The following is a 72,089-nucleotide window of genomic DNA, read 5'->3' on the forward strand; positions in this document are numbered from 1 at the left end:
TCCCGAGTGCTGGGATTAAAGGCGTGCGCCACCACGCCCGGCTTGTTTCATTATTTATATTATGTGACTATATCCTCCTTTCAAGACTTAAATCTTAAAATGTCTAAATGTGTAATGTAGCTACCATTCAAAAATCTAGTCACTGTTCTCCAGCCTATGGCCCCTCAGCCTATAGGTGGCACATACATACGTGACTTGAAGGCCCTGAAGAGAAGCATAAAGGGCTGGAAAGCACAGCGAGAGTCAATGGTTGCACGTCTACAACTACATGTGAGAAAGTCACTGATGGCAACAATTAGATAGCAAGGGCAGGGATGGTGAAGACAGAAGGAAGAATGAAGTCTTCCAACAGCATCTCAAATGTCTCTTCAAAACAAAGAGACAACCCAGAGATGAATTTGGGCGGCCGCGGAAGGGGGGTTATCTCACAGTAGTGCAGGGACTGAGAAGACGGCTCAGTCTGTAAAGTGCAAGCCATGGCAGCCCGGGGACTTTAGCTCGGATGCCCACACCCATGTAAGAAGCCACACTACCTGCAGATGTACACATCCATAATTCCTGAGATGGGAACCTTGGTAGAAACAACAGGATTCTCAAGGCTCGTTGCCAGCTAGCCTAGCCCAGTCCATCAACTCCAGGTGCAGTGAGAGACTGTGCCCAAAAAAAAAAAAAAAAAAAAAAAAAAAGAGCCAAAAAACAAAAAACAACAAAACAAAACAAAACAAAAAAAAAAAAACAGTAAAGAAGGATGCATCTCCTTGGCCACCACTCCAGACATGAACACATTCTCACAACCACACAAACATATTACACACAAACACACACACACACACACACACACACACACACCTGTTGCACACACAAAGCAGTGCAACAATTCTTTTGGCTGAATTGATGCTACATTCAATCACAGATGTACGTGACTCAGAGGCATCCCAAAGTCTCTGCAGGCCAGAGACAGCGGCAGCACAGATGTAGAGGAGGCTTTCTCTGTACCTCTCATGCCTGAGCCCTGAGTAAAAGGACCTCAGAAAGCTGAGAAGGCTGCCAGGTGGGTAAGAATAAACAAAAGAGAATATTTTGAATAAGCTTCTTGCAGTCCAGTTTTGTAGGTTTATCAAATGTTTACAGAGCACTTACTATGATAAAGAACTGCTTTGAGGACTCAGCAAATTCACCAAAAGAAATAGTCACCCCAAAGAATACAAGATCCAAGACAACTGGAACAAAAAGACATTTGCAAACGGTTTGAGACAAGCATCTCTCAAATAAAAGCTTGAAAAATTCAAAAGTCAATCTCACAACTACAAAAGTATTGGCGCTATGGTAAATACACTGCAAATGTTATCCGGTTTTTCTATTGTTGTTTTTTTAAGATGAAGATTAACAAGGGAATTTAAAGTAAGAATTATTTACATAAATTAGAAAAATAAGACAGCTTATTCAATTTTACTACACTTAAATAGCAGGAATCTTTAGAATACGGCTTTCTATTCTCCTCACCACAGTTGATAAAACAGGAAAACATAACTGGAATAGAAAACTAATCTAGAACAGATGTCAGGGAAGAATTTTTCCAGTCCTGAACTATAAACATGCAGAATAAATACTGGAAAATGTACTATGGTAAAAAGAAAAATCAGAATCGGTTACTAATTACATGATCTAAGTAGGAAACCAGATACCTAAATATGTGGAACAGGCTTTTTAAAAATAACCCTAATGGATAAATGGTGTCTTTAGTATCCAAACCTGACTTAGACAATACAGAAGCCTGCAATCTGCTAAAATTCAGAACTTTCCAATGCCTACAAGGCTGGGTTATTCATCCATAAGATGGGTCCAACCACAGAGCCAGCAAGGTCACAAGCAGAATCCGCTGTGCTTTTCCTTGTTGTTTGGCCAGCATCTCTTCCACTTGATACTCTCCTGGTGCTCCCCAGGGACCTGCCTTTGTAGGCACTTTCTCTACTCACACTCAACAGGACATGCAAAGACTTACACCGCCAGTTCTTCTTTAGGGAAAAAGCAGGGGACAGCTCTGGCCAGGCTGCCACCCTTGACAAAGGATTATGCCTAGCATGCAGGAAGGAGCAGGAAGGAACGAAGAGCAGCAAACAACAGGATCAGCTCCAAGGAAGTTTGCTAATTTGTATGAAGTCAATTTGTGACTCATCCATATTCAGATAAATGTTCAAAGACAAATTCCAAGGCTAAATTTAAAATGACTTTTGGACTATCCAGGCTTCTGCTCATTTCTAGCTTGGGGACAGGGAAAGGGCTGTGATGTTGGCAGTACACTAACTCTCTCAGACCGTTGGGATCACACTCATTTGATGGTGGGAGTTCATGACCAATGCAAGACAGAGCAGTTTAATAAAATACTACTACCAATGTAAATACCAAAAGCAAAAGTGTTACATAGAAGAGCGAATAAGATTCCTGACCACAACAGTAATGTAAGAGACAAAGGCAAGGCTGACTTGGGGTTCACAGAATTTAATTGTTTCAGAAAAGCATTCACAGTAGCCAAGGGCAGTCCCCGCCTCTGAGAAACAGCTAAGCGCTCTGTACTCTTAGCCTCTCACTTTTGGAGAAATGGAAGAAACCGAACTTCTACGTGTGGGGTAGTATTTTTTTTTTTTTCACAGATGGAATAATGGACAAGAATTGAGCAGCTAGCTAAAATCTAAACTGGCTTATTACACATGAGCAATAACCTTTCCCTTCTAAATGACTGCTACCAGTGACGAGGGGGAACATGACTAAGAAATCAAATAATCTTTTTAAAGTAGACTACAAACCTATCCTGCCCATTAGCATATAGGTGGATAGGAGCCACTAATGAGACTGCAGAATATCATTAGCTCTTATAGCATAAAAGAGCCTTTCCATCTTAGGTTACATCTTAGAAATTTTTCTATTAAAATCAGAAATCTTTCATGCTTTGGTGTTTTGCTTTTCCTTTATTAAATAAGATTTACTACTTTGAGTTACAGGAGCTTCTAACAAATCACAACCCCCAAGCTTTTGCCCACTTCACCTCCCCACATAACGGAGTGGCAGACACGTCTATTCCAACATTTGAAAAGATAAGAAATTCAAGAATTTTTGCATCTGACTGAACATAGATGCCAGAGTCCCCAATTTTCTAAGTACACGAGTATTTTCCCCCCAGAAAGACAGTAACACTTTGCAAGCCTACAGCATCCATAGTTCATCGTTGAAAGCAGCGTAAGAGAAAGTACAAATAGAGAGGAAAGAACTTAGAGCAAGAGTCAAACCAAAAGTCTGCCAGGAAAGCAAAGAAAAGATCACAGCAAAGCTTCCTACGCAACCAGCCAAACTGTCATTTCCTTGTACCACCACGCAGCTGTCTGTGCTTCTGGCGGGCACCTTGACAAGCTGCGTTCAGTCAGGAATATGAAAAGTTCAGGTAGAGCAAACAATGCCAGTGACCTCAAATAGATCCATCCATGCCAAAAAGTGCCCTACCCATATATCTGCCATACAAATGACCATGGCAGCTGTCTACCTGTGCTCAAGTTAGATGGGGTGTCTTTTATGGCTACTTACTATCTGTGAACATCATTGGGTCCCACAGAAATTTCAGGGATGTGTGAGGCAGGTGTCTGAAGTTTGTGGTTTGACAGGGTTGTAAGCTATGGGCAAGAGATTTAAAAGAGCAGGAAAATGAGAATGTTATGAAAGAGTCGAGCAGTCTGCTTGTTCACAAGCTCATTTTGGAGGCTAAATAAGATTTCAGTAAAGGTGAAGGAGGTGGAGAAGGCTATCCATTGAGAGAGAAAGGGAGAGAGGGGGAGAGGGGGGGGAGGGAGGGAGGGGGGGGAGGGAGAGGGAGGGAGGGAGACTGTGTTGATGGCTATGTGATGAAGAGTGAGACTAGCGAGCAGTTCAACTACAGCAGGAAGAGTCTGGAAATAATAGGCCTTTGGGCTCTGGGGAGACAAAATCCAGCTGCTGAAGACTTTTAAGGCCATAGGTGACAAAACCAAAGGTGTATTTTAGGAAGACATCTGACAGTGATAGAATTGATTTGAAAGTTTACAACGGTCCAGGAGTCTAGAGCCAGGTGCCACTGAAATGGCTGGGGTGTGTGTGTGTGTGTGTGTGTGTGTGTGTGTGTGTGTGTGTGTTCTGAAATTAGTAAATATTATATATGCACATTTGTGTGTGTACATGTATGTGTTTAATATAGAACCTCTAGGCTGGTTTTAGAAAACATAGGCTTATATTTCCAAAGTTATTTTCCTTAGATGACAACCTTGGCTTGCAATTTCAGAGTGTGTGTGTGTGTGTGTGTGTGTGTGTGTGTGTGTGTGTGTAATTCATGCAAGTGTGTATATGATGCATGAACATGTATGGGTGCACATACATGTAGAGGTCGGAGAAGGGCATGTGTCTCCCTCTGCAGCTCTCTACCTTATTCTCTTGAGACAGAGTCTCTCACAGAAGCAGAGTTTCAAGCCGGTTTGACTGGACTGTCTAGCGAATAAGCTCCCAAGATCTACTTAACCCCCCAAAGCTGAGCTGCAGGCACAAAGCTATGCGTGGCTTTTACACAGATGCTGGAGATTTGAACACTGGTTCTCAGGCTTGCATAGCAAGTGCTCTTACACCACGGAGCCATCTCCTCAGCTCCTGGATTGTATTTTTTTTTCACCTTTCCTTATTTATAACAGTAACCACTCTTTACACAGTAACAAAATTACATGTCATTCTTCTTACAACAGGTTTTTAAATTCTACTTTGTTTAAACAACTGCTTTATATCAGGCACACAAAATTTCCTCAAATTCCTTATTTTATTTTGCAAAAGAAATGTATCTTTTTTTTTCTTGCAGGCAGATTAGAGCTACAAATCCACAGCAAAATAAAATAGTTATTGTACAAATTTATAATAATTACTGTATAGATAGTTTTTAACAGGCTGGCTATTTAAAAGGCAGAAACTGCTTTCTTTACTTTATGTGTACAAATGAGAACATGTAGGAATGTCATTTTTTCTAAAAAAAAAAAAAAAAAAAAAAAAAAAAAAGGACCAAACCTGGGATGTTTTCATTATGCCACAGATTAAGGTACTTGTCTTGTTTGGTTTCTCAAAATTAGAAATTTAGCTGCATCCAATACTGTATTTCATTTGAAAAATATTGTAATTTTAAAAAAGCATTGCATGGGTCTCATATAATATTATTTCCTATTTATAGTAAATCAGACCTTTTAAAGTGCAGAAAAGAGTGGGTATGAGCATTTAAAAAAAAAAAAAAACAGGAAAATTCTGTTTTGTTCATAGCAAGAACTGACTTTGTTTGGGGACCTTTGATTAAGCAGAGGAGGGTTTGTAAGAGAAGCCTGTCCCTGTTTCCTTGACTTCCATTGGAGTTCCAAAGACTTGCCAGTTATCAATAACCACTGAAAACTCTCCAAAGATGAAGCCAGCTTCCCACTCTTAGGTGCCCCAGCCAGGAACAGCAGCCTAGCTAACCAACTGAGGCCCAGGGAACTGAGACTCTGACCTGACTTATCCTCCAGATGGAAAAGAAAGCACAAGAGAAAAGTAACACAAAATTAGCCAGGTCCCAAGGGCCCACTCACTCAAAGACAAAATCTATTACCTAGAGAGTCCCAGCTAGCTCAGGGTGAAAGTTATTTTTTTAAGGTAAACAATAATGGTTTCCCCTCTCCTAGCACCACCCAGGGAAAAGCATTGTTTTTATGTAAAGAGCCCTAACTGCTAAGGGTTAAAAATAGGAGAGGATTCTTCTTCAATTTAGGGGTGTCTATGAGGTTGAATTTTGTCACCAACACACATGTAAGTGGTATTATCATGGATCTGGTAAACAGTGACAATGTTTAGACTCTCTGCTACAGCAACGGGGTCAATTTCATTCTCAACTCAGGACACTGGAAGCCCCCGATTCATGTGAACAAAGTTAGTGACTTTATAACAAACTGACTAAGCAAGGACCTTTTACATATTAAGTTAGAAAATGGAAAGTAGTCTATAATTCCATGGGAGGATGTCATGTCTCCTAGAAATTGTACCTAATTTTAGGGTTCCTTATTAGAGTGATTCCAGCTCTGCGTGAGATTTTAAAGTGAAGGGGAACGGGAGGGGTGCAAAACACAGATGAAACTTTTACAGCACGGAAATAAAAGTATTTTTAAACTGTCTTAAGGGTGAAGAGTTAGGCAAGAAGTAATACGTGGAAAACTGTCAAGTGCTTCTCTACACACCCACCCACCAGATACCATCGCAGCCGGCTGGGGGAAGTCTCCCTCTTCTCGCCTGACAGCTTCACTCTCTTTGAGGTCTGGAACTGGTGATCACACTGGTCCGTCATGGTATTTTCAGTTAACAAAGCAGTTACTCAATAGGGGGAAACAGGCACAAAGGAGCGGGGCAGCTGCTGCTGCACCCATGATGCAAGTGCAGGCTGAGCCCCGGGCCGCCCACCGCCGCCTCGACTCCTCCGTGACGTCCGGGACGGGTATCCCCGGCTCTCAGGAAGTGGTGGCCGCAGGCAGCTCCGCCCCCTCCCAAGTCTTGGCCGCCCCGGCAGGCCCGGTGGCAGGACCTAGCCCAGAGGCTGGCTGAGCCCGGGCTAGCAGAGGAGGGATCCACCGCGCTCGGCCTTGAGAGCGCGCGCGCGCCCCCAGGCAGCGCGCCCTGCACGTTCCCGCGCCTCCCTTCAGTCCCCCCTACCCTCGGCCCCAGGACGCCTGGCACCAGACAAGAGTCGAGTCGAGTACAAGATGGCGACTCCGCAGTCCGCTCTCCGGGCAGAGTCGGGGCGCCCCTTCATGCGTCGCGCCCGCGCGCGCTCGCGCCCGAGGCCCCACTAAAAATAGCCCGGGCCCGTCTATATTTGGTTCGCCGGATCCCGGCGCGGCCGCGCGCGTCCCGCCCCGCCCCGCTCCGCGCTGAATGGGAGACGGGAGGGGGGGTGACCGAGGGGAACCTACTCCGCTATCTGCGGCGCGCGCCGCCGCCTGGGCCCGGCCAACCGCCCGATTTAGTAACATCGCCTGCGTCAATCACGCGCCTCGCGTGCGTCAGCGCTGCGCGGCTCCAGGTCCTGCTCTTCCCCCCCCCCCCCAACCCCCAGCCTTTGAATGGTTACAATGTAGGAGCGCCCTCTTTCCTTCTGGGCCGGGATGGGATCGCATCCTCAGGCAGGGGGCTCGGTTACTCTGGGTTAGGGCAACTTTCCGAGCATCCTCTCCTGGACTTAGGCACATCAGCCTGCTGAAGTGAAAGTGGAGGCACATGATGCACGTGTTGTTTTGTTTTTTGAGTTTCTGGTCCTAACTCGAACCTTCTTCGATTCTGAAGCATGGGCTATGACAACAGGATACTCTTCCACCAACTTTGGGACGAGTCAAAAGAAAATGCCACTTCTAGCAGATCACTTGAGAACTGTCTGTCTGTCTGCGTTGTTTCATTCAAACATTTCCTTCGTAAAAATTCATTTCTGAGAGAGGTTACTTTCACTTAGCAACAACCTTTGGAACTAAGAGTTCTTAACTCAAACACGTTTTTGTTTTGTTTTCGGCAAGAAAGTGGCACCCTAAGTTCATTTCCAGGAAGAAATTGCTGACCCTCATACAGCCAAGTCTCCCTGGCTTTCTGCGTACTTGGAAGACAAATGTGCCCCCGGGAGACCGTAGGAAATCCCCTAGGGACAGGTTAATGAATCCTGTTGATTGATTTTGAAATATTTCATTTGAAAGATGGGAGGAGAGGCGTCTACAACCCTCAAACAAGTGAAAGTGCGAGTAGAGTTCCAAGTCTGACCCGGTGCTGGGGAGGAGAGGCGATCTGTTTAACAGTCAGACTGGCTCAGCTGTTTAACACGTGTGGTGTGTTTGTTTTATATATAGTTTCTCGTGCAGCGCGCGCGTGGCAGGAAGTGCACTTCTTTGGGTTATAAAGTGTCCAGTAAAGAACCTTACACCAAAAGTGTAAAGAAATAAAATCTTGTCTCTGGAGCCGTTTGCATCCCAGTGAGAAGCAACAGCAACAGGCAGGAGGAGGAGGCAAATTAGCCTAGGAGTAGAGGGCCAGAAAGATGTAAACAGCCTTAGAACCATTGCACCGGGAAAGCACAGCTGCACCTCGGGGAGTCTTCGGGCTGGTGCCAAACTCCTTCAGCAGCGACTGCCAGGTCACTCGGAGAAGCTGGCTGGCGTAGCCTTCCCTTTCGGAAGAGCTGTCCTCTCTCTTACCCCCTCGACCTGGCTCGGTGCCTCGGGGCAGCCTCGGAGGCGAGCCAGCAGCACTGCTCCAACTCTACTCCACCCGGAGCCTGACAGCTGGGCGGTCCCGCCTGACCCGCAGGCTGGCTGCGGCACCCTCCGGTAGACAAGCGCCCTGGCAAGCAGCTCCGGTGCAGAGGGGTTGGCCGCGGGAATCTGAGAACCCTTGGGGCTGGGGTCGGCAACTCCCCACGGTTTCCATTGTGCGACTGTGTGAATGGCTGGGGAACGCGCACGCGTGTACACACACACACACACACACACACACACACACACACACACACACACACACACACACACACACACACCCTCGCACACGCGGAACCGGCTGGGCCAGGGGAGGGAGGAGGAGGGTGACGTAGCGTCCCATGGCGTCACATTGACGTCTCGCATTCCAGGCACTCTATGGAGAGGCCGCTAGGGCTCCTGTGGCATAAATGACGTGCCGAGAGAGCGAGCGAACGCGCAGCCGGGAGAGCCGAGTCTCCTGCCTCCCGCCCCCCACCCCACCAGCTCCTGCTCCTCCTCCGCTCCCCATACACAGACACTCTCACACCCGCTCCTTCACTCGCACACACAGACACACGCGCGCTCACACGCTCCACACACACACTCCACTCTCTCCCGCGCGCTCACACCCCTCTCGCCCGGCGCCCTCGCCGGTGCCGTGCCGTGCCGCAACCGGACGCCCCTCCAGGGCTCACTTTACAACGCTGACAGAGCCAGCAGTGGAGGTGGGATCCACGGCGACATCCAATCCCCGAGTCGCGGCCGGAGACTGGACGCCGGCAGAACCTCGCGGCGGCGCTCTCCCATGAGTTGGGATCGCAGCATCCCCCGCCAGCCGCTCACCGCCTCTGGGAGCCGCTGGGCTTGTGCACAGCAGCCCTTCCAGGACAGCAGCTGTGACTCTCCCTCGCTCCAGATTTCAGGACCGCACTCTAGAAACTCGTTCTAAAGACGGAACCGCCACAGCACCCAAGTACGTATGATTTGCCCAGTTAATATGGGGACTTGCTTAAAAGTTGGCGCGCTGGGAAGCGTCGCTCCTGAAATTGACAACTTTGAGTGTGGGGTGCCTCCCCCCCCCCCACATACACACACTTTCTCCCCACTTAGGCTTTGCTTGCCAAGCGACTGGTGGGTTCTAATCTGAAACTTTTCCCCTATAGCTGGCCCTCGGGGACTCTGGAGCTTGTGAGATTCCTCTCCACACCCAAAGAGGCGAAAAGCCTCTAACAAAGAGGAGGACCTGGATTTGTGCTGTAGCAGCTCCAACGTTGTAATTCAGGGTATTTCGGCTCTAGTTGTCATGGTAATGATGCTCTCGGCGGCGGTGGCGGCGGCAGCGGCGACGGCAGAGAGTTAGAGCCCTGGTGATGAACGGCAGTAATTTCCCTGCCTTTTAAGTAGGATTGAAAATAAGGACTCTGGTGGGTCCGAGTTAATGTGCCTAATGGTGAGACGGAGCTGGTTGTCTGGGAGAAAGCTTAGGAGGGACGATGCCTGGGCAGCAGCGGCCGGAGTTTGCAGAGGCGCTGGAGGAGCTCAGCAAAGAGGGTGTAATTGTAGGAATGCGGCTTATTGTATTGAAATGAGCCCCGGGCTCTACCAGGCACGTCTGCCTGGCGTCGCGGACTTGCTGGTTTACACTTTTCCCCACGGAGGTAATCGGGTGTAATTGCCGACTCTCGCGCCCCGACACGCGTGGGGACGGCGTCCGTCTTCTCTAGGCCTTAGCAGGTGTGGGAAAGGCTTGCGGTTACTTTCCAATGCGCTTTCGGAGAAGTTGCTCCGAGTGTTTTACTCTTAGTAGAAAAGAAAGTTCTCGATGGTGAGGAGAGCTGAGTAAAAAGAGCGCAGCCTGCGGAGACTGGCTTTCAAAGGCACCCCTCGAACCTGTTGGAGGCTTCCGGGAGTCATGTGGGAGCTCATGATCATTGGTCCCTTGATTTCCAAGAACGCTCTTGGAGGTGGCCTTTTGTTTATGTGCCTGGGTTCTCCCGAGGGAAGAGACGCGGGAGTGTGGTCGTCACTACTGCCAAGCTGCTTATCCTTGGGGTGCTGGGAAGAGGTTACAGGGTTCGGTTCAGCCATTCTCTGACTATTCCAATTCTTGGAGGTCCTTTTCCAACAACCGGGAAATATTTTTATAGAACCAAGTTGAAAAAGAAAAGCTGCCCAACGCGCATACTGAACACAATGAATGAAATTAGTTTATTGGAGTTGTTTTAACCAAACAAGATACACATACTGTGAACGCCAAAGACTCCCGGGGCCACCGGTCCCTCCCTCTACAGACCACCTCCCACCCCCACCTCCCGGACCCAGCGCTGGATCACAGAAATTCTCCCCCTCCCCCCCGGGGTTTGTCGTGGGTCCCTCGGTCTTTCTGAGAATCTCTTTCTGTCTTTCCCTTTCTGCCGGTCTCTCCTCTACATCTCTAGCCCCCGCCCAACCTCCGCCCCCGCTCGCCGGGGTTGGAAACTCCGTGGAGGAGCCCGGGTCACAATGGTGTGTTTCACGGTTTCCTCCACACATTTCACCACGGGGAGGGGAACACGGGGGTGTTCCCTTCGTCTGCCCCAGAGAAAGAAAGGGGCTTTGACAGAGGTAGTTATTTCTTCCTAATTTACAACCCCGAGGCTCTGTGCTCCTGGCCTCAGCGGCCACGAGCCGGAGCGACAGAGCGTGTTTCCAAGCGCAGAGGCTTTGCCTAGGTAACCGGCCGATAGGGGGTGGGGGGGGGCGGAGAGAGCGATGGGGTGCTGGGATGGGCAGTAGGATGGGCAGTGTGCCCGCCTCTGAGAGGAACCCCTTCCCTGGTGAGGCGCGACACCCCCCTCGCTCACTCGAGTTTAGAGGCCACCCCTTAGAGAAAGACTACTCCTGAAAGGCGGGGGGGGGGGAGGAATAGGGAACCCAGTAGAATAAGGGGAGGGGTTGCTAGAAGACCCCCCTCCTCCTTTGAAGATGAGGGGGGGGCGAGAAACACATGTTACAGAAGTGGAAAGATCCACTCGTGCCAGTGCCTCAGCGAGCGCAAGGTTTCCGTCGGAGTACCACGGGTTGGGGATGACAAGGGAATCCCCCATTTCCTGGCCATCGAGAATTTCCTAGACCTGGGGAATCCTAGCCCCTTTCTCTCTACAAGCAAATATGGGGCGCGGGAGTGGCAGGAGATGAAACTTACCCCACCTTTGGGCCCAGCGCTCACTAGAGGTCTCTTGGTTAGTTTGGGGGTTGGGCTCCCCCAGGGGGTGGGGCAAGTTCCTAACCTTTGAGCTGTGCCACCCCGGACAAAGGGGGCGCTATAAGCCGTATTTAGGGGCAACTGGAGCCCTCCTCCCTGCCAGTCAAACTGCACTTCCAACTACAAAGTTTCACTAGGCTGTACACCCGGACCTTCGCCCGGAGCCGCTCTGGGCGCCTTCCGGAATGTACCCCCTCTGAGCCGCAGGGTGGCCTGGAACCTTGAAGCCGCCCACCCTCCGGGACACCGCCCGCTGAGTGCGGAGGACCTCCCTTGGCCCACTGCAGCCGCCGCCAAAGCCGTGTGCTGGAGCGCGCGGCTACCAGCACAGGCCTTCTTTCCTCTGTGCCCTTTTGTTTGCTTGACCCCTGGCCCACGAAAACTCGCGACTAATAGAAGGGAAGCTCCATTAGCATTTAGAATGAAAAGCGCAGACTTTCTTAATTCCTCCGGGCATTCATGCATTCGTTCTGGATCTTGCGCATTTCCTATGCGGCGTGTAAAATTTGTGTTTGAGGAGTAGGGGCCGTCGGAGTTGAAAAATGGCTATTTTCTTCTGTATACTCCCTGACACCACTATCACCCCCCAAAATCGGGCCATATTCGTTCCTCAAGTGTTCCCTTTACTTGGTCTCCCAGACTTAGCAAGCTGGAAACCAACAGTGGATGTAGAAAAGATCAGTTTCTGGGTGTCGACAGGCTGCCAGGCTTTTAACATCAGATTGCATGCCACAAAAGGGTCTGTGAGCTCAGTGGGTGCCGGCAACCTTCCCTTAGCATCCGCAGGACAATGTGATGCTTCTTGCCCAGAAACTCCGACATCCCTGAGGACTTTCCCTTAACCTTATGACAATTCTTTATCGTCATCTACATTTCTACAGGTTCCCCCCACCCCCACCTCATTCACCCAACGCTGGGAAAGATGACCCAGCCTAATCTTACCACAATCTCTCTCCCCTCTCTCGATGACCGCAGAGCCCACTGCGGGAGAGCGCAGCCCGACCAGCCCGGGCGCTGAGCCTGGACCCTCAACACAGCCGGGCTGCACTGGGGCTGCTTCCTCGAGCCCGACGTCCCCGCCTGCTACACTCTCAGCCTCCGCTGGAGAGACCCCCAGCCCCACCATTCAGCGTGCAAGATACCCTCCAGGTAGGTCTGAATCCCTTATTGTGCCTGTGCATGGGAAATGTGTGGGGAAACTAACACCCAGCGGGCAGTCTGGTCAACCTGCCCAGTACCAACACAAGGCTGCTGGCCCCGCGTTTCACAGCACAGGTGGCTTCCTGGCACGAAGCTCTGCTGTATACCACACCCTGTTGCTACCAATCGGAAGCAGAGATTTCATGAAGGATCTCTCAAAATTATGTTTCCTAAGAATAAAAGCAAATGCTCCAGGAGATTAGGATAATGTTTTTAATGGATTTATTTTTGTCCTTTTATATCTTATATATTCATTTAAGGGATCATTTGGAGAGATAGGGGACATTTTTATTGATCTGAAGCCTAAATCACTTGTGGTGCAGGAGCTTGCATGATTGAGGCTCAGAGGCAAGGGAAACCCATGTGAGCCACGGACAGAGGAGTAGATGTAGAGGCCTCAGACTTTGTACCACTTCTTCATAAATATGCTAAAGGGGTGTGAAGAGTCAGGCCTGTGTGGCCACCAAAGATACACAGATACACTCACTCTCCTCCTGGAGAATTCAGAAAGACAAAGAGCAATAGGGAGATGACAGCAAGGAAGAATGACAGGTGGTTCGAAAGGATTCTTAGAGATTGGGGGTGGGGATGGGGGGGAATGAAAAGGCCAATCCAGTGTGCTGGCTCTTTGAAATAATCAGCTTCCATTTCCTCCTAAGAACTAGACAGCTTTCACTCCAAGCTAGCTCCTAAGACCTCACTTGAAAAGAAGGCAGGCATGAACTGGCCACCCCTCAACACTGCTTCTCCCGACAGGCCCTCATCATCTTTTTACAAGTCAAGATTCCAACCCATGCACCCATGACTCAATCAGATTTGGAAATGTGGGTAAGAGAACGAGATGTCAAAGGAAACGTGAAGAGTTCACTTTTCTCTTAATCACACCTTCACACCACGCCCTCCAAGAAGCCAAGCACCTGGGTTCCCTTCACGGAAAAACCAGCCACCAGAAATTCCCCATGTTACCACTTTGATTTAGCCATTGAAAAAAGGAAAATTATTAGAAAAAAAAAATCACTCACTAGAGCCAGTAAATCTCAGGCCCTTCTCACCCACCTCAGCCTCTGTGGATGTAGCAAGCATCTCTGACACCAGCTGCTTTGAGGGCCCAGGCTGGGCAAATTGGCAGAGAGACTGCGTCTGCTTTGACATTGCTTTCTTCTTTTCCCCTCACAATGAGAAAATACCTAGCATAACGTGCCTGTTAGAAGAGCTGTTATGTTGTATAAAACAGCTTTAATCTTACTAGGTCAGAATATCATATTAGTCAGAATTGGGAAGTGGATATATATGTCCATGCGTGTGCGCACACACACACACACACACACACACAGCATAGCAGAGAGTGGGGTTGGTGAGTGTGCTGTGTTACAGCTGATCTTTTTCTTTGCAGATGGCATCAACTCCCCCGAGTCCATTTCCTGGGCCTACATGCCCACTTCACCACTTAAGCTGGCTGAAGTCATCAGTGGGGGTCCAGTCTGTGCAGGCTCTAATCCTGCTTGGAGGAGTGGGTGGGAAGCAGCGACCACAACTTGTGTGGGCAGCCTGAGTTGGCACTCATAAAATGTTAGCATGTCACTGCCTCCCTTTGTCCCACACAGGAATCTTTTTTCACTAACTCAAAGGGTTTACAAATCAACGTGTGTGTGTGTGTGTGTGTGTGTGTGTGTGTGTGTGTGTGTGTGTGTGTTTTGCAGGACCAATGACATCCTTCTCCCCAAATTAACTACCAAGACATTTACTTCCCTCTCTATGGCTAGAGAGACCACCCCACAATTAGTTTTTAGGACTTAATCTTTTTATAAAATAATAATAATAATAATAATAATAATAATAATAATGTTATTGTTATTATTACTATTATTATTATTACTATTATCTGGGCTTATGAGGGAAAGCATCCAGTAACTGGATCTGATAGACCAAGCAAGGGAGGGAAGATAGGTGTGGTCATCCCCAAAACGTCAGTTTTCATTGCTCCTGTGGTCCTTTTGTCAGTCAGGGACTCAGCTGTCTTCCCAGCGAGGAAGAGAGTAAGCTAGGGGCATTCAGTCTTTGCCAGCAGGTGGGAGAAGATGCCACTTCCTGTTTCCTGATTCAAGAGCAGTGAACCCAGCTGGCAAAGGAGTGTCAACTGACTTCTGAGCCCTATTCTCTGTCCCTGCAGATATGCCCTGCGTGCAAGCCCAATATAGCCCTTCGCCTCCGGGGTCCACTTACGCCACGCAGACTTATGGCTCGGAATACACTACAGAAATCATGAACCCCGACTATTCCAAGCTGACCATGGACCTCGGTAGCACGGGAATCATGGCCACCGCCACGACGTCCCTGCCCAGCTTCAGTACCTTCATGGAGGGCTACCCCAGCAGCTGCGAACTCAAGCCCTCCTGCCTGTACCAAATGCCACCTTCCGGGCCTCGGCCTTTGATCAAGATGGAAGAGGGCCGCGAGCATGGCTACCACCACCACCATCATCACCATCACCACCATCACCATCAGCAGCAGCAACAGCCGTCCATTCCTCCTCCCTCTGGCCCCGAGGAAGAGGTACTGCCTAGCACCTCCATGTACTTCAAGCAGTCTCCGCCGTCCACTCCAACCACACCAGGCTTTCCCCCGCAGGCGGGGGCGCTATGGGAGGACGAGCTGCCCTCGGCTCCTGGCTGCATCGCTCCCGGAACGCTGCTAGACCCGCAGATGAAGACGGTGCCCCCGATGGCCGCCGCGCGCTTCCCGCTCTTCTTCAAGCCCTCACCGCCACACCCTCCGGCTCCCAGCCCTGCGGGCGGCCACCACCTAGGTTATGACCCTACTGCCGCGGCTGCGCTCAGCCTGCCCCTGGGAGCCGCTGCCGCCGCGGGCAGCCAAGCTGCGGCGCTCGAGGGCCACCCGTACGGGCTCCCGCTGGCCAAGAGGACGACCACGCTGACCTTCTCTCCACTGAACCTCACAGCCTCCCCTACCGCGTCCAGCCTGCTGGGAGAGAGCCCTAGCCTGCCATCGCCACCCAACAGGAGCTCATCATCCGGCGAGGGCACCTGTGCTGTGTGCGGGGACAATGCTGCCTGCCAGCATTACGGGGTACGCACCTGCGAGGGCTGCAAGGGCTTCTTCAAGGTGAGAGCATGCCCCTTCCAGGTGCTTCCTTCGCTCTGCAGTCAGACCCCTTGCTGAGACATCTAAGTGGGTATAAGAACATCCTTGCCCTTGCCAGTGTGAAAGCTATAATCCCACACACTATGCATTCCTAGGCCTAGAACTTCAGACCCATCCTTCCCAGAGTTTTTAAACTTGAAGTTTGCATGCCAGCTGGTCATGCACTTGAGGGGTCTGCATCAACCTCCTGACTTAGCATTGCCTTCTGAGAGTTTTGTTTTGTTGTTTGTTTGTTTGTTTCCTGAACAGGGTTTTCTGTACATTCTCAAAAGGATCTAAACTTCAGCAATGCCCAAACATCATCATGCCTTCACTGTCCACCCAGAGAATGAGAAAATAGCGCCTGCATGGCAGGTCTGCGCAGCCTAGAATTAGACAGGCTTAAGGTTGAAATCTGGCCACTCATTAGCTGTTTTATTCGGTGTGCTTTGAAGATAGATGCTAATTGTTTCTTAGAGGAGAAAAATAGAGATCCAGAGGAGTCATTCAACTGACACAGAACTCACACTCAGAGAGTGAGGTGGAGACAGGAAGTCAACTCATGTCCCTGTGCTCCCAAGAGGCTCCCCTTTCCTAGCTCTGCAGTGGCCGGATAGAGGGAGAGGAGAACTGGCTAGAGGCAGCTTGGGACAGCTTAGTCCAGAGGAGGGTAGAAGATAGAAGCCAGGCCTTGCCAATCCACACTGTCCTCTAGGAACGCCTCCCTCCCTGCATCTGTGCAGGCACACAGTACCCACATGTGTACCCATTCTCTCATAGACAGTGAGTGCGTCATCAGCCTCTCCATATTTATCAGCAAAGAAACTGAAGCCTGGACAAGCACCCTTTGGCTAGGCTTGCACAGGGGCAGCTGGCGTCCCTTGACTCTGGAGTTCACTTGTCTTCCCATCCCTGATGTGTGTGTAGGGGGTCAGCTTCCTTCCTCTTTTGCTGGTCCTCCTTTTGTCATTGAGCCTCGGATGGTTCAAGATACTTCTGTTCCATTCTCTTCACACCTTAACCTACTGCTACTTCAGGCACGCACAGACCCACACAAATGACATAGGTGAAGTGTGACGCTGACTGGGTGATGACTTGGGTGGCAAATAGAATATGTTTAGCAGCATGCTGGAATGGGAGCTGCAAGATTCAAGTAGGAATCCTAACTTGTCACCTACCAGTTTATAACACTGGACATAAGCCTTCTTTCTAGACCTTAGTTTCCTAGCCAGTGGATCAAACCCAAAGTAAGGCCACGTGGTGGCGTACGCCTTTAATCCCAGCACTCCAGAGGCAGAGGCAGGCAGATCTCTGGGAGTTCGAAGCCAGCCTGGTCTACAAAGTGAGTCCAAGACAGCCGGAGCTACACAGAGAAACCCTGTCTGGAAAAACTTATTATCGAATGAAAACTCTAAAGCATTTATGACAATACACATGCTTCTGGTTGGACATACAAAATGACAAGCAACTATTTTTGTTGTGACAATGTCAGTCATTATATTCTCTAGGTAAATGAAAGGATGCTTGGATAAAGACGTTAAATGCTCCACAGATGCACAGGCTTATGATATTGTAAGGGCAGAACTTTCTTTTAATGAGCCATGTCGGTTAGTCCTTGTTTATCCCTCGGTGTTAGGGGCTGAACCTGGGCCTTTGTGCTTGCCAGTCAGGTTCTCAGCCACTGAGCTAATCTCCAACGCTGGGTTAACCTCCACCCTTTTCTTTCTTTCTTTCTTTTCTTTTTTTTTTTTTTTTTTCTCTCCCTCTCCCCGGTTAGTCAAGATTTCCCAAAGCTACTTTCATGTAACTATACTCCTTTAGCAGGTTTGAGTTTTATAACATTTCAGTGGAAATGGTGAAGGTCAGTAAACATCAACAGGAAAAGAGGAAGGAAAGACACTCCAAGAAGAGATGAATGAAAACTCCACAGTAGAGTCGTCCCCAGACCACTGAGAACTTATCACAATCTGAAAGTGTAACATCCCAAGTCTGGAAGGGCGCAGTAACCTCCCTCCCACCCCCAGCTCCCCTTTTCTTCAGCAATTCCCTTGAAAACAGATCTATACTTGAAAGGGTGGGAGCAGGCTGGGGTAGGGCCACCCCACAGATCTGTTAATTAAGGGAACCGGAGCTGGATTTACCCAGTGGCTTTCTACCATTAAATTGAATTCTTTAAAAAAAAAAAATGTGACATGAAGTGCAGTTAATGATGGAACCCAGTGATTGAACTGTAACGATCTCTCTTGTCCTTGCACTGTGCAGACGCACACAAATACAGAGAGGGCTTCAGGCTATTGGGAAAATGTATACCTGCTGCAAAATGCTACAGGCTCTTGGGGATAAAGTCATCCAGGGTGCTGGAAGGTATGGGCATGCTCTATGAATGAGAACTTCCTTCAAAGGCTGCTGTCAGGACAGGCTGCTGAGAATGGAGGTCCTGAAAACTCACGAGTCTTTCCACGGCTTGCTTTCTAAAACGCAGCAGCTACGCCTTAGACTTGACACAGGTTGACTTTGTCATATGCATAACCATTTCCCTAAGTGAAAATGAAAAAAAAATGACAGAGTAAAACTGTAACTTGGGAAAGAAGAAGAGTGGAAAATAAAGACCAAAAGTAAAGCTAGACTTTTGAACCCAGAACAGATCACCAAGCGAAGGTTACCTAAACTTCTTTTAAAGCATAGCCCAGACTCCCTAAATAAATTCCTGTGTTCTGCTCTGGGTGGGGTTGTGTAGATTCAGGTCCTTCTGGAACACTCCATCCTAAGTGTGAAAAATGCAACCATTTGCACAAAGGTTGTCATGCTTTTTCTTTTTAAAGCACTTTTTTTTACATTTTGAGCATAAGAGATGTTTAATTATTGCCCTCAAAATTCTATGTGATTCAGAAAAGTGTGATGTTATGTTTATCTGCAACATTAAGCGTTGATGTGTCATTGATAATGTGGTTCTTTTTGGTGTCATATAATAATAGTCATATATAATAGTCATATATAAAATACTAGGTGCATATAGCTTCATATTTCCTTCCTTCTCTTATTCTTACCTTGGATTTTCTCTCTTGGATATGATAGTGATTTTTTTTTTTTCTATCTAACTTTAAGAATTTACTTTCAAAGTCAGAAGTGGTCAGTTTATTATATGTTTCCTTTAAAGATAAAATGAATTAAGCAGGGCAATCATGTGGATTTTTAAAAATTGAAACATAATTTTCTATATATCTTAGAATCAAAACTATTTATACCAAGACAGACTCTGATTTTACTCTGTACGGCTTCATCTCTATTGAGTAACAAAACCAGTTATTGTGATATCTGGCTTACAATAGTGACACCATACATAGCCCAGCCCAGATAATTCTGATTTTATTTTAATAAGGTCAGTGATAATCAGGGGAGTAGAACAAGTAGAAAATTGTTCCCAAGGGGATATTAAATGTGGAGATAATCTAATCCTCCGAGGTACGATATGTTGACCTGGTAATTTCAGATATGATTTTATCATTCGGAGTTGGGCGCCTCCTGAGACTCGCTTCAGAACAACCCAAGATGATTTTCACTGTCAGCCAGGAACACTAATAAAATTGTTTTTCCTGCAGGCTAGCGTGTTAGGAAATTAAATTTATCTAATTATACAAATTGCACTGTCGCTTTTCACATTGTAATTAAAATACATCTTGTCAGGTCTTGCCTCTTTCCAGAAACTATTAGTTGACTATCTTTGTGTTATATTTTCTCAGAGAACAGTGCAGAAAAATGCAAAATATGTTTGCCTGGCAAATAAAAACTGCCCAGTAGACAAGAGACGTCGAAATCGATGTCAATACTGCAGATTTCAGAAGTGTCTCAGTGTCGGGATGGTTAAAGAAGGTAAGACCATATGCTTTTCATCTGGTTTGCTTGTGTATATCCTCAGACACTGAAGTCTGCTAATATTTACATTGAGGCAGCAAATTTTCCTAGTGTGTCTTTCTTTCAAACATTTCAAACCATGAAGTAGCAAGTCTGCTCGTTCTAACTTCTCAAAAATCAAAATTTTAAAAAGCCATTGTTCTGTTTGAGGGGATTTATCTGAGCTGACTCGTCACTGGACGTTAAGTGTGCGATGGCTCTTTTTTTTTTTTTTTTTTTTTTTTTATTATTTCAACTCTCACTTGGTCACTGCTGAGCGTTTTATTCCAAACCGAACACTGCTTTGAAACGGTGGGTCTCATTCATCAATGCCCCACTCTAATGTGTTTGGATTCTTCTTCGTGGTTTTTGCCTATTCCAAGTGTGATCTTTAAACATTGGGGTTTCTCTCTCTCTCTCTCTCTCTCTCTCTCTCTCTCTCTCTCTCTCTCTCTCTCTCTCTCTGTCTCATCAGTTGTGCGTACAGACAGTCTGAAAGGGAGGAGAGGTCGGCTGCCTTCCAAACCAAAGAGCCCACTACAGCAGGAGCCCTCGCAGCCTTCCCCGCCATCCCCTCCTACCTGCATGATGAATGCCCTCGTCCGAGCTTTAACAGATGCAACGCCCAGAGATCTTGATTATTCCAGAGTAAGTTTTACAAATGCTTTCTTTCGTATGATTCTCCGGTCATAATAGTGACGAGAGCTGATTGAATGACTGTGCCTGGCACTGTGCTTGTCAGTTCTCCGCCTTTTCTATAGCTCAGCTTCACTTAGCCATTAGTACGTTCACTATAGCAGATAACTTTTGCCTTTACTGACTCTCTCTAAATGCCTTACCAGCAGATCCTGACAGGGCTACACCTGTCACACCTACGGTTGCAGGGTTCCTGGTGGGGCTAATGAAAGCTGCTCAAGTGAATTACAATTTGTAGGAATTTAGTTTTGTTTCCTTGGTGCTTGAGAGATTGTGACTACTGTGTTTCTCATATTGTGATCAGACGCTCTGGGTGAGCCTCAAGTCACCCTTATGCAGTTTACCCAATTGTAGCCTCATTGATCAACCTGCTGCTTATTCGGTGGTGGGGTGGGGGTGGGGATTAGATCTTGGAGAGGAACAGGCCCTGGCCTTGGCATCAGGGCCATCAGGAGGACTGGGGTGGAAGGCTGCCTTCTCTGTCTCCTGTCTGTGTCACCTGGCTTGTGTTCTTGGCTTTCTCCTCCCCTGCAGTGGAAACGATGACCACATTTAACACCAGAAAAGGGTTTGAGTATCAGTCACACAAGGATGACAAAACCATTTTGGAAACATAAACTATTACCAATGTTGTCATTTCAGTCAACATTTTAATTTCACATAGGACATTATTTTTTTTTTTAATCTCATGTATGAAGTCTGCAAATTTCCTTAAATCTGAACTGCACTGAGAAGGGCAATAAGAGAATATTTTTGAGAAAAGTTACAAACATTATGATAATGCCATTTTTATAGAACTTTGAAAAACAGAGTTCCAGTAAAATAGAATCTTAATACAGATGGAAGAGGAAGAAAAAAAATCTTAGTTACTGAATAATTCTTCGTGCTAAACATTGTATCACACTATTTCATTACACCCTTGAAAACAGCTACGAGTTATAAGGGGCATTACTTCCACTTGAAGACAAGCATGCTTAGAAACACAGATGAAGAGAGGTTGGTGTGGGGGTCTCCCATTGGTTGATCTGATTGCCTTCCCCGTGGCTAATTCAGCATTTCCAGCATCTGGGTGAATGTCTGGCAGAGAACAGGAGTATGCCTTTGTTATGTGGCCTCCTTTTGGGTTTTGGTGTTGACAGAAAGGTTGGATGAACCTGCTGAGAGCCTCTTGCCCTCCTCCCTATCCTCCTTTTAGTCAGCAAGGCCCTCTCTACACTTTGTCACAAGACTCCCTGTAAGTAGCGTGGTAAATCCTTAGCACCAAAGGTTGAGGACTCTTGTTCTGATTGTAAGTAGCATCTCTTGATGAAAGTCAAGCCTCCAGTAGTATAATAGCATAACAGAATGATACAGTGACTAATGGCTCAGGCTTTGAAAGCAGGTGAGTCTAGATGAAAATCCCAATGCAAGCATATCCTAGCCAGATGACCTTGAGAAACTGACTTTTTTTTTTTTTAATAGTTTGGTTTCCTCATCTTTCTTATTTGGTAATATTATCTGCTCCCTGGGATTGTTTGTTAAGATTAAATATGGTGGCATGTGTCAAAACATCAACATGGTACCCTGTATGTTGTTACCTTGATCAGACTTTTTACTCTGACCATTTGTCAAATGTGCTAGTACGTATAGGCACGGCATAGTCAGGTACCACATAGCAACATCATTGATAGAAGTATTATTATCCCTATGGCCCGAATAAGAAACTCAAAACAGAGAGAGGCGAAGTGATTGACTGGCCCAAGGTAACAAAACAAAACAAAAATCTGTCAGAGGTCAAATTAGGAGTCACGCATCACTGACTCTGGTTGCAGTGAAGGAGGAAGCTACCAGATTCTTTGGACATGAAGACTCTCTTCCCCAAATCCCCCCTGCCCCCCACTAGTTCATCTGCAATAATATAGCTTATAGGTGCTGCCTTGGCTAAGGCTGTAGCATGCAATCTGACATCATCCCCTGGCATTTGGCATTCCCACCAATGATCAGTCCAGAAAAGTTGAGCCCCCCCCAAATGATATTGTATCCCCAAACTTTCTAATTATCAGTCTCCATGGCCTAATTTCTCATGCGGTGGCATTGTCTCCCCACTACGATGAGTTATTCCAGCTGGGAACTGTCTCTACACTGAAAAAAATCAATCCAGTGTGTTTGCTTGCCTCTGCACCATTCAGTCTGTTAGTCTAGAGTCATCATCCTCATCAACAAACATTTATCCAATTTAATTGTTAGCTTTGCCCCAAATAGCAGATTGCTCATGCCAAAGTCTGGGTCATGTGGATGCTGCCTTTGAGGCCCAGCTCAATTTTGCAAAGCATATTTATTTTAATTGCATTGTTTTTGGAATCAGGTTAAACTTCATCGCTTGGGTTCTCCTGCATTTAGATAGATCTACAAAATTATCAAAAAATTGGACCCAAATCAACTAAATTAGAAGACTTTTTAAAAAATACAGTGAGCTTTCATCAAAAACTTGGAAGAAGGCACAGGAGCGTGCTGATCACATTCGCAGATGACAGAAAGCTGGGAGGGATAGCTAATGTGATGGATGTCAGTATCAACATTCAGAACGATCTCGACAGGTTGGAACAGGAAGGGCTGAAACCATCACGAAGAAAGTTAACAAAAATAAATGTGAAGCTCAGCATTTAGGGTTTTTTTTTTTTTTTTTTTTTTTTTTTTTTTTTTTTTTTTTTTTTAAAAGGGAGAGCCTTGGCTTGTCAGTGGTTCATTCAGGAGTTTATTCCATAGACACTCGGCATATGATCCAAAGAAGGATGGGTATGTGGGGCGGGGGGAGGGGTTGCTAAATTACCTGCTGTGGTAGTAAGAAGAACAGAACCAGAATTCAATTCTATATGGTCCCATGGACTCTGTCCTTTCAGATCACACTTCAAGGACTGAGTCCAATCCAAGACCAGATTTAGGGGGAATGTAGATACACTGTCTCTAGAAACTTGTAATGGGATGGTTGGAGGAAAAGAGAAGAGGAAGAAGAAGAAAGAAGAAGAAGAGGAAGAAGAAGAACGAGAGAGGAAGAGAGGAGGACGGAGAGGCGGAGGAGGAGGGAGGAGGAGGAGGAGGAGGAGGAGGAGGAGAGAAGAAGAGAAGAAGAAGAAAAGAAGAAGAAAAAGAAGGAAGAAGAAAAGAGAAGAGAAGAAGAAGAAGAGAAGAAGAAGAAGAAGAAAGAAGAAGAAGAAGAAGAAGAAGAAGAAGAAGAAGAAGAAGAAGAAGAAGAAGAAATACAGATAAGAAGGGAGGTTTGTAGAAATTAGGTCGCTCTCTTTTCCCTGAGTCAAAAAGAAAAGGAATACGTCTGTTCCCCCTGGCAAATCTAGAGAAAGAAGATGGGAGGGGAGGGGAGGTGTCTTCAAATCTGCTCTGAGGACAAGTTCTCTGGTCCACACCAACTGCAGTCATAGTGAGGTCAGCAAACCAAGGAGTAATCAAGGACAGCACATGACAGGATTCTCCACAAAGGGAAGGGTTTGCTGCATAGCATTAAGTCCCTTCTGACTCTTAAGATTTTATGGTTCTGAGGTTTACTTTTTGGTTCCTTAATGTAAGTACTTACATGCAGGAATATACAAGAATACGTAAGTAGTCATATATATGCACACACACACACACACACACACACACACACACACACACACACACACACACGACTACATAACTTTACTTGATGCTGAGGAGATTTCTAAGTTGGGCAAAGTGCACACCACAAGAACATGAGGACCTGAGTTCAAATCCCTGGCTTTACATACAAATCTAGGCACAGCAGCATGCACTTGAAATTCCAGACTTGGGGAGGTGGCAGCACCCCAGGATCCAGTCTAGCCAGTGATGAGCTTCAGGTTAAGTGTGAGACCCTTTCTCAAAAATAAAGTGGATTAGGAAGAGGATTTGGGGGTGAATGTGATTTTAAAAAAAAAGACCTTGTATGGATGTGGTGGTTTGACTAAGCGTGGCCCCACAGGCTCACATTGTTTGAATGTTTAGTTACCAAAGAGTGGCACTGTTTGAGAAGGATTAGGAGGTGTGGACTTGCTGGAGTGGGTGTGGCCTTGTTGGAGGAAGTGTGTGTGTGTGTGTGTGTGTGTGTGTGTGTGTGTGTGTGTGTGTCGGGGATGGGGGGTGCTTTGAGGTTTTAAAAGCCCATGCCAGGCCCAGGCTCTTTCTCTCTCAGCCTGCAGATTAGGATGTAGCTCTGAGCTAGTGCTCCAGCACCACTGTGCTGCCATGATGAGAATGGAGTAAACCTCTGAAACTCCATGCAAGACCCCAATTAAATGCTTTCCTTGCCAGCCTGGTCTACAAAGTGAATCCGGGACAGCCAAGGCTACACAGAGAAACCCTGTCTCGAAAAACAAAAACAACAACAACAACAAATGCTTTCCTTTATGAGTTGCCTTAGTTATGGTGGGTTTTTTTTTCCCACAACAATAGAGCAATGACTAAGACCATGCATTGACCATATGACATTTTCAAGTAATTAATAGTTTTCAAGTAAATATAAAATTTTAAAGGTGGAGAATCAACAAGGAAGTCACTGGACATTGACCTCTGATCTCCACCCACACACGCACACACACATGTGCATATACCCTTATATAAACATACACAGACATACACTTAGAACACAAAATTAATGAAACAAGCTGGCTCAGCAAGTAAATGCTTTTGCTGCCAGCCTTGATGGCCTAAGGTCAATCCTCAGAACCTATGTGGTAAATGGGGGGAAGCAAACCCCATGCCATGGCACTGGAGTGTCCATACACAGATAGATAGATGATAGATAGATAGATAGATAGATAGATAGATAGATAGATAAGGGGGAAAGAGGAACTTTTCTAAATGAATGAAACAAAGTGCCTATGTGGAGCCAGATGCCATCTTAAGTATTTTATTTTATTTTATTTTATTTTTTTTTTTAAGTATTTTCATGTAAGCCCTCGGCTCTGTGCCACAGAAACTATAGTGTCAGTGTTTTTGTTTTTAAAGATTGGCATTGCCTGAAACTAAGCTTGTATAGTACCTTCCCTTTCAAATTTTATAATTATGAAATCATAGCGCCGAATGACGTTGATATCATCTAAGACAACCCCCATGCTTTCAGAGGAATAAATTAAAGCTCAGAAAGGCTAATTCTGTGGCTGAAGACTGGTGGCAGGGCTGAGGCGAGACACAGCCACTCAAGGAATTGGTTCGTGCCATCATACTATCCCTGGAAGTTAAGGGCAATTTACTTGACGAACTACAATGCTAGTAATGTGCATTTATACTACGTCATCATGTTTATGGGATAATACTATGTGGTAATATCTTTTCCCAAAAGTCAATTCATTTAGAAGTCAATACAAAGAAACACTATTTGCTGTACGTTAGCAGCCACCCAATCCCTCTTGCAGCTACTACTGATATTAACAGTATGTGTTCATAGCTTATTGCATGTTAGACAAGTTGTCCTGTCACGTTTGAGCCTAACAGTTGACTTGGCCAATATAATCTATTAACGGTACTAGCAGTTTCCCCCCAGTGATCAGGTCAATAGAGAAGAAAGAAAAGGTCTGCCAGCCAGTGCCTCTCAATCCCACGAAGCAGGATATGTGCCTTAAAGGTAGAAACTGAGTGAGCCCTTTTCTCCCCAAATGGGGAAAAAAGAAGGGTTTTGTTCCAAGTCACAGAGGGAGTGAATGTTTTAAGAGGCCAGGATGAGCGCTCCTGAGCTCTGTGACGCATTCCTGGCTCGGGAACCTGCACTTCTCCTGTGGGCCAAACTTCTCTCCCTCAAAACTGAGCTCAGATCACTGTACATCAGCGCAGTCAAAACATGTCACATTTGATTTGTTTCTACCCGCGATGCTGCTATTCCCTGCCCCACAGTTGCTTTTAATTTAGCAATACAAGTATATATAGATGCTGGGCTTGGCTTCAGTGCCTGCATAATTACTAATGAGGAAATATACTTAATGTCCTCATTAGTTGGTCATTCCGAGTACTTTACAGCACGCTAGGATGTTTTCTGGTAATCGGTGCACTTAGTGCAGTAACAGACTGCAGCTACGAGAACGATCCCTCACATCAAACCAGGCACCAGCATATGCCACTTCAATGTTAATGAGATAGCCTTTAAGACCCAACATGACCAGCACATGTTAGACTTACAGAGACCACAGCATAAAGGCTACAAATGCTGGTTTCAGGAAGCTTTGGAGAAGAAATTGCCCAGTTGATTCACTGGGTGGCATCAGCCAGTCCCTTCCATCAGGGCCCTCAGTTTGAAAGGTAAAGAGATTGGACTAAGTGCACTACTGTGGTCCATGTAGGGCTCTGTTCCCTATCCCTCTCGTCATCACACCTGCTACAAACGGTTCTTCTCTGTATGTGGACCCTGAGGAGTGTGGTACCCAAACTGCCTCCATGCCAGCACCTCCCTTAGTTCCCAGACTGCCTTCAGGCCTGCATCTCCCTGAGTGTGGTACCCAGAGTGCCTCAATGATAAAGAATGGTAGTGTTTGCTTTAACATGTAGGTCCCCCTGGGTCACACCCAGACCTACTGTACCAGACTTGATATCAGGAGGCCAGAAAGAATCTTTATTTTAACAAGAGCCCTCGCATGGTTCTTTGGCATTGTAAAGTCTGAGAGCCACCAATGCACTTTAATAACAACAATTCAACTTTACTTTGAAGGTCCCAGTTTATCTAGGGATGAGAAAGGATGAGCTATAAAACTTCCAGGAAGCACTAAATTCACTTAACAAACATGTAGGGGGGTGAGGGGAGCACATGGATTGTGGATCTGATAAAACTCTGCCATCATGGTGCTCACATGCCAGTGAAGGAGAAAGAAGGTACTAGAAAAATCACCTCTAGTGACACCATTAGTGGCAGGAAGGACACTTTTTTTTGTTTTGTTTTTTAGTCTTTAGTTTTTCTTAGGGGCACAGACAAAAGAAAGTTGGGAGAAAAACGCATTCATCACCAATCATTACCAATTTTTAAAATGTTGCTTTAAATTTATTTTATTTGTCAGCGTATCTACCTGTGGTGTGTACTTATGTTCAAATATATTTGGGGGCATGTTGTGGGGTGAATGTGCGTGTGTCTTGAGGAAGTCCAGAGGTTGATGTCTGGTGTCTTCCTCCATCACTTTCCACCATCTATATGGAGGCAGGGTCTCTCATGAACCTGGAGCTAGCTACTCTAGCTAGTCAGCTTGCCTCAGGGATCCCTTGCCCATCTTGGGCGAGTTAGGCTTCTGGGTGGGCCATCACGCCCATCTGAGTTTTATATAAGTTCTTCACAATTGCATGGCAAAGGCTTTATGCACTGAGCCATCCCTCCAGCTGTAAAATGGCACTCTTTAAGGTTCAGGAGACCAAGACGATGTATGCATAATTTGACTCATATAATGATCACATATGTTGCCTGTAGAGATATAAAGGCTGAGAGAAAAATTACATACTAAGGGCAGTGGGGTCAGAATCTATTTCCTTGGGATATTTCACATATTTATCAAGAGCCAAGAGTGTGATACATATTCAGCTCCATTCTGCTATTAAAGTATCACATGGCTAATTTTTCAGAGTGCTTTTCTCCACTTGAATAACTTACAAGCCTGGGCCACTGCTGAAACCTGACCCCCACGGTTGCTGCTGACTGCAGCATGCAGACACTTTGGGCGAAAATCTTATCCATTTGCTGTTGTGTTCAGCTCCCAACTCCCTTCTAGGGCCTTTGTAGAGACCTCCATTCTGCCCTGGCTGCTAGTGAAAGTGATGCTACGGGTCTCACTAGTGCTAACGTCAGATTCTGAGGGATCAAGCATCCTGATATGCTGGGATTGCACATTAACAGAAACAGAGAAAAGTTCACTTTAAAAATCCTTCTATATCTGGTCCATGTTTGAATAGGATAATCGATGAACAAATTACTTGGGGTCTTCTTTGGTAACCCAAACCCAAGCCCAGACATACAGTGACTGTAAGGAAGCACAGCTGGGGACCTAACTCTTCCACTCCCAGGAGTAAATGGCTAGGCCAGGCAGAGCACCTGGAAGTCTTAATCTGTTTCTTTAAATTTTGTGTTCAAAAGAACATACATGATTCTTCTGTGCCCATGTCACTGGGTGCTGATCTACCTGTGTGGTTCCAGAATTCTGGAGCTTGGATAAGAATGACTGCAGGAAAAAAAAAAAGAGTGACTGCAGGTGAATCCCATTAACATTCCCAAAGGGCTACAGTCAGGCAAGCTGGGCCTGCTGAGCTTTTTTCTTGCTGAGCTCTGTCAAACTAAAGTTCATGCCCCCAAGCAGGCAGGATCTGTGAGCCCAGCAGGGCTTGGGCCTGCAGAGAACCCTGGTGAAAACTGCATGCTCTGGTGGGTTCTGAACAAACACTGAAAGCAGAACTGTTGCTGATTTATGAGCCCCAATTTGGAGGCAGTCAATGCAGGAAGCAGTTTGCCTGGGCTCCTACACCCTGGGGGACATTTACACCCTTCAGTCTTCACCCTCCATCCAACCCACTATTTAAGACCAAAATCATGCTGGACTGGTGTCAAATTCTAGGCCATAACACCATCTCTGGTGTGACTTCACAATACTTAGAACCGTTGAAGGCAAGAGGATTAGCAATTAGCTAATCCACGAAGCGCCCAGGGTCTACAACAGGTGCAGAGCAGTGACTGTATGGTTTTTCTAGAGATGCACAGCTGATCTCTCTCCTCAATGCTCCTCCAGTGGAGAGTACGTGTTAAAAGAGACGGTGGGCTCACTCAGGGTCTCACGGCCTTTCCAGATGTCTTTGGGAAGCAGGCTGCCTCCTTCTCCTGGATTTGTTCCCATACTCTGTGATACCAAGCAATATCTGGGACCTCGTATAATCCTAGGCAAACTGTGGGATTGTTGGGAACAAAGGCAGCAGGGCTTTGGACTAGACCTGATGTTCGTCAAAGACCTTAGAGGGTTGAGGTGAAAATTAGGAAGCTTCTGCTTAATGCAATATGGTCCTTAACTCAATAAATGTGGAAGGTAAGGGATGGTGACACTGTGGAAACTCTATCAGTAACATCAAATGTCGTCAGTAGCTCACTCTGCATCTCAGGCCCTTCCCATAGAGGGACCATCTCAAAGAGCTTTAAGGATTTTATTCTCCCTACTCCACGGAGGAGAACACTGGGGCTCACTACATCTCACAAGTTAGGAGCCCAAATAAAACTGGGGTTAAAGTCCCTAGGCTCAACATCTGATGTTACTGGTCTAAAGAGTATACTTTTAAAATCTCTGGCTTCTTATTGGGAGCATCCTATTGGGAGGCCACAATGCTACAACAAAACGCACGGAGCCAGGACTGTTCAGACCCAAGGCCCATGTGGACAGTGGTTTGTCCCACAGGATGCCATCTGCAGAGCTTTTAAACGTTCCCGATGGGCAGATCTCACTCCAGACGACTTAAATTGGTCTCTCTGGGGGATGGGGGGTGGCAAACTGAGACATGAATGCTTTATAAAGCTCCCCAGATGACTTTGACAAACCCACACACTGATGGAACTTGAAGGGACTTCTGTCTATTGTATCATAACAATAAATTCATTTTATTTTATGTCCCAGGGCCATTGGGGAGGATCAGATGAGGCTGTGAATGTTGATGGGTTTTAAAGGGGGGGCAGGATTTAAGCGTTGACATCTGGGCAGAGGCAGTCTCAAATGATGGCGCCATCCCCATGCAATCTAAGTGAGGCTGCTTTCTGTGCATTACCTCCTAGTACTGTCCCACCGACCAGGCCACTGCAGGCACAGATGCTGAGCACGTGCAGCAGTTCTACAACCTTCTGACGGCCTCCATTGATGTGTCCAGAAGCTGGGCAGAAAAGATCCCGGGATTCACTGATCTCCCCAAGGAAGATCAGACGTTACTCATAGAATCAGCCTTTTTGGAGCTGTTTGTGCTTAGACTTTCCATCAGGTATGTCCTATCAGTTTATCTTCTTTCAGCCTTCTCATTTGTAACAGTGAGAAGTTTGTTCAAGAAACAAAGATGAAATGGTTTGAAACATTAAAACACTGAGCAATGGGGAATAGAAGGCACAGGGGAGTGGCAGCTAGGACCCTGGGTTCTAGTCTGAGGTCTAACAGGAGTAGACACCTTGGAGTCTACTATACCAACGATGAGGATGGATTTGGTGCTCCCTCGAGTCTGCGGCTCAGGACTGTTCGCATGGTGTGGAAAGTGTTTGTAGAAATGCTGGGTTTGCCTTATGATTTTTTATTTCATAAGTGACCATTGCAACATGCCTGGGTGGGGGGAGGGCTCTGAAAGCTCCACCCCTGAGCCCTAGGATTAAAATATTTGGTCCACCCTCTCTCTCTCTCCGTTATATGACTAGGTCTCACTAGGTAGCTTAGCATAGCCTGAGATTCAAAGCTGATTTTGAGCTTGGAATTTTCTCTGCCCCAACCCCTTCCTAGGACACAAATGTGCACTACCATGCCCAACAGGAAGTGCTTTTTGCAAACAGCTTGAACTCCAGACCTAAGCACCTCTCTGCACATGTCCTTTAAATATATAGATATAATGTTATATTAATATACAAATATAATAAAACTAATATTATATTAGTATATAATAATATAGAAATAAAATAGAATAAATAAATAATAATATACATATTAGTTTCTATTTAACCCAGGGCATATTTAATTCCACCTTCCTTGCTTCATTTCAACCATATTTCAGAGATAGTATCTGTATTTCACCAGGTGTTGTAAGAAAAAACCCATCTCCCTCCCTCTCTTCTCTACCACCTGGCCCTGTTTCATACGGAGACACCAGAAACTCCTGCACAAAATGTAGCTCTGGTGCCTTGTCCCCACCTGCTTTGACCTCGTAGACTATAGAATGAGACTGGAATCTGCATTTTAACTCATACTCCCTCTATTCTGAAACCAATGGTTGGAAGTCTGTGTTCTAACTCTTGAGGTTGAAACATTCTGTCCATCTTGCCCCTGTGGAGGGGTCCAAGAGAGAGAGAGATGAGGTGGTTGTGGCTAGACTGCCAGGTTGTAGCTTAATTCGAGGCCAATCCAGTGTACACGAGAGCTGGTAGTGTTGTGCCTGTCATCCGAGGCAAGTATCAAAGGATTGAGCAGAGGATAAGCTCCATGCAGGTGGACGCCGCACTTCACCAAGCTCTCTGCTGTGCCTGTCTCCCGGAGCTGGTCAGCCTTGGTGCTCGGTAAATACCTGCTGAGTGACGGGATGAATAGAGCTATTCATACAGACCCTGGCTTGCGAATGTAATCGGCCTAGAGAGAAATGTGCAACAACACATTTTAAAGATAAAGAGAAGCCAGCATGAAAGTAAGGATCCCACAAAATTGAGAATGGGCTACACTGAAGCCCCTCTGCATCCTCCCATGTGCTAGGCACTGTGCATGGGATTGCAAAACCTTCATTTTACTGAATTCCCTCCGCAACCTTAGGAAATTCTGATTAAATTCCTGTGTCATAGATAAGAGAAAGGAAATCCAGAGAGATGAAAGGAGTGCCCAAGGTTACACTGCTAAGCCATCATGTCCGATGCAGGTCCCAGGGCTCCTTTATAACAAAGGGGATGGTTATGGACATACTGGCAAACTTAGAAGCAGACTTTTATAGTCCCCTTATTTAAGGTCAAGGAGGTAATATGTTCTGCCACCTTTGACTCTGTGATTGACACTTGGAGAAACTTGTTGCCTTGAGTTTGCATAATTGAATTATAATTTCTAGCCTCGGGCTTCTGGCATTAAAGAAAATAAGGGAACAGCCTTGATTCCAGGCTCCAAAGGGGGAATCTCCTGTTTACTGCAGAGAGAGGCCATTGTATGGCTTTCCTTGGGGAAGATCTCTGGACAACAGTCTATTCGCCCTGGACAGCGGACCAACAAAAAAAATGATTTTTATCCAATTTCAGGAAGATGAACCAGTGTGTTTACTGGGTTTGCTAAGAGGGAGCATATGTGAGGGTTTGCTTAAAGGAATGTGGGTGCCTCCCCAGAAGATATATCACCAAAAAGCCACACCCGGCATGGATAATAGCTGTCCAAAAGTTGCAGAGATGGAGCCCCCGCCACCCCGCACTGCTTCAGTCAACCTTCCCCCTCTCTCACTTCAGCACCTCCCTTGGCTGCATGTCACTGCGTGGGGCAGTGTTATGAGCCCCTGAGTGTGGAAGGCCTGGAGGGAGTCAGTGGTGTCAGGTCAGGTGAGGGTCTTATGACTCTCTCTCCTCACTCCTGTGAGGGAACCTCTGAGCCTGATATTGTGAGGGACAGCTGTGAGTAATCACAGCCACTCTGGTTTCAACACAGTAACAGATATGAGTCAGCAGCAGACCGTGTCCACAGCAGAAGCCGTGCACTGGGGCTGCCTCTAGGCCACTGCTTCCCGACCTTCCTAATACAGTTCTTCACGTGGTGGTGGCCCCCACCCTTAAAATTATTTTCATACCTGTAATTTGGCTACTATAATGAATCATAACGTAAATAGCTAATATGCAGATGGTCTTAGGTGACCCCTGTGACAGGGTCATTTAACACCCATCCCCCCCCCAAGGGGTCATGACCCACAGATTGAGATGCTGCGCTCTAGATAGTCTCCTGGGACTTGCTTCTTCACATTCCATCCCAGACAAGCTGGCAACTGAGTCTAGCTCTAGGAGAGCAGGTGTGTCAGCTCATGTTCCTTAAGGACGTTAGCACAGGCAGCACAGGCTGTCCATTCCCACAAGCGCACCTTTGATCACGGCAGTGCTGACACAGCTTCCAGTGCTGTCCCATTGGTACCCATACATTATGATGATACCACGTTAGCCAGACGGAGAATACCTGCTTAACGTGTCTCTCCCTCCTCTGCCCACCTCCAGGTCAAACACTGCTGAGGATAAGTTTGTGTTCTGCAACGGGCTTGTCCTGCATCGACTTCAGTGCCTTCGTGGATTTGGGGAGTGGCTCGACTCCATTAAAGACTTTTCTTTAAATTTGCAGAGCCTGAACCTTGATATCCAAGCCTTAGCCTGCCTGTCCGCACTGAGCACGATCACAGGTGAGCAAGCGCCAGCTCGCGGAAGTCAGCCGCCGCCGTATTCCTCTTTTCTCTTGCCTGTGTTCCGGTGGCTTCTGAGCTTCTTCATAGCCAACTAGAAAAGTGACAGCCACTTTTCTGAAGTCCACCAAGTTTGGTCTAAGCTAAGCAAAGAAAGCATGAATCTACAACTTACTTCTAGGAGAGAACATTGGTGCTGTGGAGTTACCAGAACCCAGTTCCTCTGGAGCTCCATTGGCAGTTGACCTGGCTACTTCCAGGGTGTTTTTACAAAAGGTTTTCAGAGAGATAGTCTTAGTCAGCCTGCCATTCCTATGAGCCCCTTCCCGGTTCTTGCCTTAGAACTACAGGTATATGGGAGACATCATTACTTATTAATCCTGATTGGGAGAGAGTTGAGAAAATTTTCTATCTGTCAAAAAAAAAAAAAAAAAAAGATTCAAAAGTTCAAAAGCAGATATGTAAAATTTGTTCTATTTCTGGGGCTGAGGAGAGAGCTCGGATAGTAAAGTACTTGCTTTACAAGGATGAGGAGCTGAGTTCTATCCTCAGTACCCAAGGATAATCTCTGGCCTAAACACACACACACACATACACACACACACACACACACATACTCTGTTCAGTTTCTATATTACTCTACTTTCTTGGTACCTGTCCTATCACCCTGTGCCCTGGAGGTGCTACTCTGACTTACCTTCACCCCGCATCCTTGCAGTATGTTATTAGGTTGCATCTTCCTCAATGATACTAGGACCTGGGGAGACCGTGACAGGAGGTACAGGCTCCAGAAGGGGTTAACTGGATCTCAAGCTCATCCTCTCTTCCTTGGGGTCAGACCCAGACCCAACTAGGCTGATTGGCTGAGGGGTCAAGTTCAGGCTTGATGGCTTCAGAAAACATTTCCGAGATAGGTGGTACTGCTCATGTCCTCGGCAAAGCTGGCCTCTCCTTTCTATAACAGCCTTGCTTTACCGAAGCCAGTGGATCTCACCCTGTAGGTCACAATCTTCACAGTACATTATAAATCATAACAGTAGAAAAATTATAGCTGTGAAGTAGCAATGAAAATAACTTTATGGTTGGGGGTCACCACAACATGAGGAACTGTATTTAAGGGTTGCAGCATTAGGAAGGTTGAGAACCACACTGGCCTCAGCACTGTTTACATGCATCTGCTTAGGTCATCTCCTGTGAGCCAACTGTGTGCCCCTAGAGGCCAGGCTGGCCATGTGCCTGACTCCCCTCCTCCTGGTCTTTGGTCCAGGGTGAGATGCTCACTTCTTACTAGGGCTGTCATTGTCTTCCAAGACTGTGAAACAAAAGCAAAGACAACCTCAGAGGGTATGGGTTCCACTGATGGGGCTTTCTAATGTCATAGCAGAACACTTATTTAAAAATCAGTGTTTAAGACCCAAGCACCTTGCTCCCAAGGCTCTAATGAGACGCCCCCCCCCCAACTCCCCTGACACCCCACCCCCGGCAAGGCCACTTGTCCTCTAGCTCTTCAGAGCCATTTGACATCCATTCAGCATTTCTGGGACAGTTAGACATCCAAAACTGCCAAGTATAGAAAGGCATATTTTTGAGCCTGCTTTCTGGCACCTAAGACCAGTTCATTGCTGTATCCCTATGGAAATAGGAGTTGAATGTATGTCCGCCGGCCTAGGTGCTGTCTTATCCACCACTGGGTTTTCAAAGACAATGCCTCACATGCCTGGAGGAGACAGAATGTGTACATTAATCCATAGGCTACCAAGGGTTGAGCATAGTGTGGAGATGTGTGAGCGGAGACCAAGTGTCAAGAGACCTCAGGTGAGGGAGCAGAGAGTGTTTCCAGCTAGTGTGGAGGGAATAATAACTGTACGTGTAAATAAACATTTCCTGCAGCTATTGGAACTATGACTGACCTAAGTTTCACAAAGAAAATGGCGAAAACGTCTAGTGCCTAGTGATGATAGAGGCCACTAGACTGACAGGAAGAGTGTTGCAGGACACAGAGCCTTTCTTCGAGCTCCCACACTCAGTGAGGCAGGTGGGATCGGTGGAGAGCCACAGGAAGTTCCGAGCCGAGGGACAAGATGGCCAGGCCCACATTCTAGAATGATCTACAGTGGTAACAGGCTTATGGCACAAAGCGGGTCAGGGGGGAGAGGAGGAAATAGCAAACCGTGTGGCGTAGGTGCTGCAGCCCACAAGAAGGGCCTGGCCACAAGGCCTGGCTCTTGTTTTGTCTTACTCTGTTGAAACTAATGGACATCAGGGTAGCAGGAGTTCCCAACCTAAAGAGGCCACACAGAGCCGGGGGGCGGGGGGATGAAGAGGAAGGTGACCCTGGTCTCTGCACCCCACCTGTGCTGTGCTGTGGTCAGAGCTGACCAGCCCACTGCCTGCTCAGGTAGAGGTTGCTGGAGGAAGAGGCAGTTTGGCATAGCAGAAAAAAAAAAGTGGGGGTTTCTGGTTCTAGCAAACTCCCTCATTAACCTGGCATTTCCTTAGCAAGGGTGATGGATGGAGTAACACATTTCTCCTCGTCTCTGCACTTCCGGTTCCTCATCCACAACATGGGAAGAAAGAATAGCATCCGTTCCATGGGGTAGCAGTGTAGGGTACAAAAACCTAAGCTGATGACATAGCCTAACTAGATGAGAAACTTTATCCCAAAAGTGGTCCCTTCTGAGACCATAGAGGAGCTCATGGAAGGGAGAAGGGATCTTAGACCATTTGCCAGTCTTGCTTCCAGAAGGCGGCTTCGGAAATTGGAGAGTGGTGGTGGTGTACCCAAACATGAATGCCTCCCACTAATTTAGTTTTCTTCTTCTTCCCCTTCTCTCTCGACCCCGCCTTGTGAAATACTGGGTGGTGAGATGAAACAGGAAATAGTTTCTTTCTAATCACTCTCCCTTCCTCCAGTAGCAGGGAGTTCCCCAACAGTTGTGGTTTTCACATGTCTTCTGGGTCCCTAGTTCATCTGCCCTAACCATTGCCTCTTGCCAAAGCCATCCCCCTGGGGCAATGGGATGGCTTCGCTTCTTCGATGAGGATGGAGGTGCCGTGTGTTGACATCAGTTTGCGATCCTCCAAACAGAAAGTTGGTGTGTAATTACCCAGCTTGCAAATGTCCGTGTCAGACTGCCAGTGTGTGGGAATGTGCAGATGAACAGGGCATGCGCCCTGCTAACAGGAAGTTTGCAGTCTACCAAGATATGGCATAAGGAGGAGCTCTGCGTGTAGTGGTTCGTGTTTAGGCTCTTTTGGTTTGGCTTTTGGTTTTCTGCGACAGTGTCTTAACTCTGTAGCCCTGTAGACCAGTCTGGCCTTCAACTCACAGAGATCTATGTGCCTCTGCCTGAGTGGCACATGGTTTTCGAGTCATGTGCCACTACACCTGGTAGTATTTAGCTTTTTAAAGGGACAGATTCAGTGCTGATGAAGTCTGGGTAATGCTGTGTTTGGGGGATCAGGGAAACCGAAGATCCAGGGCAGGACCATGAAACACCGCAGCACAGCTGTGAGGAAATCATGGCTGGTCAAAACCACCTTCTTCATGTATTTAATTATATACATGGCCTGAGCAGAAAGATGGTAACATTTCAAAGAGTCCGGCCTCTGATTCTGAATGACGGTCTGTTCTGGGGCGAGCATGAAAGCAAAGGCAGAAATGCACTCTGGGAGACAAAGTTCAGTGGGAGGCACATTCTCTGAGCTCTGGGAAAAAGTAACAGTTTTTCAGGGAAACAACTGATGCCTTGAGATATTTACCTTGTGGCCTCATACTATGAACTATCCTTGGAGTAGAAGCATGTATTTTCCATTTAGGGATTGATAGGGAAATATGATCAAAAAGTCCTTTGGAGCCAGGTGGTGGTAGAGGACACTTTGGTGCTCGAATGGAGTTGTTTGCGAATTCCCCAAGGCATTCTTTTCCCGGTTCAAGTCTTCTGTCAGGTAGAACAATGGGTCCTTTCTCATCTATCTATATTTTTTCTTGGTCTTATTGGAACAAGATCTGTAAGACGGAGGAGGAAGAGAGGCAGATCCGGCGCTAAGATAAACACTCGGCTGCCCGCCTTTCCAGAGCTCTTCGGCTCGCTTTGTATACCTGGCCATTCTGATTCCCGCATCCAATACAGCTATCCGCAATGCGGCAAGGGCACGTGTGGGTGACATGTGGCAGAATAACATAGTTTGGAAAAGAAGGGCAGCAGTTTCAGGACTTGGAGCGTAAAGATCTGAGTTCAAGTCTTTGTCTGGCCACAACATAGCTCCATGATTCTGAGTAATCCCTCATCTTTACTGAAACCCAGTGTTTTCAATTCCTCACAGAGGTGAGGTCTTAGAGCACTTGGGACGCTATAACAAAACTTTAAACAATGGAAATTTCTGTCTTGCACTTCTGGAGGCCCCTTCCGAGCACCCCTCCCCCTTAATATTATCATATTGAGGGTTAGAGTTCAGCAGTGAATCAGGGGGCGAGGCCAGCACAGTAAGATGACATCGCAGTAGACAGTAACATATATTTGTAGGTTTCTTATAAAGAATAAACTAGTGTGGAACTTTACAGAGGGGGGGGGGAAACCACCCAAATCTTCACTGTTATTATTCTAAATGTTGTCTTCCAGCAAGAACAAACTGTTCTCAGAATCTATGAACGTTTTTAGCTCCCATACAGCTGCTTCTATATGGCACAATCAGGCTTTCCTCTGTCTGTGCTTGTTGTATGGGCTTTATAAAAGCAGAGCAGTGATGCTAGTATCCGTGAGTGGCTTTCTCCAGCCCCCGAGGATGCATTGGTACGTGCGTGCTTTCCCTTTCAGACTAGGCAGAGGTCTCAGAGACTGTAAAGAAGCTCTACCTACGTCCCCTGCCCTCCATGTACTGATTGTGAACATTTTTCTGCGTCATGGTTTTTCTGTGGTGGCATATGGTTTCATTGTTCAGTTTAAGTCAACTTGATAATATTTACTGAACCTGGGGAGATAGGTAAATGGTCTGAGCACAAGCATGAGGACTCGAGGTCAGTCACCAGCACCCATGTAAAAGATGGGCTTGGGGACGGGGCAGGGCGGGGTGTAACCAGCATGGGAGTGAGGGGGCCGATATGGAGGATACAGAGAGAGGGCAATCCCTTGAGCTCATTGGCAGCCAGCCTACATGAATCAGTGAACTCTGGATTCCCTGAGAGTCCCCTTCTCAAAAATTAAGATGCAGAGTAATTTAGAAAGCCTCCACATGGCGCCAGGCAGTGGTGGCACACACCTTTAATCCCAGCACTTGAGTTCAAGGCCAGCCTGGTCTACAAATCGAGTCCTGGAGAGCCAAGGCTACACAGAGAAACCTTGTCTTCAAAAACAAAAACAAACAAACAAACAAAAGCCTCCAAATGCATATGTACACATGCACTCACACACATACGAGCACATATGAACACACACAAATGTCCTACTAAGGCTCATTCTACGCACTTGGGATTTACTTCGGGGCCCAAATAAAAGTCTAAGGCAAGGAGAATCACACTAATCTTTAAATTTCCCTTTGTGTCTAGTGCAAGACCAACATGCGTTGAACAAATAGGTTGTAAATATCAGCAAGCCTCTCAAATTAGGAAAAAAAATCAAAATTATTTTCAGCCCATTATTGGTTATTTTTTTGGTTTTTTGTTTTGTTTTTGTTTGTTTGTTTTTGAGACAGGGTGGCCTTGGCTGGCCTTGAACTCACAGTAATCCACCTGCCTCTGCCGCCCAAGTGCTGGGATTAAAGGCCTGCGCCACCACGCCCTGCCAGCCCACTATTGTTATTAGAAAATATTCTAACTTCCTGAGATTTCAATTTAGATAAATTTGGTTGTCTATGGAGTCTTTGCAGTATAGCAGTTGCATAGACCTTTGTCTCTTAAAGAGTCCATGCTCTTGGAGACACAGACACCTTCTCAAAGACAGAAAAGCACTTGGACACCTCCACCTGAGTTGTGGCTTCCTGACCACCTGTGAGGGTTCAGGGACTGCCCACCAGTCAGTAAGGGCCATGACACTCAGCAAGCTGCAACAGCATGAGCTGTGTGAGAAAGAGGTGGGGCTCAGAGCAGGAAGTTCTGTTTGATGTTTCAGTAACACCGCCGTTTCTTTTCTTCCTCCTCCGTGATCTGCAAAATTATCTCTAAGTTGACCAGTGCCCCAAGACCTGCTCAAAAAGCTGGCGGGGCGGGGGGGGGGGGCAGGTGGAGTGGGGAGGGATGTGGAGTGGGGAGGGATGGGCTTCTGCTAAACACGACCCATACCTCTCTCCATCCACTGCTCTCTGCCCTGAGGAGAACCTGGTGTGCTTCCTTGGCCTGCAGCAATCCCAGCACATCTTGGCTGTAGGCCAAGAGGCAGAAGCGGGGAACTGTAAAACAGCAAAATGTAGCTCAATATGAGAAACTGGCATAAAACTGTTTGAAACTGGGATAAGGCCCTTCAGGAGCGCGTTCTCATAGGGAGCACTATGTGAAATTAAAGTGAGATGCCTTGGGAGATGAGGTTCACAGAGACTCGAGAGATGCCGCCCAGCGGCTCCAAGGGGGCAAGGACTGACGAGGGCTGAGCGTTTCCACCCGGCACACAGAGCACGGGACACGGTGTTAAGTGGCGAGTGCTGGTTGTGTGGGCCTGGAGCAGGGCCTATGCCTCTGCATTTCTCACAAGCTCTTAGGCTATATGGCTGCTGCTGGGATGTGAGCCACTTCTTTGAGGAACAAGGGAACTTATTGGTAACTGGGACTCTTTGGCATTAATGATAGCTAATATTTCTTAGACAGTACCTGGCACTGTGCCAACAGTTTTCCGTGTGCTGTTTTAATGTTGCTAAGTACATTTGGGAGTACCTGGGATGATTCACAGCAAGGAAGCCAGTCAGAAGAAATTTTAAAAAAAGATAGGCAGCAGATATTAGATCTTGTCCAGAGGAAATTGTAATTGAGAGAACACAGATGCAAGGAACGGCGTAGAGAAAGTAACTAAAGTTACTGGGCTAACCACCCCCAACCCTCCCCACTCTGGGAGATTATTACCAGTTTGGGGGAAGGAAAACTCTGGGGAAGGAAGTTCATTAGCAGATGAAGCCAGAGCCATGGCTGACATGGAAGGTGATGAACTGAGTTTTAAAAACATAAAAAAAAAAAAAGAGTATTTGCAAGTATTTCTTAAGTGCCTGCTGTATGCTTGGTATTATTCCAAGTACTCTACCTGTAAAGATCATTTTAATTCTCATAGCAAGACAAGAGGCAACTGCCATTATTAGTCCTCTTCCACTCCAGCTAATAGCTGACAGAGCTGAGACGTACAAAGCTTCTGCCTGGGAAGTCTGGGAGTTCATAAAGTTCTTTACTACTGTGAATGTCTTAACAGCCCCCAGCTCATGACTTTAATCTGAGCAGCTTTCACACTCAGTGTTCATTTAATCATTTCTCAAGCGACTTTGGTCTCCCATCTTGTAGATTCATCTATGGGATGTGTGTTAAGTGTCACCGATGTGCTAGGATTGCTGCAGAGGCCACAGTGAGCAAATAGAGGCCATCTTTTTTTTTTTTTTTTTTTTCTTTTCCTCCAGGGAGCTTAAATCTAGGGAGAGAGGCGGCAGTTCTCACATAGATATCAGATTTCAAACTTGCTTGTCCTGAGAAGGGAGAGGATCCTGTGTTTTAAGAAAATCTGACCTAGACCAGGAGCCAAGAAGGAACCTTCCTGGGTGGAATATTGGATCTGAGATGAGCCGGTCTTAACTAGCTGAAGGGTGGTGGGGGTGGGGGAGACTAGGAACATAGATTTAAGTGCCTCTTTATCTCACAGTCAATTCTACCAGCTCCCTCTCCTCCCCTCTTCTCTCCTCCCTCCTTCCTCCCTCCTCTCCTCCAGCCTTTTCTTTCCCTTCAACTCCCCCCTCCCCCCAGCACCCCTCCCCATCCCCTTGATGCTCACCAAAGCCACCTGTGATCGCTAACCTGCTAACAGGAACCCAAACTTGTTAGATACCAATCGCCCTACATGGTGGAGTGTGCTGTTTTCCTCACTGCTCTGACCCCACTGTCTATAGTACTGTTTGCCACAGAATAGGTACTCAATAAATATCTATTGGAAGAAGTAATTAAGCACTAGTTAATTAGGTCCATAAAAAGCAGGAGGGTTGCTAAAGGAAGGCCAGTTCATCTCAGGAGGAGGAGAAACTTTCTAACAATTAGAGGCAGTCAAAGGCAGGTAGCCAGCTGGCTGTGAGAGAACTTCTCAGATTTGGTTTGAAAGAAACTGGCCACTTGCTAATTTCAGCCCTAGGCAAGTCACTTAACTCTTTGAGTCTTCTCACATATTAATTAAAATAACAATTGTCCTGCCTCATTCTGAGCTAAGATAATCTAAGTAAAAAGAGTATAATCTAAGGGCTATTAAATGAGTTTTATCAGCAGGTTACAATGCCTGACCTGCCAGTCTAGCTGGGACCTAACTCTGGTTTTGTAGCATCTTAGACTAGAGATTCCCTTAGGTAGGAATTTAAACAAAGCGGATCAAATCCCTCCCAATGTATATACACACAGTATGTGTGACGTGTGTCTAATACTTAACCATGACCATAAATTCTGTTTTGATGTCTTGGAAACATAATTCCTGAGTTAAAATACTGGAAGGCAGGATGAATATTGTATAAATCCAATGCAAAAGGCTTGTTTGGTTAAATCGTTAGAGCGTGGGACGGATGGACAATTTTTTGGTTGTTGTTGTTATTGCTGAGGTTTCAACCCAGCGCGTCCCATGTGCTAGGTGAGAGTATTCTACCACGCAGCCACACCTCTCCTGCCTAGAAAAATCTTAATCTACATACAATTCCCGAGGAAATAAGACAACCCAAATACCTAACTCCCTCTCTCCCTCTGTGTTATGAACTGCTCTGTAGCTGTTGGACAATCTGCAAGTCCGGGAGGGATGGGGGAGTGGGGGGACATGGGGGGTTGCAGCACAGGGACGGGGCAGGGGCGGGAGATCTCTTCAACTAAGTGTCAGTAGTTAGAATTTTAAGGAATTTTACTCTGCTGAGAAGGTCCCAGATAGTTGGTGACTCCCTGGTGATCTGAAACACTCCCTGGCTGCTGGCAGGAGTATCCACAGAGACTGGATTTTATCTTAGCTCCCTACAGAAAAATAAAGAAGCCACAGATCCTGGGAGTGTTCTCAACAACAAAGGGAGAGTGAGGTGCCTTTGGCTCCTAACAGGAGTGTCTATGAATTCCTCAAGGAATTCCAGCCCAGTTGATCCAGTTGGCAGGAGGTATCGATCTCCACTTCAATTCCCTGAATAAATAATGGTTGCCATAGTTATTGAGCAGCAGAGACTGGCTGGAGAGCAGAGAAAACTCCACGCTCCCTTCTGTGAGTTTGGCCATGAGAAAGTCTGGCTCTGAGGTCCCACAATCAATCGAACCCCCTCCTCTCTCTGCCCCTCCTTCCCCCCTCTGTCCCCTTCCCCCCTCTGTCCCCCTTCCCCTCCTCTGCCCCCCATCACACCCAACAAATTGCTCAGTTTTTTTATCCTGATAATGAGTGTGGAATCTTGGATGCTGTGTGAGACAAGAGGCCCTGGAAAGATGGAAAGTCTCAACTAATGGACTGGCATTTGGTTGTGAGAGACGCTCACCTCCCTAGCTTGAAAATCAGATTTAATGTATCCCAATGCTAATAGAATTAAATATTATACATATGACGAGGCTTCACGAAGGACCTTCTCCCATCTTGTTCTAATTTAATATTATTTTCCAGATAGCACTAACTTGGAAATTTTAAAAGAAGGATAAAAGAGCCAATTATTTCTCAAATATTTTCACATTTTGTTTACTTTCATCTTTCATATGAAGAAAAAAAACTACACTTATTTGTGTGTGTGTGCGCGCACGTGCTCCACAAATGCACATGCTCATTCCACAGTGCGTTTGTGGACATCAAGAAGACAGCTCAGGAGAGGCTGTGTCTCTCCTTCTGCCACACGGAGACCAGGGTCTGAACTCAGACCATCAGGGTTGGCAGAGAATACGTTACCTGCTCAGCCGTCTCACCAGCCCCAGATTTGTATTGTTATTTTTGCTATCGATGAGAACATAGTCTGGGTACTATTTAATATTCTCTTCTTTATTTAATGTTATCCATATTTTCCATATTGAATCTTCATACTTACCTCTGATAGCCTCAGGATCCTCCACTGCATGGACATGCTATTATTTACTCAACAGTCCCCATGGTCTTCAACCCTGCTCCTCTCCCCAGTGGTTCCTTGGTTTGGGCTCTCGGGTGTGGGTTAGTAATAGAGAAACGCTGTGCTAAATATTTCTATACATACGGGTTGTTGCCCTTGTTTTCAGTTGCCTTTCTTCTTTGGAAAGATTCCCAGGAATTAGGTAGCTTGGCTGGAGACTATGAGTATTTCATACCTCCTGGCACTCACTGCCAAGCTTGCCACCTGGTTCTATGCTTTGTGGAAACCAAATAAGCCTTTGGGCGGCTCACTACTGCAATCAGGGTTCCTCAAGGCTCACGCTCGGCAGGCCTTTCCTCTGAGCTTGAAGCACAGGGGCTCTACGTTTGGTAAAGATGGGAGGTTTGCACCTGGCTAGGCAGCTAATAGTTTCCTAGGGCAAAGGCAAGAGCTGAAGAGCTTGGGGGATGCTGGGGCTCCGTTTTCTGTTTGGTCTTGCAGCTGCCTCCCACTCACCACGCCTCAGTCATTGTCTCAGATGCTGGCAAACCTGGTGTGTATCTGTAATATCGTCTGAGTTGGAGGACATTTATATAATGACCACACTTTTCCATCAGCTCACCGTGCAATGTTTAAGATGAACAGGAAAAATAGGGCTGACTGACACCTGTGTATCTTCCACCTTGTAACTCCCATTTTCCTAGGAAGACCTTGACTCTCAAAGAGATTGGGTCCCAAGGTAAAGGGCAGAGCCAGAACTGGATTTAATTCCAAACACAGGTATTCTTTTTCTATAGAACACTTCACTAGACCAGAAACCTGCCAGTCACAATCCACTGAGACGCTTAATACACTTAAATACATCTTAACCCATCAGCTCTGGAAGCGGCCTTAGTGTAAGGCCTTAGTGAGGACAGCACTTATCCAAGTCATGTGCACTAGCCATGCAGTGACAACGCACATCTCCTGGTTTGCAGGCCTCTTTTATTTGAAACAAAAAAGAAAGAAAAAAAATGTCCTGGTAGTTGGTTTTGTTTTGGTTTTGGCTTGGTTTTGGTTTTTCGAGTTTCGAGTCAGTATTTTTTCTATGTAGCCTTTGCTGTCCTGGACTCGCTTTGTAGACCAGGCTGGCCTCGAACTCACAGAGATCTGCTTGCCTCTGCCTCCCGAGTGCTGGGATTGCAGGTGTGTGCCACCACACCCAACTTTCTTTAGCTTTTGCTTCAGGAAAATAACTTGTTTCACAAGACCTATGACTAAAACAACTAAATCTAGGAGAAATTAGGAACCAGTGCTTGATGACTGAGAAATACCTTCTGCCCCTCAAAAAGAGGAGTCTTCTTTAAGCACGGGTTGAGGAAGACACCAAGGTCAATGTGTGCAAACACACACACACACACACACACACACACACACACACACACGGTTTTTAGGTATAAATGTACCAACTGAAATAAACCAAGACAAAGGGGATCCCACTCTTCCCTTAGAAAAGAGCTTTGCATAGGCTCTGAGAGCAAAGTCGCTTGGATGGGATGTCAGACTCCTGTGTCGTCTTAGTGAGACCCAACCACGCTTTCAGACAGAGAGCAGACTCAGCCTGGAAGATGGGCTCCAAACGCTAATAGGAGAGAGACCTTGATTAGGACTGTTAGTGAACTTTTGACCTGCCCCTCCCAACTTACCCTTCTCCATCGTCCTTCTACAGAGCGACATGGGTTAAAAGAACCAAAGAGAGTGGAAGAGCTATGCAACAAGATCACGAGCAGCTTGAAGGAACACCAGAGGAAGGGGCAGGCTCTGGAGCCCGCCGAGCCCAAGGTCGTGCGAGCGCTGGTGGAACTGAGGAAGGTCTGCACCCAGGGCCTCCAGCGCATCTTCTACCTAAAGCTAGAGGACTTGGTGTCCCCACCCTCTGTCATTGACAAGCTCTTCCATGACACCCTGCCTTTCTGAGCAGGGAAAACTGAGCAGAGAGCCACTCGCTCTGCCGGCACCTGATCGTTAAGTGAGCAGAAGGCTGCGGTCTGAACACCCGCCACTCTGTCCTTCTTCCTTCAGGGGAAAAGCAGCTCGCATAGAAAGCAAGACTTTTTTTTTTTCCTGGCAACTTTCCTTACAACCTAAAGCCAGAAACCTTGCAGAGTATTGTGTTGGGGTTGTGTTTTATATTTAGGCTTTGGCGGGGTGGGGTAGGAGGGGGTAAAGAGTTCATGAGGGTTTTCTAAGAAATTGCTGACAAAGCACTTTTGGATGAAGCTATCCCAGCAGGGGGAAAGGATAATGTAACTGTTGAAACAAAACAAAACAAAACTCTTTCTGGGGAATATGATGATTATGGTTGTTTTGTATTTAAAAATAAGAGCGGCCAAAGGCTGTTCACCAGGGTAGGCTGTGTCTTAAGACTGATTCCTTTAGGGTATACTTCCTGTGTAGGGGGTACATACAAGGCAGAAAATTCCCTTTTCACTTATTTCTTCTTCTTTAAAAAAAAAAAAAAAAAGGCAAAAGATGGCAGATTATCTAAAATCGGACTTAGCAAAATGATAATGGTTGTTTGCTTCCATTTACAAGTGCAATTTTTTAAAGTGCTGTCTTACTAAGTCTTGTTTGTGGCCTCCCCCTTGTTTTATATGAAATTAAGAAGGCAGACCTGTTAGCGAATGGCGCGCTCATTTCCTAGCAAAGGCTTGATCCACCTGCCCTGGAGAAGCCTGCGGAGGTGTGGCCCTTCTAAGAGGGTCAGGCCATTCTTGCTGGGACTCCACCCCTGATGGCTAGCCTGCTGTGCTGAAGGGGGATCCGGTTATAAAACGGATTGCGTACAACTGTGTTCGCTGTGTTTTATCAACCTGGACAGAGTTCTTTAAACCTGCTTCAGTTGTGGCGACTTCCTGATTCATGCCTTCAGAAGCCCAAGGAGTGAATCAATCAACTATTTGCTTCCCCTCATGGAAAACATGCAAGTAAATAGGAACTGGCTCATACAGGGTAAGCACCAGAGATGATAAGGATTTATATATATATATACATATATATATAATTTAATTTTTGTTATTGGTTAGAGACAATTTTGGAAAGCAAGCAGATCATCTTTTATCTTTTTTTTTTTTTAAAGCATAATATTAACGTGAGTACTAGAAAAGATTAGTGGGTTGCGGTTCAACATTCCGTGTTTGTGCCCCCCTTTTATATGTTTCTACTGTTGATGCCATATTATTATGAAATACTTTGTTGCATAGTGTCCTTATTTGTATGAACATTTGTATGCACGTTATATTGTAATAGCTTTGCCTGTATTTATTGCAAGACCACCAGCTCCTGGAGGCTGAGTTACAAAATAATCAAATGGGGTGTTCGTGGTGACTTGGATACACCAATTAGAAATTAAATAAGCATATATATATATAAACATATCAGGTTACATATATATTTATAATGTGTCTTTTTATTAATCATTTGTACAATGAACGTCACTTCCCACGCCGTTATTTTATCCTTCATTTGCAGTGAACTTTAAGGCAGCACTGTTTAGCACTTTGATATGAAATTTTTGCTTATGTTTTGCTAAATTCAAATAATGTTTGAAGATTTTTAGGTCTAAAAGTCTTTATATTATATACTCTGTATCAAGTCAAGATACCTTTGGCTGTTTTGCTAAGACTCAAACTTTGAATGTCAAACTGATGTCACAGTAGCTTTTGTTAGCTTTAAATCATTTTTGCTTTAGTCTTTTAAAAAAAATAACAAAACTATACTGTTTATATTGTCATTAAACTATACAATCAAACAAATGCCAAATGAATTGCCTAATTGCTGCGAAGTATAACCCAGATAGCAGATCATATCCTTTCCTCTTTTTGAAAATCATTCGGATATTTGATCATATGTTTTGTTTGTGTGAGATGTTATGAAAGATGTAACTCTTTTATCGAGATGACAGGCCTGTGACATTAAGATTTTGAACCTGAGACTCCGAAGGGGCCTGGCTTCCTCATCTGATCAGATCTCCTGAAAGTCACAATAAAGAAAACTGGAGCCCTTTGCAGGGCAAACAGCTAACAACAGAATTAAGATTAGGACTTAATTCACCTTTCCTTAGCCTTCCCCCACAACTTACTGCATCTATAGGAAAAATAGGCTTTTAAACCTAGTCACTCATACTAACATTTTACCTGCAGACAGCCTTGAATAAAGCAGTACTTTGGCATTAATTTGTTGAGCTTATACGCAAACATAATAAGCATTATTAAATATCAGGAAAGCTAACGTTTCACACAAGATCGCTTCAGACCAAATTCAAATTGAATTTGAATAAATTAGAAGTACTGAGCGTACATAACCTTCTTGGGCACCTTGAGTATTCAAAAGTTAATCCTTGTTTCTGTCCTGTCTGAAAAGCAAAGCAAAAGAGCAAGTGCTCTAGGGAAATGCCATTCCTCTTCCTGTCTTCACACCCACCAGATTGAAGGGAAAGGACTGTCTGGGCGTCGTAGCTGCTGGTTTGGAGAAATGACGGAGCTGTTTTAATTCCAGGGCCAGACACTTTGCAGCCAGGGTTCTTCCATCGTCCCTAGTTATCACAACTATGAGAGCCTCTCAAGTCATCTAGCTGTTCAGTTTTTGTTTGTTTGTTTGTTTTAATGTTGACACACGAGTGTACACGAGTGGATGGCACACGAGCTCGAAAGAGGACAAGCATTAAAGCAGGTGACCCTCCCCTAGAGGGAGAGCTCTCTCAGTGTGAACCCACCCGCAGCAGCGGGAAATCAGGAATCCACTCACTGTTATTGGAGAGTGCCTTGCTTTTGTTTCAAATGGCCGAGTTTCCCAAGCCTTTCTCCTCTATCAGCAGTGTTTTCTAGTGTGTGTTAACCCGTGGTTTGAAAGACATGCTCTTGTACATTAACAATGTAAATTTAAATGATTAAATTAAATTACATTTTACCAATGGCTACCTGTGTGTGTTGAATGAGCATGCTTCCTTTAACAGCTTTCTCTTAATCAGTATAGTGATATTTACTGTGAAGTCTTTAAACGCATCCACAGATGGATTTTTTTTTTTTTTTTTAAGGCTTAGTGATGCTGCAAAGTTAGTGGATATTCTCAATTGGGAATAGATTAAATCTCTTTGATTGGGAAGAAGGATGCTCAAATTCAACAACCATTTATTGACAGTTTCCTGGGGGCAAGGCATGCTGGGTGGGCACAGCACATACACACAGACACACGCACAAACACACGCGCGCACACACACACACACACACACACACACTATGTGAAACTCCAATTCTCTTCCAGATAATGTGGATGGAACTAACCATTTGTTGCCTAGTATTAGAGGCAAAGAGAACCATTTTGGCATCAGGATGATACTGTTTGTGAACCCAAAATGATGAGAATCGAGGCCATGGTTCTCCAAGACTGCACAGTGTGCTCTGCTCCACCCTCCTCTCTCCTCCTGGCCCATTCTACTGCTGCTGCCTGAATCCGAAACACAATCCTATCAGGCTCATCCCAAAACCTCAGAGAATCTCAGTACAATATGACTTTCTGTGATTTGATACCTTGAAAGTAGAAGTGTTGGGATTGTCCTAAGGACATTTGCCAGTCCACATTAAGCATTGTCTGTGGCGTCTAAACCCAGTGTGAGGCTTATGAGCCAGGCTAGTGTCCCTGCTTGTCACATTAGCTCAACTATAAAATATGCTTAGTAAGAAATGAAGGAGAGCCGGGCGTGGTGGCACATGCCTTTAATCCCAGCAGCACTTGGGAAACAGAGGCAAGCGGATCTCTGTGAGTTCAGGGCCAGCCTGGTCTACAAAGCAAGTCCAGGACAGCCAAGGCTACACAGAGAAACCCTGTCTTGAAAAGAAAGAAAGAAAGAAAGATAGAAAGAAAGAAAGAAAGAAAGAAAGAGAAATGGAGAGAAACAGCAGCTCTCCATCTATATATGAATTAAAGTAGATGATAAGCCAAAAGCAATACCAACAACAACAATAGTTAATAAAACCCTTTGGAGGATCATAGAGACAAAGGCCTGGTTTGAATAGGAAGGGAGAGAAGACCAGGGATAAATAAAGCAAACTTGTCTGTAGCTAGAATTTTTTAAATATATTTTATTAATTTATTCATATTACATCTCAATGGTTATCCCATCCCTTGTATCCTCCCATTCCTCCCTCCCTCCCATTTTCCCCTTACTCCCCTCCCCTATGACTGTGGCTGAGGGGGACCTCCTCCCCCTGGACATGTGTGGCTGGAATTCTATGAATGTACAAGGATGAACACAGGAAGTTCGTTGTTCACTTTTTCCCATTATGAAAAATACACATTACACAAAAAGTGCCACAACTTTATCTATACAGTTCAATAATATTAAATACACACGCCCTGAGCAAGAAGTCTCAAGGATTTCCTCATCCTGCAGGGCTGACACTAAGCCCAGTAAACAGCTCCTCACTTCCCACTCTGAACCCCTGGGAGCCTTTCCTGCTTCTGGAAACTTGACCACAGGATTTGTCCCTTACTGTCCTGCTGATTTCACTTAACATGATGCAGAGTGTCAGAATGTACTCCTTTGCGAAGTACTCCATTGTAATACATAGCCCACATTTGCTTAGCCAGCCCTCTATCGACGCATACTTGGACTACACTCGCCGTCTGGCTATGGTGCCTAACAGTGCTGCAAACAAGAGGTGTTCAAAGGTCCTCACGCCTTGCTCTCTCTTCTCTGGCTAATTGTTGCTTCTGGGTTTACAGAGGATTTACACGCTTTCCAAGGATGGTCTTGATTATCTGTGTATTTTGTTATTGTCTACATTGTGTTTGGGGTGGGTGGTTGTGTTTTGCTTTGCTTTCACTTTGCCTTAGCTAATGATTTCTGGGGATCCTCCCCGAGTGCCTCCTTTCAAGAGAGCTCTGAAATTTTCCTCCCAATCATGGATGTTTACAAACCGTTGTTTACAGCTAGGCAAACAACTAAAAACAGAAAACCCTAAAATCCAAGAGGCCTTTTGTACGGACTCAGATGTTTGTCTTTGAAAGGCATCAGTCAACTGAAATTTCCCCAAGTGTCAAAGACGAATCCTGAACTTCTGTTGCTCAACACCCTCACAGCGGATAGAATTCTTCAGGAAACATTTCCTAGAACCTTCTGCAGGATTGTCCCCAAGTAGTTCTGTGACACTGATGGGGCCTCCATGACTCCTGTCGCTGATCGATGCCCTCCCAACCGGATGTATTGCTCCCATCTCTCTATAACCCGTCATGGAATCATCAGCCTCCTCTGTCACCTGCTGTCATGTGCCCGCTCCTCCTACCTCCAGAGGTATTTGATTTTCAGAGGATAAAAGAGAGACCTAACATTGATTAAGCTCCTGCTGTTTACACCAGATACTCTAGCAAGTCCATTTATCTATGGTGCCATCTAATGCTTAGTATTTCTCAGGCCCTGTGGTTTTTCTCAGTCTGAAAAGGAGGAAGGAGGCTGGGAGAGATTAAAGCTACAATACAGGTCCACGTAGATAGCACATGGGATTTGAAGACAGGTTGGTACCTCCCTACCACCCCTTACTGCCTTCTGGAATCCATCTGTAACCACCTGCTCCTGCCTTGAACTGAAGCCACTCAATCTCAGTTCAACAAAGGGTAGCTGCACCCCAGCACCACAGCCATAACCCAATACACCAGTGCTCCCCGACATTTCTGATGCTGTGACCCTTGAATACAGTTCCTCACGTTGTGGTGACCCCCCCCCTCAACCATAAACTTATTTCCATCACTACTTCATAACTGGAATTTTGCTACTGTAATGAATCGTAATGTACATAATTTTTGGAAATGGAGGCTTGCCAGAGGAGCCTCGACTGACAGGTCAGGAGCAGCTGCAATACACACTTGTCCTTCCTTCCTAACTAACTCTTCAAACTGCTGGACTCCCTACAGGCCTTGCCTATGCTGCCCCCACAGTTCTCCAGCCCAGTCCCTTGCTAACCTCAGGCCCACTGGGCTATGTAAGGACCAGGTGCTGCCTTCTTAAACTCCCGTCAGATGTTGCTCTTGAAACACCTGTGTTCAGGCGTGGTGGTGCATGCCTTTAATCCCAGCACTCAGGAGGCAGAGGCAGGCGGATCGCTGTAAGTTCAAGGCCAGCCTGGTCTACAAAGTGAGTCCAGGACAACCAAGGCTACACAGAGAAACCTTGTCTCAAAAAAACCAAAAAAGAAAAAGAAAAAAAAAATGTCATTAGCCAGGCAGTGGTGGTGCACACCTTTAATCCCAGCACTCGGGAGGGAAGTTATGCCTGGTACTGGAAACCTAGCTAGCTACCTGAGGCTACTGACATCATGGATCTTGGATGAGAACCTACAACTGCCACTCTACTAAACAAACACAATCCCTAACTACACACACAGATGAGTGTGATGAGCCTCATGCCTCACCAAGAAAACATCTCTCTGTAGCAGATAGAGACCATTATAGCAAACCACAACCAAGCAAGGTGCAGAGTCGTGGAGCCCAGTCCCAACAGATACATCCACAATACCACTCTCACATCTAAGGCTCCGGAGTCATTGTGGACCTAATGATTATAAGAACCAGAGGATCAGGAAGTTTGTTGTGAGATTGTATCCCCAAGGATTTCAGAAACTACACCCATAAACTCTCACCAACATGACTGCCCAAACATGGTTTGAACAAGGACAGCAACAACAGATACACCAAAGTGAACGGAGAAAGTCCTTAACCCTATGCAAAGAACTACAGGGGACCAAGAAGGGCGGGGGCGGGCTTCCCTAGAGAAGAGTGCGTCAGCTAGTTATCCAATCACAAATGGTCATCCCTGAAAACATACATGCAAGTAACATTATACAGACCAAGCAGGTTATATTTAGGAAATATATATGAGCTGGGTGTGGTGGCACACGCCTTTAATCCCAGCGCTTGAGAGGCAGAGGCAGGCTGATCTCTTTGAGTTCAAAGCCAGCTTGGTCTACAAAGTGATTCCAGGGCAGCAGGGCAACACAGAAAAACCCTGTCTTGAAGAAAACAAAAAGAAGCTATGAATTTGAAAGAAAGAAAGGAGAGGGATAGATAGACAGACAGACAGACCAGACAGGCTGTATTAAGAACCCTAGCGGCTCATACCTTTGGTTCTAGCACTTGAAAGGCACACACAGGTGGATCTCTGGAAGATCCAGACCAACCAGGATTACACAGTGAAACTCTGAGTGAGGAAAAGGAAAGACATACTGTGTGTGTGTGTGTGTATATGTACGTATATATATGTATATATGTGTATATATGTATTTATATGTATATATATATGACGTTTTCAAAGAACAATAAAAAACAAAAAAAGTATTGTACTCAGGTATGCAGTATTGTGCCAGTGGTGACTTTGCACATGTTTGCTGTATCTTCTGTTTGTATCAGAGGCCATGTATTGTGACTGATCCACACCATCTGTGAACACAGATGCGCGCGCGCGCATACACAGTGTTTGCATACTTGACACATTACCTACAAACTATTCTCAGAATATATTTGTAAGGCTGTTTTGATTGTCAACTTGTCTACATCTGGAATTAACTAAAACCCCAAAATGCCTGGGCACATGTGTGAGGGATTTTTGCTTAATTAAATTATTTGAAATTGGGTGATCAGATCTGTGAGGTGGGAAGACACGCCTTTAATCTGGACTACACCTGCTGGAAGCCTATATGAAGGACATGAAAGAAGGAAGCTTTTCCTCCTTGCCCACTTGCCCTTGCCCTCTCTAGCAAATCCATCTTTTCATTGGCATCAGGCCCTACTGCTTAGGGATTCTTCTCAACTGAAGGCCAGCTGAGACATCCAGCCCTGCGAGCTGAGAAACTACTGGGTTCTTGGACTTTCTGTTTACACCCAGATATGTTGGATTTGCTGGACCACAGCCAGTAGGTCATTCTAATAAGTTATACATCTATATACATATATATAGGGATATGTATGTATAGAGATTCATTCTATAAGTTCTGTTACTCTAGAGAATCTTGACTAACACAATATTTCTATCATTAAACAATTCATAACTGTCAAAATGTGCAAAAGTGTGCCCATATATCAGTATGTATACACACATGTATATCATACTAATAGGGCTGATTTCATCTTTCCTTATCAATACATGTATATTTAGTAGATTTCCTTTTTATTGCTTGTGGGCATGGTGTGTGTGTGTGTGTGTGTGTGTGTGTGTGTGTGTGTGTGTGTGTCTGTGTGTGTGTGTGCACATATGTGCATGAGGGTGTATGTACCTGTGCACTGACATTCAAAGGCCAGAACTTGATGTTGGTTGTCTTCCTCTACCTCACTTGATTTTATTTATTTATTTATTTACTTACTTACTTACTTACTTACTTACTTACCTACTATTTATTAAGACAGGCTATCTCACTAAATCCCAAGCTCATCAATTCAACTAGACTGGCTGGCTGGCAAGACCCAAGGAATCTTCCTGACTTTGCTTACCACATCCCTTCTCCCTACCTCCCCACCACAAATATTGAGGTCACATGGCCCTTTTATGATGCGTGCTAGGGATCTAAATTTAGGGATCTTAATAGAGGCACAGCAAGCACTTTAATGGCCAAGTCATCGCACCAGACCTCTATAATTTTTACTATTTTAATCACTTACTGATTTTTAATGTTTTTATTTTAAATTTTTCTGCACTCCTTTACTTACAGGGAGCATGCATGCCATGAGACTCATATGGAGGCCAGAGAACAGCTTTCAGGAATCACCTCTCTCCTTCTACCACATGGGCCCAGGGGACTGAGCTCAGGTCATTAGGCTTGGCAGAAAGTGCCTCTATGCACTGAGCCATCTTGTGAGCCTAGCCTTTCTTATTTTGAAAGGATGGTTGTCCTTATGTATATTTTTGTTTCTCATGTTTCCAAGATCCTATGGGAGATTAAAATAAAATAAAATTGGAAACACATAATTGATTAAAAAGTCAAGTATTTCACATATACAAAATGAAGTTTATTTAAAAGCCAAAAGTAACTAAGATATTTTATACATACAAAAAGAACGATATAACAAACATCTCTGAACTTAACCACCAACACAAGAACATTTATAATCCCCCAGTGTTCAGTTAAATTGCCCTTCCTCCCTCAAATTCTGAATATGGAGTACTATTGGCTACGATATGTCTTCTGAAGCAATATATGGCTTAAATATCATGGGTATGTAACTAGTCTTCTGAAACTAGTTCTTTCTTGGGTCAAAACTATATATCTGTGTATGATGTGCAGAGCTTTAGTTAGTTAATTTTGACTATTCCTTAGTAGCTGACTTGATATGCTATAATTTCACTATTCATTTTGCTTCAGCCAATGCATTGTTTCCAGCTTCTTGTGCTAAACTCGTATTGTGAACATTTTTATACACTTCTGCTCATGAGCACAGTCAGAAATGCCTCCAGGTTTTTAAAGTACAGTCCTGGCACCAGCAGCCTCTGCCCTCTCTGAGGCAATTACTTGTAGAAATGTGGGGTTTTGACCCTCATCCCAGACCAATAGGCTCAGCAACTTTGCCCAGAGAGGACCCTACTAGGTTCCACTGTCCCCAACACCTGACTTCGTCACTATCTCGTACAATTATTAATCTGTGATTACAAAAAAAACTTACAGTATTTTGTGTCTGTTCTTTTTAAAGAATAAACTTAATCTGCTCCAAACAATGCAGACCCTTAGCTTTCAGAACCTGCTAACCAGTCCCACATTTCTCGTTTTTCTACTCTCAACTTCTGAGAGGGTGCAGTTTTCTGTCATCCTAAAGACTAGAAATGTCGGTGCTATATTCACATGCCATGGCATCTTCTAGATGGCATTTGAGACAGTACAACTGTCGCCTGGCCCAGAGACGGCTCTGTGTGTGGAAAAAATCAACTTGGAGGAGAGTCAAGGACACTATCATGATAGGTGGCATCTAGGGACAGTTTATAAATAAATGGAAGGCTGGTATTGGAATCTGTCTGATTTGTATTGTAACCCATATGTTAGCTAAGGCCCTTTTCTCCCCAGGATCTAGAAGAGATTATTTTAAGCTCTGTTCCACAAATAGGAAGGTCCAAAGACCTCCTCAAGATAGCTACAAATTCTGCCAGTTTCATACCAGCTCTGGCTTCAGGCTCCCGCTTCTGTTCCATCCGCGCTGCTCATGGCTCCTCTTGCTCTTTTGCTGGTGTTGCATCTGTTCCTTGTGCAGCTCTAGAAGAAGAACTTAGATCTCTCACATAATTCCCACTCACAAGTTATTGATAAAACTTTATCAAATTCTAGAAACCTACATTATGTGACAATTGGTGCTTTTTTTTTTTTTTTTTTTTTTTTTTTTGGCCTTTTCTTCTCCATCCTTCTATTCATCCTTCCATCAGGAAGGATGCCACCTCAGACCGTAGAGACAAAAGTTTCTCCTACAGACCATAAAGAAGTAATCAGGAAGGGATGGAGTCCCTGAGGGCTCTGTGAGGTGGAGCTAGCCTGTCAGCCCTGGATAACTGACCAACAGACTCTTTCGGGGAGAGAAAAGTGACTCAGAGTTAAACCATGGTAATGGAGCTGAACTGTATCCCAAGCGGAACACATAGGATGCAAGGTGGGGGGGAGGGGAATGCTTGTGTAAAAGACAGGCTGAAAAGATTCAGGAGTGATTAGGGTGATGGCTCAGCGTGAGTCACTCATGTTTTGAAGATACTAAAAATAAGCCACCAAGATTTCTGTTCTAGTTTGCTTTCTGGTGCTGCGATAAAACACTGACCAAAAAGCAACAGGAGGAGAAAAGGATTTGTCTGGCCTATATGTCCGGGTCATGGTCTATTGTTGAAGGAAGGCAAGGACCATGGAGGACTGCCACTTGCAGGCTCACTCTCAGGCTTTTGCTTAGCTAGCTTTCTTATACGCCCCTCCTACACTAGTTAACAACCCATCTGCCACAGACAAGCCCACCACCCAGTCTGATCAAGGCGATTCTTTGACGGAGTCTCTCTCAGATGATTCTGAGCTGTATCAAGTTGAGAGCTGAAGCCCAAAGAGGACACCGTCTAAGACCACATGAAATTGTTCTTCGTTCAGTGTTGAGCAAGACCTTGTGTTTCCTCTTCCTCATAACTTGTAGACCTGGTGCAGAACTTCAACATTTTCTACTGTTTAATGGTTTTTCTATCTTCTTATGTTCTTGTTTGGCCCTAGACATTCTGTTTGGCGTTTCCCAATTCCTGAGAGAGAAAGCCTGATTAGGCCACGTTGAAGTTGCTGGACACTAGGTAGTAGGATCCCATAGGTAACTGGTCCACTTAGCTGTGGTTTAAGAGGGACATGCATTGACCCTTTGGAAAATCTGTGTGTGTGTGTGTGTGTGTGTGTGTGTCTGTGTGTGTGTGTGTGTGTGTTCATGTATGTGTGCACATATGTATATGGATAGAGGCCAGAGGTCAACGTTGGGTATCTTCCTCACTTCCTTTCCACCTTATTTTTTGAGCTTACCAAATCATCTAAGCTAACTACCCAGAAAGTTCCAGGGATCTGCTGCCTTTCTCTGTGTCCCTGACCCTGGAGATCATGCCACCATTCCCTTCCCAGGTGTTTTTTTTGTTTGTTTGTTTGTTTTGTTTTTAAAGATGGATGCTGGTGATCCAAACTCACATCCTTGTGTTTGCACAGCAAGCACTTTACCTACTGATCCATCTTCCCAATCCAAAAATATCTCGACTTGGAAGGCCACACACTCCAGAGGAACTGCAGACACTTGGGTGATGACTACTGTGTGTGTGACACAGGTGGAAGCTTAGCTTGGCGTCTGGGCGTTCATGGGGTTCAGTAGAGTCATTTTTTTCCTGCTCTCTCCAGTACCAAACACAACACCTGGTTTGGGGGTGGGGGAAGACTTAGAAAACTCTCACCGCGGGAATTCAGACTAGACATTCACCAATGGGGGTTGGAAGTGGAAAAAATGTGAACATTCCCCAAGGAAGAGAGCATGCCATGGTTTTCAAAGTTGGTGTCCAGAGCCAAAGTGTCTAGTTTCATCTTTTTCTGAACTCCAGTGCAAAAGAGTGAGCGAGCAAGGGAGAGAAAATCAACACAACCCAAGGAAGGTTTGTTTTTGCCTTCCCTTTAGAAAGCAGCTGTCAGTTTAACTTATCTCAAAATACTGCCAGGGATGAGCATGGTTGAAAATGCGTTTTATCTGTAATTAGAGAGATTACATTAAACACTATTATTTGCAGACACACATTGAATTAACCCTAATCGAGGCTAGCAAATAGTAGAGCCTGCCTATTTTTCGCCTCAAAATTTTTAGAAAATTGTGACAGTTGACACACGGGGACAATGCTGACGGGATTTCTTTCTGTCAAATGCCAGACAGTAATTGTAATTGCCTTTTTAAAAAAATGTTTTAAGCAGTTCCGTTGGTAAATCAGAAGTTGCCACAAATCAGGCAGATAGTTTTGAAACATGGGGGCTGTTGACTGTGCATTCCAATATGAGTTTAATGAATTGATTTTCTAAGGAATGTAACTTTGCATCTGTTTTCAGGTGTAATTAATTCACTCTGATTAATGTGATTAGCATGGATATTGGTGGATTACACAGGATGCCCCTTATTTGTTCACTTGTTTTTAATCTGCCACGATGTCCTTTGGGAAATTATATAAGTGATTTGGGGGGCTCTGTCTTACTGGTGCCTCTGATCACATTGAATTTCTGCAAAAGAAGAATCCTGGTGGGAATTCACTGATTATTCGCAGACAGTGCAGCAATGTACTTTTGTTTGAGGGACTTATTGAAGTTTACACAGTCCCTGCCTTTAAGGAGCTTATAATCCAGAGGGGAAGATGGGGCAAACATTCCAGTGTGAGTCACTCACAAGGAAGAATGACCTGCCCTCAAGTTCTTTCTCACCACAGTCCTCCCAGCTCTCCGGACAGCACTGCTGCTGGGGGTGTGCCAATGGCAGCCCTCACTGCCATTGCTTCCTACTCTCCAATGCTGTCTTTCCCCAAGAACTCCAGGCCTGGGAAGGGGGTACCAGATGCTCCCAGTTAGCTTCATTTGTCTATTGCAAAAGTAGTCCCAAGCTAAATCCACATCTACCCTTTGCCTCCAAACTCACTCACTGCAAATGGCTCTTGTGTCCACCCGTGCAAGCTAAGTCCACCACTGTGAGCCTCGGGACAAAGGTACATTCATCCGGTGCATGCGATTCTTAAATAGCGATGCTCATCTTACAATGGTAAAGGGGACCATCTAGGAAGCTTGTTGAGAGATATTTTCTTGGTACTCCTGCCCAAGGATTCTGATTCGGTTGACCGAAGAGGGGGTCCGTGAATTTGCATTTCTAACAAGCTCACAGGCAACACCAATGCTACCGAGCCAGCAGCCACATTCTGAGAACCATTCGCCTTACAAAACAAAGAGGCGCCACCTCATAGCCATTTAAGTGGTCACGGGTAGAGAATGAAGGCCAAGCCGGCCAATAAGCATGGTAGAGATTGTGAGCCAGGTGCTCACCCATCTACGGCACATGGAAGCCCTGCCCATTTAAAGCACTGTACTAGGCCCCAGAATACAGTGGGTGAGGCTATGGCACAGATGACCTAGCTTTCCTTGTCTGCCTCGCCTATAGAGAGGGGATAATAATGCCACTGTGCAATAACTTTATGAGCCATAGTGGAGGACTATATTAAATACCTAATTCAGTCCCTGGCACATTGATTCTCAATAGGGATACTTAATAAATTATATTAGTTCGTATTTAGCTTTGGAACTATCCACTCTAAAGTGACCTGTAAGTGGTAAGTGTTACACATTTGCTTGTTTGCATACTGGAGATGGACCGTGGGCTCTGCCTTCGGCTCTAGTGGCTGTTATTGCCTTTTTTGTGTGTGTGAGCTTACCCAGTTATGGAAAAATGTTAAGTGAGAAGAAATGTCAAGTAACCAAAGACATGATGAAACACTGAGGGTTGTAGAGCCCAGAGTTTTGTTTGCTCTTTAAAATTACTGGGCTTGGGGTTTTTAATAAACTTGACACTTCCCACGAAAGGCCCTTCCCCCAAATTATACTGTTTTACTATCTACGATTCTTCTGGCCCAGGACTTCCAGATAAGATGGCAACTTCTCATGAGTAGATGATTATAGCTAGACAAATAAAGGGAGAGGAAATATTTTTATCAGCTCAGCAACAGCTTCTTCAGTACCCCGGATCAGCACGTCAGCAAACGTTTGCTGCTGTCAGACCCATCAAGTGTCTCCTCCATTAAGTTGGTCTCTTTGCAAGCTAATTAAAAGATCCTCACAAGGAAATCTACAAACTGTTGGTAGGGATTTGTGGAAGGGTTTCCCAGTGCCTGCTGCCAGGGCACTCGGACAGATATCATAAACTGTAAACAGTGTTTTCACTATTGCATAGCCACGCCCCTGATACTTGATGGGGGACGGGGCGGAGGATCACAGCAACTGCAGCTGGGTGGAGTTTACCTGGACTGTCCTGGCTCACAAAATCAAGAAAATTCCCCACACAAGGGGAACTGGAGACCCTAAGAGGGGGGAAAAAGGCCTGGTAAAATCAGCAGCAAGGATAGCCCAGACCAGGACAGTGGAGACCGAGTAGCAGATCCACCAAGGAGACCACACCTTTCCCCCTTCCCCTTCCCCTATGTGGACATGTATGTCCAATCTTCACCCCCCCCTTCTCTCCCTCCCTCCTTTGCTCCCTGTGCCCCACCCGCACCTTGCATGACAAGAGCTGCTCCCAATGAACCTATTTATATACTTTAACTTATCTTGCATGAAAAGCAGTCCAACGTCCTCATTTTTTAATTATAGGAAAAGGGAGGAGAGTTAGCTTACAAGCTGATCTGCTAGTGGATCTGACCCACCTCTAGGTTGCTTAGCAACCTCTGACATCATCACTGGCCACCACCTCCAGATGTTGTACTAGAGGCACCAGATATAAAAGGACCAACTGACTACCTCTCCCTCTCTCTTGCACTTTCTCTAAGGGGCGCCCCTCCTCTCTCTCTCCCACTGTCTGTCTGTCTCTGACTCTCTTTACCCTCTTGACCCACTCAGGTCCTAACTCCTTTCCACCTCCCTATTCCCCAAATAAGCTCTCCATATCAGATCTGTGGCATGCCACTCTATTTATTTTTAAGTCCTAACACAGTGGACAGGGGTTACTACAGAGGCTCACCACTGGTCAAACTGCTGAGAACACATATTCTGTAGAATGTTCAGCCATAAATGAGATATCTCTATTACACCTTCTACCAAAAGTTCAGGGAACATTATGGCAGAGTGGGTGGAAAGATTCTTAAGAGCCAGAGATCAGGGAGGAATGTGATGAACAGTTCCTTCTGGTAACAGGACCATTGCTCTTGTGAATTCACAGCAGCTGTGTTTGCTTGTACAAGATCAAGCCAATCAAAATTCCAGCCTCGCAGGGGGCAGGACTCTTAGCCCCTGCCACTAACTGAAGGACTATTAACAGTTGGAGGCTGCTAAGGGAGTCAGTTTTCATTAGGGGTGTGGCCTCTGGTGAGTTGACCATGATCCAGGGGATGGCTTTACACACATGAGTACATGAGCACCACAAATATGAGTCAGTGAGTTGTAAGAGGAAGGAAGGAAGGAAGGAAGGAAGGAAGGAAGGAAGGAATTGAAGTGGGGAGTAGGAAATTAACATGACCAAAAAAAAAAAAAAAACATTATATGCACATATGAAATTCTCAAAGAATAAGTAAAAATACATTAAAATGTTTAGCTCAGATAGTAAGAGGATGGAACAAACCTCATCCTCCTTACTAGATTCTTATTATCAATTACACTTCAAGTGTCTCTTCAAGAGAAGGTGAAAGTGGCCAGGCATGGTGGTACACACCTGTAATCCCAGCGCTTGAGAGATAGAGGCAGGAGAATTCAAAGTTATTCTCCACTACATGAAGAATTTATTGCCGTTATGGGTTACATAAGCCATTCACTGTGCACCTACATAAAACCTGTAGGAGGAGAAAGGGAGAGAAGTAGAAAAGAAGTGAGAGAAGAATATAAGGAGGAAGCGAAGGAAACAGACAGAGGGGCAGGGAGTGTAGACAGGAAGACTCCTGCTGTTGAAGAGTAGGTGAATACAGCCATGGCTAACTATGAAGCCTTTGACAGTGGTATTAATTTGAACTTAACAGAATTAAATTCACAGGAAAAAAAATGGAGAGAAAAAACCCATATACAGTATTATTTGTATTCTTTATTAGGGAGTGTAGGTTTATTCGTGTGTGTATGCATGGAACAATATACACCTAATGGATAACATAATTTTTCTCTGTGGAGTAATTACGAACACTAGCTATGAATACTCTACACCTTTTAGATTTTACTCTGCGGTTATTCATGATTTGTGTGATGAACGTTTAGGAAACACAAAGTCATGATGAGCCCCCAGGTCCTAGAAGGTACAGGTAAGTGATAGGAGTGCTTTGGGTGACATTTTTCAAGCCCTGTTGCCTATTGGTATCACCTTGGGAGCTTAAATATCTACATGACTAAGATCAGCATCTCTGGGGCTGAAAGCCAGGCTTTGTTTTGTTTGTTTATTTGTTTGTTTGTTTTTAAGGCTCCCAGGAATTATCAGTGTGAGAACCACTGCATCCTGAGGCCCTCCCGCATCTCCTTGCTCTCTTGAAAGGCTCTCCCGGTCAGGCTTGCATGGGGACTCCTCTTGTTCCCACAACCTAGCTGAACACTAAGAGACACGGCAGTGTTCCTTGGCTCTAAATGGCAATAAGTTTTATTCAGATTTAAAAGCCATTTCCAAATGGATGGTGGCTAGAAATGACTTTGGCCACTGGATGGTTAGAGGAAGAAAGGGTGGGACGGGAGTTGGAATACCCAGGTCCTCTGAGATCTGTCATCTTCTAGCCCTGTGACCTCCAGAAAACTACTTTTTTCTGAGCCTTTGTTTTCTCCGTAGCTCTGCCTCTCTGGCCTACTGTTAGGATGAGGGGAACCAAAGTACTTGAAAGGAGTTTTTAAGATGAGGTACTGTAGAAGTATTATTTTATGTTTCAATCAATGATGTAAACACGTGTTCAGGAAAAGACAAAGCTTGATTTAGTCTCTCACAGGGGCCACTCTACGAACAGGGAGACCTAAGTTCAAAGGGAATTAAATAAAGGGTGAGTCCACAAGCTGGAACTAAAAGCAACTTGACAGGCCAAACATGAACTGCTCCTTTCTCAGAAATCCAGAGAAGAGTCTCTGAGAAAGATCTTCCCTATGCTTTTCTGATGGCTTCCAGGAATTTATCCCAAAGTAGTGATGTCCCAGAATAAATAGGTTTTCTTCTCATAATTAAGCCAGAGGTTCTGGGAATGGGCTGAACACAAGGCTGAATTCATTACCAAGATTGCTTGCAATTTAATTCAGGTCTTAAGGAGGTGGGTCCAATGTGTCACTGGGAAAGAAGCCTTCCATCCAGACAACAGCCTACATATGTCCTTAGATTGACTTTGAAATGGGACATTTCTCCTCATCTTGATTTAATTTATTCTCTGAAATAATAGGCTTTAGAAGGAACTTAACGACCACACCGCCTAGGGGAGGAGCTCACATTAGGTGGGACCATCTGAGACAGCGTTCAACAGGAACAATGACTGGAGGATGTCAAGTGCCCTTCAGAGGTAGAGACCATGAATTTTTCATCTTGTCCTCTCTGGGACACCGTATTCAGAACTCAGTGAAGCACTGTGCTGGATGCTCCTCCTGAAGGCACACAGTTCCTCTGCCTGAGAGGAAGTTGATAAATATTTGTGGAATGCACAGCACAGCCCTGCCTCAGGTCTACTGTCACACAGAGGCATTTTCCTTCTGTATGTCTTAGCTCATGAATGGTTGATTTCCTCCCCGCATTCTCAGAGTTAAGATACGTCTACCCTGAAGACAAACCAATGCACCATAGAATTACAACTTCATAGATTCTGAAGAATACCCACTCCGTTTTCCCAGATGAGTGAGAAGGGCAAACTGAACAAGGAGAGAGAGGCGGGGAGAAGCTATCAGGCTTGGTGCCTGGTTTGGACACAAAGTTGGATGGTGGTGCTATTCTCGGACAAATGAAGGACTTGTGTCTTTGAGGGGAGTCATAATGAAATGAGCTAAAATAAGTAAGTAAGTAAATAAATAAATGAATAAATAAGAGACTACATTGGACCTGCCTGCACCCAAATAGAGACATTGAAATATGCAGTCAAATACGCAAATATGAAACTCAGAGAACTGTCTGGATAGACATATTGTTGAGAACCACATTAGAAAAGCAGTTCACGGAGAATGGTAAAGGGAGCTTTAGCGAGAAAGAGGCGGCCAAGGCATTTATGGAAAATCAAGAAAAACGGTGAAAAATGAGCATAGTTGGCAAGAAAGAAGAAAAGGTGGAATTATAGGAGAACGTGAAATCAAGGGGCTGTTTTAGAGCTAAGGAACACACGCTGAATGCCAAATGCACCTTTGAACACCTCTGTCGCTAAGGACCTCCACTTCTGAACGCAGACACATTTAAGAAGCAGTGAAAACTGATGCGGTTTTGCCTTTCAAATCTAGCCCAGGTTCCTCTCTTGGGTGACTCTAAAGTTCTCATTAAGAAATGGAATTTGAGAAAGTATTTCTCAATTTATCCACGTTGGCACAGTACAACCTAGAATAGTCCCTCCGTTGTCAACTCGGTATTCATATTTTCACTTCTTTAGTTATGGTAAGTTCCCAAATAAACAGAAATGCAAAGTCACATCGTGTAGGACACGATCAGACTAAAGAGTTTTGCCACTCATCTGGCACAATGCTATCAGGTCAATTCTTTCCATGGCAAGACTAGTGGGGTTTGTTTTGGTTTGGTTTGGTTTGGTTTTTCAAGACAGGTTTTCTCTGTGTAGCCTTGGCTGTCTTAGACTCACTTTGTAGATCAGGCTGGCCTCTAATTCACAGCGCTCTGCCTGCCTCTGCCTCCCGAGTGCTGGGATTAAAGGCGTGTGCCATCACCACCCAGCTAAGACTAATATTTCTATCAAATGAATTCCTCAGTTCAGAAATCAGGCTATAGGGAAAAGTATGGGGCCATAGCAAATAAGGCGTTCTGTATGAGCAAGCTGCTTCTCTTTCTGTAGTGGAGATGGCCCAATATTATTCAGCCTCACCTGGGTGGCGTGAAAAATGGTGCCGGTTTTCACTCGGTGCTGGTGTTTTGTGTTGGCAGTTGGAGACAGCTTTAGAGGAATTCAAACTATGTTTAGAGAGAGGAAGCCCACGGTGTTAGAGAGCCTCCACCTTGAAGCCATTGCTGCTTTATTTATGGATGTGGTGAACGAGAAGGGTAAATAGGGAAGAGACTGACTGGCAACCAAAGCCCAAGTCATCTTGTCTGCCTCATCTTTTGGCGAGTTACTCACCTAAGGCATAAATGCCATATTCTGTGTCCATTTAGAAAAGCCCATCCTTATAACACTTCCCAGGCACCACTGCCTCCAGTTTTCTTTCTCCTAACTTTATGACCAGTCAACCAAACTCTTCATGAAAGGAGACACCTGTAGCCATGACAATCTGTCTGTCTTAGTCAGGGCTTCTACTGTTGTGACTGAAAACCATGACCAGAAGCAATCTAGGGACAGAAATAATTTATTTCAGTGTACAGTTCTCAGGTCACATTCCATCACTAAGGGAAGCCGGGGACCAAGCTCAAGGCGGAAACCTGGAGACAGGAACTGATGCAGAACCCACGGCGGCTGCGCAGGAAGCATAGTGACTTGCTCCCCATGGATTGGTCAGTTAGCTTTATTTTCCATTTTCCCCCCAGTTTGCTTTCTCATACACCCCCCCCATACTACCTATCCACAGATAATTTTGCCCACAATAGGCTCTCTTGCTATTCCCCTGTGAGGCCAACAATGACCCTGAGTCAGATTGAGAAAACCCCATCCCTAGTCTAACCAAGACAGCTCAGCTAAGCCAGTACACTGGCTTTATGGATCAGTATTTTTTATTATTTTAGCATATATATACATATACATTATACATATAATACACGCACACACACACACACAAACATAAATATATGTAATCTTCATTCATATCGGGCCAGCAAGAAGATGGCCCAGAAGGGAAAGGGCGCTTGTCACCAAGCCTGACAACCTGAGTTGGATCCTCATGATGGAGGAACAGAACCGGCTCCTTCAAGTTGGCCTCTGACATCCACACATGTGCTGTGATGCATGCATGCTCACACATACATGTACACAGGTGCAGCATAAGTAAATAAAGAAGTGTAAAAATTTTAAATTGTTATTCTTCGCCATCTAAGACTTAGTTCACAAGGTTTAACGCTTTAACCATCAAGTTCTTTGTTTAAAATTCTACTTGTTACTAGGGAAAACTGTTTGCTATATATATATATGGTCTTCCCTGTTCCAGTCTGAAGAAAGTACTTCTGTTCTGGGTGGGTCCGAGCTGGGTCTGAGAATGATAAGTGGAGTGATGAGGAGATGCGGAACGATCCTGGAGAGACACAGGAGTGTGGAGGAGAGTCAGGCAGGCAGAAGGGGGGCTTTTCTGAAGAGAGAGGAAAACTACTGCCCACAACAGAAAACGAGAGAAAGAAAACATATATTCAAATGGACTTTTATTACAGGTGGAAATGTGACTTTTGTCATATAAACACACTCTCATTAACCCCTTGGAGGTTTTCAGCAAAAAATATCCTCTTCTGATGCACATATGGAAAAAATAGTTGGTAGACTTCTACCAGGCAAATGCCTATGTTAGCTGCAGCTTCAGTAGCAGGCTTGCAGTGAGAGCCTGGACTGACCCGGGAAGCATGCTACACACCCCGGAGGCACTGGCCGATGCAACAATGCTATACACTGTTACAGAGCAGCAGCGAGTGGTCTCTGCCATAACAAAAGACAGGAGCAAACAGATTATTCTTTGTTTCAGGGAGATAAAGGCCCAAATCAATCAGTCCATTACTCAAAATCAGCATTCATGATGTAACCAAAATGCAGACATCTAAGCCAATAAATAAACAAAAATAAATAAATAAATAAAGTGAATTGCTGTAATGTAGATTGTCTTGAGAAGGTTTTGGCAGCCAGAGGGATGGAGCCACAGACTCTTGCATTTTTGGAAGAAATGTTTCTTTTCCCTGTATCTAAAAGTCACACTAAAACCTTCGTGGCATAAAACAACAATTTACTGTATTCACCTACTGTTAGTTGGGTCTTATGGCCTGTGTGCACACCTGGGAAGGTGTGAGGAAGAGAAAGGCAGAAGGGCCTTGGAAGAGAGACTCACCTTTCCCTGGCACAGTTTTTAATAAGACCAAGCTCATCAACTCACCGACTAACAGATATTTAATAGCTCTATGCATGGACCATATGACTAAGACAGTGATCCTGGCTGTTCCACCTTGATGCCGCTCCACTTTCCTCAGCCATTTGCAGGCTGCACCACCTTTGGCAAACTATCAAGGGAACATGGAAGAAATTTAGCATAGTATCTCATTATATATCTCAGATCCATTATCTTGGCATTAAAGATCAATAATCTACAACAGTGGTTCTCAATCTTCCTAATGCTGCGACCTTTAACATAGTCCTCATGTTATGGTGACCCCAAACCATAAAAGTATTGTTGTTGCTACTTCATAGTTGTTGTTACTACTGTTGTGAACCATAATGCAAATATCTGAGATGTGGGGTACTGCTGATCTAGAAAATACTGATCCTGCGTCATCCAACATATAATTGTCTTGTTGGAACCTAAAAGTGAGGTCATACCACTTAAGAGTATCTACTGAAGAAGTAAAATTTCCAATGTCATTTACCACAAAACGTGACTTGCACGGGCAGATGGTAGAATGAATGGCCAACAATACATAGCAAGAAATGGTCTAGAAATGACCAGACAAATATTTGCAAGAAAATCCCAGATCTTCCAAAAGAAACAAGAGAATCGTGCTTGAGATTAATGGTGAGCCGGGTGGAGGTGGCACATGCATTTAACCATAGCACTGAGGAGGCAGAGGCAGGAGGATCTTTGTGAGTTCAAGGCCAGCCTGGTCTGCAGAATGAGTTCCAGGACAGCCAGAGCTGTCAGAGAGAGAGGCAGAGACAGAGACAGAGACAGTTTAATGGTGAGGGTCCTGGGATGCTGGAAGTCAAACTCAAGAAGAGAACAGGTAGAACGGATTGAAACTGTCTGAGGGAGAATCTTCCCATGACAAGGAACTCACATCTAAGGAACAGAGGAGTTGACATTTGAACTGCCTTACTTCCTCACAGTTTGTGAGTAACACTCCAAGAAGAAGACAATTCCCATGGCTATGTCTACCTAAAAGTCACACTAAAACCTCCATGGCATAAAACAACAGTCTACTGTATTCACAATCTGTGCACCAGAAGTTTGGGCCTCACAGTAGGGATGGCTGAGCCTCAGCTGTGGAGGCATGAAGGCTGTGGTGGGGTGGAAGGACTCAGTGGGTTGGATCATGTGAGGTGGAGGGGGTCCGTGGTTGATACTGATTTTGGTGAGAAGCTCAGTTGGGCTGTTGGCTGGAAGAAAGACAAGTGGCCTCTTGATAAGATGTCCTGCATGAACTAATTTGAGTTTCTTTGTAGCTGTGTCATAGCCATGTTCTAAAAGTATTTCCTAACAGCCAAGCAGAACAGTTATCACTTTTCATCTGACCTTGAACGTCACATAACATCCTCCAAAGTCATGGCCCACCCAGACATTGTGAAAGACAACACAGATTCCGCTTCATGGACTTTTCCACTTAACCATTTGCCACCTTAGGCAACATTATCAAGAGGGCATGGTCATCTGTGGAAAATTCAGTTTGCTTCAGATGAATGATATTACGACTGAACCTCTCTGCCTCTTATCTGGACCTTGGGGAACTCTTTTCATGTCCCTCAACAGCTGAAACAGAAATCCTGCTCTGTTTGGGGAGCCCATTGGATAGCATTTCTTTGGCAATTGAATTGCGGTAGATTAGTGTTGTACACCTATGTTCCTGTCACTCAAGAGGCTGAGGCATGGGGATCATAAGTTCTAGGTCAGATTGGGCTAAAGAGGAAGGCCCTGCCTCAACAACAACAACAACGACAAAATTAGACTAGGGAAGTTAGTAATTATCTGGAAGGAAAAAAAAAAATTTCCAAACACATAGATTGGAAACAGGGACAAATTAACAATGGAGGCAGGATGGAGAACGGAGAGAAGTAAAAAAACCAATGAAGTCCACAAAAGAAAAAGAGTTTCCATGGTGTATAACCAATCCTACTTAAGAACAAAGAGACAATGAATTTTCCCCATGGAATGAGACTATTGACTGAGATGAAATATTTGTTGTGACTATGTACAAACATGGAGCATTCTGCCATACTTGGCAGTGACGCCTCAAATGGGGGCAGCATGGCACATATTCCCCCAGAGACGCTATATCTCAAAAATCACATGATGATTTGCCTTAATGCCTGTTATAAATTTTTATAATGGGTTTACCACATTTGTTGTTTACTCTAGTAAGCTGGTTTTTAAATGTTCTATCTCTTATTTATATACTAAGTATCTATCATCTTCATTTGTTTTGCCTCTGAACCTAGATTCTTCTGGAGTTTGTCAAACAATTTAGTCATCACCTCCTGGAACAGTCTAGCACCAGGTGGCAGCAAAATCTGAGGGCTGAGATAAAATTCTTGGCAGGGAAATAAGCACCTAATGCGTGAGACTCTACTTCAGCCTTCAGGATGGTCAACAGGGAACTGGAAACCTATTACTTCCTTACTTCCTTTGTTTATGTTTAGCAAGTGTTCTCTGCCCGCCCCCTTCTCTCACACTCTTTGTGGTTCCTCAGCGTCCACCTCATTTAAGTGACGGATTCCAAGCTGTTCTCCTCTCACCCTGCCCTACCCTTTTCACGCGTGTAGACACAGAGACAAAGCCAAGTAGCCCAGAGTACTCTGCTGAAAACTAGGTTCACAAGACCAAGTACTAAGATAGCTAGGCTCAGAGGCGGAGCAGCAGAAACGAAGCGGCAATCATGTTCTGTAAGTGCCTCTTTAAACTGTTCTTTAAGCCTCTACCTCCCTTTCAAACCCCCAAGCCTCGGTAGGAGAAAGAGAAGGCTAAAAGTGGAAGGGAACATAGGTCTCTCTAAACTTAGTTCTGGCTGGTTAAGGTCCTCAGGTTCTCTGAGGCAATCTCAGTCACCAGTACACCCAGCAGCAGCCTTCTTCCTTCTCCTATGTCTATTCCAATGCCCCCACCCCACCCCTCCCCCGAGTATCCCTGGAAACATACTCTGAAGTGTTCTTTTTTTTCTCTCTCTCTCCACCACAGAGGCCCTGGAACGTTTCTTGCTCTGGCATTTCTTTCCTCTCAGAGTCCTCAGAATTAAACGATCTGCCGCGCGGGTGATAACCACGCCCCTCTCCGAGCCTCTTGAGGCTGTTATCAGCTGTGGCCAAACTAAAAGCAGTTTCATATCCCGCCCTTGGGGTTAAAACACAAACCTGTTTACATAATGCGAGTCAGTTTTTAAAGAAACCAAAACTTCCACTACAAAGTTCAATCACCGGTTCCACAAAGCTGGGGAGCCTAACCAAACTCAGGCAGCAAGCAGCAAGTAAAGGAGAGATGTAAAGCAAGAACCAGTGAGGGAACTAACAGTGACAAGCCCGACAAAAGTCAATGAGGTCAAGCGCTCGGGTTGTTTTGAATTGGCTTAAAGACAGAGAAACAACTACACTCATGTCGTCATCCAGTGCACCCAAGACTTGAACTTCTAAATCCCACACAACTCTCCATTCTACCCAGGATGGCCAATGGGCAGAGTGCTAAGAACATTGGCTGGTTTTACCCTGCATTTGTTGGGTGGTTGTCTGTGAGTCTGAGGTGGCTCCTGGGTCAGATGGGAGTGCAGATGCTAATGGAGCCTTGCCTGCAGACATGGCGGTGATTAGAATGGCAGGTCCAATTTGCTCTTATTTGAGAAATTCTGCCTTCATTCACTTCAGATCCTATCTGGACAGAGCCTAGTACTTAAGCTGTCAACCTGGCTAGAGATGCATACTTTTTAAATACAAAATCATTTTAAAGTCCATCAAATGGATTTTTTTTTAAAGTTGGTGAATAAATCAAAATTGCCACACAACTTCATTTTCAGGTGCACCCTTAATCATGACATGGCTCCAAATAGTATTTTCCAATAATTGTATTTTGCAAACGTCTTTAAAATTGGGTATAGAAGCATTTAGATGGTTTCGATCCTTTTTCCTGGTTGCTTTAAAAGGTCCAGGATTCAGTTTTTGGAACATGCATCAAACTCTGAAATTAGACGCCACCATTTGAAGAATCCCTAAAAGGTTTGGAGGAGAGTCTATTGTAATCTGTCTTTATTCCCAAAGCTTTCTGCACAGCAGCGCATTTCATCACGCAGCTGTAAAAATGGATTTTCATGCCATACTCTTAAAGCAACAATAGTCTTTGTTCCGAGCAGTATTTCAGAAGACCCGTGGGCATCAACAGGTAGGAGAACTCCAGGTTTTAGAAAGAGAAGATCCGTTGTGGTCAGTAAACTGAGTCTTAGGGGTAGCCGTCATGACTGGCTTTACAAATCAAGAGGTGACTGTCTTCACCAAGAAGACAGTTATGAACACCTAACCCCAGGATGTAGTCAGCGTAGCCCTTGAGAAGGGTTTGGAGTCTCCAAAGAGGCCTCAAGGTAGCCTGGCATGACTCCAGAGTCTATACCTCAGGAACCTGATTTACTAACATAGGAAGACACCCCCCCCCCCATAGACACACACACTCTCACTGTGACACACACTAGCAAGCTCTGATACCCCAAACAAGAAGCTAATCTGTTATACATACAGCTGGCACTTGGTCCTCTGATAAAGACATTTTCCATTTATGGACAGAGCTACACAGAAAGCCAATTATTACCAAAAGTCTGCTGCACATAAGCAGAAACTCAGAACAAGGAGACACAGCGCATAATTCAAGTCTTTAATAGCTCTGTCTCTGATGTGTCCCTATGTGCTTGTCTCCAGAAGGAACAAGTCAGATTAAAGCCTTCTTTTGTTTCCTTATCTGGGCTTGATATAATGGAGGTTTTCTAGTTCTGATGTTTTAGATTCAATTTCAACTTGATTTCCATTTTCTTCTGGTGGAAATGGAAGTGTAATAGGAACCACACAAGCACAGAGAATTGTCTCAAGATATGAGAAGCAA

At 45.3% G+C, this 72,089-nt stretch overlaps 1 protein-coding gene across 1 annotated transcript; it reads left to right on the plus strand.

Annotated features, from left to right (window-relative positions):
- Positions 1-8,757: 8,757 nt before the first annotated feature.
- Nr4a3 (nuclear receptor subfamily 4 group A member 3) lies at positions 8,758-45,737 on the plus strand. Its single transcript, XM_051161827.1, has 8 exons — positions 8,758-9,261; positions 12,508-12,681; positions 14,903-15,855; positions 19,614-19,743; positions 20,240-20,412; positions 30,224-30,423; positions 33,362-33,540; positions 45,461-45,737. The coding sequence occupies exons 3-8, from the start codon at positions 14,905-14,907 to the stop codon at positions 45,706-45,708; spliced, it is 1,881 nt and encodes a 626-aa protein (XP_051017784.1). The 5' UTR covers positions 8,758-9,261; positions 12,508-12,681; positions 14,903-14,904; the 3' UTR covers positions 45,709-45,737.
- The last annotated feature ends 26,352 nt before the right edge of the window (positions 45,738-72,089 follow it).

The sequence above is a fragment of the Acomys russatus genome, chromosome 2 (genome assembly GCF_903995435.1).
Source record: "Acomys russatus chromosome 2, mAcoRus1.1, whole genome shotgun sequence".
NCBI lineage: Eukaryota > Metazoa > Chordata > Mammalia > Rodentia > Muridae > Acomys > Acomys russatus.

Bases quoted from the DNA above. Each gene is read 5' to 3' on its own strand.
- Nr4a3 (XM_051161827.1), top strand. From the start codon at position 14,905: ATGCCCTGCGTGCAAGCCCAATATAGCCCTTCGCCTCCGGGGTCCACT. The intron at 19,744-20,239 runs GTAAGACCATAT...CTGTCTCATCAG, and splicing joins TGTCGGGATGGTTAAAGAAG to TTGTGCGTACAGACAGTCTG. The intron at 33,541-45,460 runs GTGAGCAAGCGC...GTCCTTCTACAG, and splicing joins CGCACTGAGCACGATCACAG to AGCGACATGGGTTAAAAGAA.